Source organism: Dysidea avara, chromosome 2 (genome assembly GCF_963678975.1).
Source record: "Dysidea avara chromosome 2, odDysAvar1.4, whole genome shotgun sequence".
Taxonomy (NCBI): domain Eukaryota; kingdom Metazoa; phylum Porifera; class Demospongiae; order Dictyoceratida; family Dysideidae; genus Dysidea; species Dysidea avara.
In genome coordinates this window covers 51,379,565-51,451,653 of record NC_089273.1, presented here as the reverse complement: position 1 = coordinate 51,451,653, position 72,089 = coordinate 51,379,565, and the positions used below count along the sequence as shown (strand labels likewise).

General features: G+C 38.2%; 3 protein-coding genes and 1 pseudogene across 4 annotated transcripts; 1 reads left to right on the top strand and 3 right to left on the bottom strand.

Annotated features, from left to right (window-relative positions):
• Window positions 1-7,924: 7,924 nt before the first annotated feature.
• On the top strand, window positions 7,925-8,685 carry LOC136248220 (ryncolin-2-like). The gene is made up of 2 exons (XM_066040030.1): window positions 7,925-8,197; window positions 8,311-8,685. The coding sequence occupies exons 1-2, from the start codon at window positions 7,925-7,927 to the stop codon at window positions 8,683-8,685; spliced, it is 648 nt and encodes a 215-aa protein (XP_065896102.1).
• Window positions 8,686-22,835: 14,150 nt separating this feature from the next.
• LOC136248219 (zinc finger BED domain-containing protein 5-like) lies at window positions 22,836-24,131 on the bottom strand. The gene is made up of 3 exons (XM_066040029.1): window positions 23,751-24,131; window positions 23,123-23,698; window positions 22,836-23,066 (listed from the first exon to the last, which is right to left on the bottom strand). Exons 1-3 carry the CDS (start codon window positions 24,129-24,131, stop codon window positions 22,836-22,838), a joined length of 1,188 nt encoding a protein of 395 aa, XP_065896101.1.
• A 2,306-nt stretch (window positions 24,132-26,437) lies between these two features.
• Window positions 26,438-42,021, bottom strand: LOC136247599 (L-amino-acid oxidase-like). 2 transcript variants are annotated; one of them, XM_066039362.1, is made up of 5 exons: window positions 41,871-42,021; window positions 41,355-41,811; window positions 41,122-41,286; window positions 28,260-28,364; window positions 26,438-27,833 (listed from the first exon to the last, which is right to left on the bottom strand). In XM_066039362.1, exons 2-5 carry the CDS (start codon window positions 41,800-41,802, stop codon window positions 26,608-26,610), a joined length of 1,944 nt encoding a protein of 647 aa, XP_065895434.1. In that variant the 5' UTR covers window positions 41,803-41,811; window positions 41,871-42,021; the 3' UTR covers window positions 26,438-26,607. The 2 variants fall into 2 exon arrangements, with proteins under 2 accessions (XP_065895434.1, XP_065895433.1); XM_066039361.1 differs by having other exon boundaries at window positions 41,355-41,981.
• An 8,323-nt stretch (window positions 42,022-50,344) lies between these two features.
• LOC136247598 (uncharacterized) lies at window positions 50,345-71,835 on the bottom strand (annotated as a pseudogene).
• Between the last annotated feature and the right edge of the window lie 254 nt (window positions 71,836-72,089).

Below are 72,089 nucleotides of genomic sequence, written 5' to 3'. Positions count from 1 at the left end.
GCTAGAAAAAGTCATTTTGTAGAGAATTCAGTTGCAAAAACCATCATGTAGAGAGTCCAGCTGCAAACAAATCATCTTGTACAGACTACAGCTACATTTCAAGTCACCCAGTAGAGAGATCAGCTGCAAAAAACACAGCATAACTCATGTATGGATACTAAAAAATACTGACTGATACTAACTCTGTATTTTATTGAATTTTACTCAGTATCACTCTGTCTTGGAACAATTTTTTTAAAGTAAAGCTTAGCCAGAGGCAAACCTAGATTACTAGTCATAGTAGTAGACTATTATTAGTGTACAAATTTTGACAGAATTTGAATAATGGTCCCAAGATGGAGCATTACTGAACAAAATACAGAGTTAGTATCAGTCAGTATTATCTAATCCAAAACAGCCAAGCTGTAAAAAAAGTGTGCGGCCCTCAGAAAGGCTATGGTGAAAAAAGATGTGAAATCCAAGGTGATGGCCAAGAAATGGCTGTGATGGTAGGTTAATGGTAAAAATTTTAATAACGACAACTCAGGTGAATTTTTGTGCCGCTTCACAAAATTTACCTAAATTGTCATTATTAAAATTTTTACCATTAACCTACCATCACAGCCATTTCTTGGCTGCCACCTTGGATTTCACATCTTTTTTCACCATAGCCTTTCTGAGGGCCGCACACTTTTTTTACAGCTTGGCTGTTTTGGATTAGATTTCATTTCTTTTTGTATTTGTATACCAGCTTTGGGACTTTTTTAACCTACGTTTTTTTCTTTACTACAGGAAGAAGAAAGGATGAAGTAGATGTACTTTAAATATTTTATCAGTAAATGTACAAATTATATATACTGTATAATACATATTTGACCGCATTTGCGAAAAGGGGTCTTCCACACACATCCAATTTGCCAACTTTGACAATTGATAACTTCAGATTGGAAAGAGCTATTGCCTTGATATTTGGGCAGTGGTGAGCACCACTATAGCTGAATACATGGTGCAATTTTCAGGTTAATATGTTACTTGAACACTGAGTTATGGTCTCCAACGTTTACGGAATTGGATGCGTGTGGAAGACCCCTTTTTGCAAATCTGGTCACATATATTGATTACAGAAATCTCCATGGTGGTTTCTTTGTAACTGAACACTCTACAAGGTGACTTCTTCTAATTGCTCTCTCTACAGGGTGAATTGTTTGTAGCTGAACGATCTACAAGGTAACTTCTTCTAGCTGATCTCTCTACAGGGTGATGTGTTTGTAGCTGAATTTTGTATAGGTGATTTGTTTGCAGCTGAGCTCTTTACAGAATGGTTTCTTTGTAGCTGAACTCTCTAAAAGGTAACTTCTTCTAACTGATCTTTCTACAGGGCAATTTGTTTCTGGCAGAATTTTCTACAGGGTGATTTCTTTGCAGCTGAACTCTCTACATGGTGGTTTCTTTGTAGATCGTTCAGCTACAAACAATTCACCCTGTAAAGAGATCAGCTAGAAGAAGTTACCTTGTAGAGAGTTCAGCTACAAAGAAACCATCATGTAGAGAATTCAGCTGCAAACAAATCATGTATAGAGAGTTCAGCTACAAACAAATCTCCCTGTAGAGAGATCAGCTACAAGAAGTTTCCTTGTAGAGAGTTCTGCTACAAACAAATCACCCTGTAGAAAGATCAGCTAGAAGAAATCACCTTGTAGAGAGTTCAGCTTCAAAGAAACAATCATGTGAGAGTTCAGGTACAAACAAATTGTCTGTAGAGAGATCAGCTAGAAGAAGTTACCTTGTAGAGAGTTCAGCTACAAAGAAACCATCATGTAGATAGTTCAGGTACAAACAAATCACCCTGTAGAAAGATCAGCTATAGAAGAAATCACCTAGTAGAGAGTTCAGCTACAAAGAATCTATCATGTAGAGAGTTCAACTACAAACAAATCACCCTGTAGAAAGAGAGTTCAGCTACAAAGAAACCATCATGTAGAGAGTTCAGCTACAAACAAATCGGCCTGTAGAGAGATCAGCTAGAAGAAATTACCTTGTAGAGAGTTCAGCTACAAAGAAACCATCATGTAGAGAGTTCAGCTGCAAACAAATCACCTGTAGAGAGTTAAGCTACAAACAAATCTCCCTGTAGAGAGATCAGCTAGAAGAAGTCACCTTGCAGGGAGTTCAGTTACAAAGAAATAAACCATGTAGAGAGTTCAGCTGCAAACAAATCACCTGTAGAGAGTTCAGCTAGAAACAAGTCACCCTGTAGAGAGATCAGCTAGAAACAAGTCACCTTGTAGAGAGTTCAGCTAGAAGAAGTCACATTGTAGAGCTACAAAGAAACTACCATGTAGAGTTCAGCTGCAAACAAATCACCCCGTAGAGAACTCAGCTACAAACAAATCGCCCTGTAGAAAGATTAGCTAGAAGAAGTTACCTTATAGGGAGTTCAGCTATGAACAGATCACCCTGTAGAGAGTTCAGCTACAAACAAATCACCCTGTAGAGAGTTAAGCTACAAAGAAACCATTCTGTAAAAAGCTCAGCTGCAAACAAATCACTTGTACAGAATTCAGCTACAAACAAATCACCCTGTAGAGAGATCAGCAAGAAGAAATTACCTTGTAGATAGTTCAGTTACAAACAAATCACCCTGTAGAAAGATCAGTTAGAAGAAGTTACCTTGGAGAAAGTTCAGCTACAAAGAAACCATTTTGTAAAGAGCTCAGCTGCAAACAAATCACCTGTACAGAATTCAACTACGAACAAATCTCCCTGTAGAGAAATCAGCTAGAAGAAATTACCTTGTAGAGAGTTCTTACTTATCTCTCTACAGGGTGATTTGTTTGTAGCTGAACTTTCTACAAGGAAACCTCTTTTAACTGAGCTCTGTACAGGGTGAATTGTTTGTAGCTGAACTATCTACAAGGTAACTTCTTCTAGCTGATCTCTCTACAGGATGATTTGTTTGTAGCTGAACTATCTACAAGGTAACTTCTTCTAGCTGATCTCTCTACAGGGTGATTTGTTTGTAGCTGAATTCTGTATAGGTGATTTGTTTGCAGCTGAGCTCTTTACAGAATGGTTTCTTTGTAACTGAACTCTCTACAAGGTAACTTCTTCTAGCTGATGTATCTACAGGGTCACTAGTTTGTAGCTGAATTCTCTACAGCGTGGTTTCTTTGTAACTGAACTATCTACAAGGTGACATCTTCTAGCTGATCTTTCAACAGGGTGATTTGTTTGTAACTGAACTCTCTACAAGAAAATTCTTCTAACTGATGTCTGAACAGGGTGAATTGTTTGTAGCTGAACTCTCTACAGGGTGATTTGTTTGTAGCTGATCTCTATACTGGTTACTTATTTCTAACTGATCTCTTGATTTCTGTTCAGGGTGACTGCTCTATTAGGATGACTGCTCTATTAGAGTATCTCGATCTCGCACTTGCTACACCAAGTTGGATTTCGTGTTATAACTCCGTGGCTTTAAGTCTGATTCTTCTACACCATTGAAGAGCCTTTCTAAGATGATAACTCCATCTGTACAGTGATTTTCAAAGCATTACCCCAAGTGGTTTATCTGGTATGCGTGGCAAGCATAATAATAATAATAATAATAAAATAAAATAATTAAAAATTAGCTAATCTCGATTGCGTAATTGTTACACACTGTTGATTTTTTCGCTGTATCTTCCTGGTTTTTAGCTCGATTTCTTTCAAACTACAAAAGGTTTGAGGTTCAATAGTTAACCTATTCACCCACCGATTTTCAGCTTCTTCCCATACGCGGTTTACCCTGTAGGCGTGACAACATATTGGTGTTATTTTTCGTGCATAATCGCTCATAACTCTTTACCTGTTTATGGTATTCCAGCCAAAGTTGGTACCGAGATGCGCCTTTATACCCCCCTTCTGTGTGCCAAATTTCAAGGCAATCGGATAACGCGTTCGCGTTTTATAGCAGTTTTTGTAAGTGTGCGAAAAGAGGAAGAAAAATAAGAAGAAAAAAAAAAAAACGAAGAAACTAAGCCAATTTTTGAAGTCGCATATCTCAGGAATGCCTGAAGCGATTTCGCTCAAATTTGGAATGTGGAGTGCTGAAGGTGGAGGGAATCTACACAGCAAAATTTGTCTTGTTTCATCAAGGCAGCACAGAGCTACGGAGGTGCGAAAATTGCGTTTTCTTTCTTCCTGTCAATATACTCACGAGGTTGCGCGCCGGCTTCTTGGGCCGCACGACACACTACCGTGTGTCTTGATTTAGTATCCATACATGAGTTTTGCTGTGCAAGTTGTCCATAGGGAATAATTGATATGTAATAAACATACAGTATGTATTATATATATATATATATATAATTTGAACATTTACTGATAAAATCAGATATAGTTAAAGTATTTATAATCTACTTCATCTTTTTCTTCTTCCTGCGGTAAAGAAAAAAAGATACTGTAAGTTTAAAAACCCCAAAGCCGGCCATATCCCACAGCTTTGAGGGTATACAAATACAAAAAGAAGTGAAATCTAAACCAAAAACTGCCAGGCTGTAAAAAATAGTGCGGCCTTCAAAAAGGCTATGGTGAAAATGTCAAGACCAAATTCACCTGAATTGTCGTTATTAAATTTTTACCATTAACCTACCATCACAGCCATTACTTGGCCGTCACCTTGGTTTCACATCTTTTTTCACCATAGCCTTTTTGAGGGTCATACTCTTTTTTTACAGCTTGGCTGTTTTGGATTAGATATTGCTATGTTAACTTTTACTAAAGTTGTATAATACCTGGACGTGAAGGTAGTACTATGGTATATACATTGTTACAGTACAGTAGATATTAGATAGAGACTAAAACTACACAAAAGAAATGTCATCTTTAAAAAGCGATTGGCTATAGCAGACAGATGTAATGTGTTTACATGGAAAATCCATTTTGGTTAAGAATATTATGTTGCTGAATGCTACGTATGTGATATGTCTATTCTAACACAGATGTCAACTAATAACAACCTTAAGATCAATAACAATTTTAATGACAATTTTACAATTCTTTGTAAACTCATCAATAGACACAATTGACAGAGTGCTGGCACTTAATGTTATTCTACATCTGTCCTAATAGATATTCTTAGTAAATGCATTGCAGCGTCAGACTACCTGCACTGCTAGCTAAGCCTAACCCCACTTTGAAATTTTGAACTTATGGGCTTGCAGCAAGAACGTACACCAGACTCTCTATTTTATATCTTAAAATACTGAAATACTTTTCTGCAGTGGGTTGGGTACCCAGCAGAAAATATTTGGGTGACGTGTTCAATGAGAAATTTACTTGGTTTTTCCAAGTTTCACCAAGTTTCAGGTCACACTGAAAATACTTCTTGGCTTGATTATATGTGTCATGAAGGTATTGTGGTACTGGTTTCTGGTTGTAAGAAAGTACAAACCTTCATAATCCCAATACATAGTATAACTGTATTGTATAATAAACTGCAGCTAGTACAATACTAAAGTGCAGGTGGCATACACTATTTTAAGTATGACTTAGTAGCTTTTTTGAATTCAGCAATATAAGTATTAATGGTGTTAAACAAAATCATCCTGATTGTGATGCAGCCAGATACTTTATAAAGTCTTCACACATACCTGTTACTTCAATTGCCATATGGCTAAATGTTCTATACAAACCAGAGTGAAACCTAGTGTCTTGCATAACTAACAAAGTACTATAACACCCTTCTGAAAATTATCAATCTGATTGATTGATTGATTGATTGATTGATTGATTGATTGATTGATTGATTGATTGATTGATCTGTTTATACTCCAAATACTCGGCCATTGGCTGTTCCTCTGTACCAGAGTGTACACAAAACAATACAACAGAAAACCATAGCTAGCTATACGGCATATACAAAAACAAACAGTACAACAACCGTACAAAAGAAAACAAGTAACCTAACAACACAAATGAGAACTGCAGAAATTAAATCAAATCAAGTAACTGACTCTTGAAATAAATGAATGAAGAGGCTGCTACGAAACTCTAAATCTTTCTAAGGTGCATGTCAATATTGATACTCCTTTGACATGACATGCTGTTTACACATATGGCATTATAGTTTTCAGTGATCCATGCAAGATCCCTTATCTTTTATAACTGTGTTTGGGGAGGTGCAATTTGACTAGCCCTAGCTTCGAACTACATACTGTACCATGACTACTAAATGTTGATTATCAACTCAAGGCATTCAATTTGAAAAAAAAATAATGCTGTAATCACCACTATCAATATTGTCATGATTCCTCCAAATTGTGAGTAATAATTCATACCTGCCAATACTTTTTCTTGACAATAGAATACAAAATTAATGACATCACAAATACAATTGCAAAGAATACAATTGATGTGCTTATGCATTTTTATCTACAAAATTTATTTTGATGTGTAATTTCCAATGATTTTGAGTCTTATATTTCTGAAGGTGTCGTCAGCATCTGGGGGCTCCGCCTTCCACCTCAGCACCCATGCCAGCATATATGTTCCTACACTTCTGCTTTACAGTTTAATCATGTGGTCTTCATGCTTTTCTTCAATAAAGTTATATGTAGCTATTATATTATTTAAAGAAAAAAGTGACTGGGTCTAGGAAAACCGGTATTATCACCCATGACAGCAGATTAGGCTTTTCACCAAGTACACAAAGCTACCTGAATAAACTATCAAAATTAATTTCATGATTAAAATCAGCTAGAGTTGAGTGATCTGCATCTGTTGGCTACTTTTCCCAAGCACACTGTACTAGTGGTCGGGGCCCTAATGGAGTTCTAGCTAGTCTGGGGATGCCATATGTGGCTGTACAGCTCTGTGATGTTGAATAAATACCTGTGCTGTAAATGTCCTTTCATTTTAATTAGACCTGAATGGCCCATAACTTGGCCTATTTCATCCCTATAATTATGTACACCTTCCTCTTTGTTTTTGTGAACAGCTTTTTGCCCTTCATGGGCATCCAGCACCACCACCACCTTTTGAGCTCACCTGTTACAGTCAACAGTTACAATTATCTAAAAATGGTAGTTGTTGGCTGCTCGTACAATGGATGCTCTGGAAGATAAGGAATTGGTGTAAAACCTGTGAAAATTTGGTCAATGTACACAAACATCCCAAATTACACAGTTGATTGCTCTTGCTTACACACTAGCTTTTCTCAGAAGTGTTTTATTAACATTACACAATCTGTGAATTCCAGTAGTTACCATATTTAGCAAACTAACCAATAATGCTTCCTTCCTTGAATTACTGCTAGCCATGCCATATAAGAATTTTACGTGATGCTGTACTGTCAGTATAATATTGTTACAGTAATGCTGACACAGTATGACATTAGTGCAATTCTTTAGTTAAAGGTCAATCTATTCTGTATAACAAGTGTATTGGAAACTCAACTGGGCTATGCTCTACATGAGAGAAGCTTATCTGTCACTGTTGATTCACATATTATAACACCAATGATATCCATTGATCTGACAGTGTTAACTTGCAGTTTTAGAGGTCTTTTTGAACTACCTACAGTATAAGGGGAATTCCATATCTCTGTGAATATATGTCCACAGATATCGCAAATAAATAATATTATCATATTCCCTTAATATCACACTGGAGAAATTGAAACCTTAATAATATATGTGCAAAGAAACATTATGCAGTGAGGATTTATTATACATCAAGGAACAGGTAATAAATTTTCTTGACTACTAACCTTCTACATGTTTAAAAGGTCACAATAAAGCCAAACAAGTGTTGCAATACATCTACTATAAATAACCGTCCTTTGTTTCTGTGATATGAGCTAGCAGGTTAGCAAAAATTTACAGTTCAGTGAGTATTACTATTACTTGTAACTTCATCCCCAATCATCTTAGCAGTTATGAAGATCGCAACATATTTTGTCATCAGGATGGTGTCACTATTACTAGTTGGTGCAACTGAGCATTGCAAAATTGAGGAGTTTAAAAAACTAGTGACTACTTGTAGCCCAGACATGATTATTGTCAGCAGCTGCTGTGATCTCACAAGCTATCCACGGTCGATATCACCTTCTGGGATTTACCAGATTGAGGCTAACTGTAGTCATGCTTGTGGTGAAGATCCTTTTTCTACTTCACACATTTACTGTGAAATGGACACCAATGGTGGAGGATGGACAGTCATACAGCAAAATAAGGTGAAAGTGAGATTAGTTTTGACAGAGACTGGGTTGAATATGGAGAAGGGTTTGGAGACCTCCAAACACAATTCTGGCTTGGTCTGAAGAAGTTACATTGTTTGACATCCATTGGTCAGTGGGAGATGAGAGTAGATTACGAAACAAGGTCAAACATGTGTGGCCACATCCACTATGACAGCTTCAGTGTGGGCAATGCTAGTGAAAAATATCCTCTAATGATCGGAGGCTATTCTGGGACTGGAACTGACTACTTCTCCTCTAAAAATAATCAAAAGTTCAAAACTAGGGATAACGATAACCTGAATAAATGTGCTGTCTATTATGGTGCTGGTTGGTGGTATAGTGAGAGCAGCTGTCCAGGTAATGTTCACTTTAACACGAGAACACTATATTTTACTGCACAAGACTATTTGGAATCTGTCGAGATGAAGATGCGCCCTTATGATTGCACCTTTCAGTATAGGACTGAAGCACAAGTCATTGAACAATAATGTGTGTGGCTTAATGTTACCAAGTAGAAGGTACTTTTAACATTATAGGAAATTTCACTTTAGAAAGTGTGTCTGATGAATGTGTACATTAACCTAATTATTATTAATATTATCATTATACAGCACCATTTGACACATCTACACACAATATTCCTATGGATACATATTCTTGAGAATACAAGGAGAAGACATCCTGACTGCCTGGCAGACTCTTTAGTCACTTCTATAAGCATTCGGACATTAATCGGATGGCTGCAGGTTCAAGCTTGAGGCTGCCCAGGTCTAGTCATGGATTTTTTCTCCTTTTTCCACCTTTTCAAACATACTTTCTGTAACAACTTTAAACAAGCTGACAGACCTTTAGCACTTGTGCTGTAAAGTCTTAATAAACAAAAATAAATAAATAAAGATGCATTCTGTATAAAATTATTAATAGAATAAAATTCTAGATCTAGCAAAGCAGTTTAGACTCATGAATTGCTAGTACCTTTAACTCTCTACAGTGGCAATTCTAGACCTGACCTACAGGGGGACCAAATAGGGAACAGCAAGATTATTATTAATGTTTGGCTGCAATATAAAGTAAAATTTTAAGGGAGTCAACAGGTGCAACCCCAGAAGCTGCAGGATTTTGCAATTTGAAGGCTTGAAAAAGCCTAAAATTTATGCTAAATACATGAAAATTTCTGAAAAAAAAAAACAATGCAAATCTATACCGCAAATTTTCCCCATAATTGTTTTTCAGTAGGGGGGCCTGGGCCATGGACCCCCTGCTCCCCTTAGAATCACCTATGACTCTCTAGCTACAGGGTTAATCAGAATATAGCTGCAGTGTGACTTGTCACATGTATACATGTAGCTACAGGGGTGTATGCAGATATACTGATCTCAATTTGCTTGGTCTTTCCAAATTTCTTATGTCTCCTTTTGAATCAAAGTATGTTCAGTGCCTCTAAAATAATTATTATTTTAGCTATCACAACTGTTGCAGTTGCTTGCAGAGGCATCAAATCTTTCTGTATATATAAGTTTCAACTATTAAAACACTCCCGTCCAGAGTAGCTAACTGCTTTTCTACTGTAGAAAACATTTTATAAAACCACTCAAGTACCTGTTACAGTAATTGCACTTAAAAATAACTCTGAAAAAGATATTAAAATAACTGGTAACTAAGAGTTGATATCTGGAGCAGCCAAGTATCAATGTTAGTGCAACTGACTTTGGCTCAGTTGGCTGTAAAACAAGTGCACACATAAAGTAAAAGTAACTGGGCCAACTGGCAAACTGAAACAGCTGATACCTGAAACAGTCTATATCACACTGATCTTACTGCTGCGCATCAGTGTAACGAAGGAACTTGAGCCTGAGTGCCAACAAATCATTACTGAGCTTGATCATTTGGACTTCATGAGTCAGTACTAGCCACACTGTAGAAATTGGCTGCCTTTGCTATTACCTTAATGAAACCATTATGGCAATGAAAAACATTTCAAATCAAAGTTTATCCCACTCCAAAACAATACTCAATTGAGCAGCAGCAATTGCTATGATATCGCTGTGCTCCAGAGAATATTCTTTGGTTGCAGTAACTAAACTTGGACTAATCAATTTAAATGTTTTTTTTGTTTTTTGTTTTTTTATCCATCCTTGCAATGCCTACTTTGACTTTGGTCTTTGTGGTCAAGAACACTTCATCTCATTGGATGGTTTCAAGAAAAAGAGAAAATGAATGCTATCCTACATAGTCTCGCATGGCCAGTACCTGGGGTTACACCTGTATTCTGGTCAGGTATAATAGCTATATGACAGCCGGTGCTTATAATCTGTAAATCGATAAGCGCCCGGTGCGTAATTGGTCTGGCCACGCAGGACTACCCTTAATGATTAGCACCTTAGAGCAATCAATGCAACTTTCTGATTACACTATAGTCATGTGTATTATTGCTTCTGTCTGCTTTGTTCCTTGGAGTGATTGTTTTGTGATTCACTATAGATCTATGTAGCTACAGGTCACTGAGATATAAGACTGAGTTAACAACCCCAGCTGGACTATAGCTAAGTGTATAGATTATAGCTAAATGGGATCACAGTTATTGAAAACTTCCTGAACCTGAAACCCCCTCTGGAAATTCCTAGATCCGCCACTGCATCTACTGTATGACTAGGATATAATGTGAAAATAACACTGTACAGATTAACAATAATAATCTACTTTAGATGGCCACTCAGCCAGTACTTTCAACACTCTACAAATGATAGTAACAATGCAAAGTCTTTCAGTAGACTGCCTGACATTTCGGTCTAGAGATCTATTGATAATCCTAACCAAAGCATCAGCAGTACCCACCACAGTGTTGACTACTGCTAATGCTTAACCAAGCCTTAATACAGATTGCCATGTACACTTCTCCTGTGTACAGATGTAGCTCATTATTGTATGTTCTACAGGCAATCTGGAGATCATGATAATGACAGCCGCATGAAATGAGCCAACACAGGTTGATAACTCAACTCGATAACAAGCTATGTAGTTAAGCTGGGATGAGTGTGATTGAGTTTCAACTGTTTCTGTTTTGACTAAAGTGTCTATTACACAGAGTTTTAGTATGAATAAGTGTTATGACTATGTAGAAACACACGTTGAAATACAGTTATATACAACTGACAATACTATCGAGTGCAGCAGCAGCACAACTCACCAAGGAGGCATGGATTCACGAGGTATAAAGAAGCCACTGGTAAAACCAGCTACTGAACTAATCACAGGTGACAAGTGCAACGCTACACTGGGAAATGCACAGAGTACAAACATCAGTAGAGCAATCCATGTCTGGTTGAGAGCCATGTTTACAACTAACACTTTTAGGTAAACCTCCAAACTGTATGATGACACCATGATCACCTGTAGGCGGACAATATCAGTGAAAATGTTCATTAACTGTACACCACACACACACACAAATACTGAATGTTAATATCAACACTGAAACAAAGCTTAATATGTCCAGACTGATTTATTTTCTTCTATGTAGGGTGGATATACACAACCCAGTATAATGCCAATACTTGTCTACTGTGGATGTTCTGTTCATTTGAACATTGTATATTGAGTGCTCAAAACATACATTGCATAAATTGCAAGCATTATAATACAATACTTAGTATGCGATATGCAGCACACAAACGGACAGAAATTCCACAGTAAGTGATGCCAACAAGAGTAACAAGGAACAGGATTTTCCAGTGAATTATAATAAATATATTTGTCCCTCCATTATCCAGTCATCGATTATCCAAACTTTGTTATCTGAACTGTGGAACTGACTGTTCTATTAGAGTATTTCGCCTAAAGTGTATGTTTCATTAGAGTATTTTAACTGAGCTCTGTATTATAAATGTGTGGGTTTCGTTTATCTGAACACATGTATGGCCCAATGAGTTCGGATAATGGAGGGACCACTGTACTAATGGGTAACACATAAGGTAGTATGATAAGAGTACAAACATATTCACTCACCAGAAGGTACAATATTCCACCACAGAGAATTACTGGAATTAATCCAAGAAACACAAATCTAGCAAATCCCTGAATGACCAGATCAACAGAGTGTCCTATACCGTCACTGTGTTCTAACTGGTACAACTGTGCAGAGACATTGTTACAGCATATGTGGACAATGAGAATGTCACATCACTATAGGCATCCGGTACCAACAGTTTACAAATGAAGTGATTGTGGGCTTAGTTAATACTGGAACAATCAGTTCTATTATGAAAATCTTACACCACCATTTTAGATATATGCTATAGCAAGAGTTAATAACAGCAGGAGGGAGAGTGTCTAACACTCAATGAATAGGCCTGTATTCAAATAAGCATGTTACATTTTTTTGAGTTAGATATAGCTACTCAAAGTGTAGCTCTGCACATACACGAAATCATAATGACTGATTAGTACATTCGAAGATCCATAGCTAGTTTGTGAACCTTCCTGAGCAGTTCACCATCCTTTGTAGCTCATGAAGCTTTGTGGGCTTTTACAAACTTCAACTGCTAGCCAATTGCTTCTAAAAGTGTTTATGTTACTATGTAGTTTGTGAATCTTTATGAATAGTTTATAACACTTCACAAACAGCTCACGACACAAGCTTAGTAAATTATGTGGAAATTTAATGTGCAGAACATGCTGTAACTCTAGTATCATATCCCAGTATCCTAGTATACATACAGCAGTATATCCCAGTATCCTAGTATACATACAGCAGTATATCCCAGTATCCTAGTATACATACAGCAGTATATCCCAGTATCCTAGTATACATACAGCAGTATATCCCAGTATCCTAGTATACATACAGCAGTATATCCCAGTATCCTAGTATACATACAGCAGTATATCCCAGTATCCTAGTATACATACAGCAGTATATCCCAGTATCCTAGTATACATACAGCAGTATATCCCAGTATGTAGAGTAGGATACTTACAGTGAGAGCCTGGGAGTAGTATTTGTGCATAATGGGGAACATGAAGAGAGCACTAGCCACTGAGTACACACAGAATCCTGATACTATCAGAACAGCTGATGTTGTCTGAATATATATACTGTACCTGTTGGGGAGATGTGTAGAATGTTAGTTAAAACAAATCACACTCTTTCTTACACATTTGCTTGGACTTTATCATAATTATGTTGGTACTGGCATAAAGAGTGGTTTAATGGACTAGACTTTTCACTATAGTCTGTTCACATTCACCAGAGCCCTCATGTCTTGTTAATAACTCTTGTTACATGGGCCAGTTGCCCAAACGTTTAGTAGAGCTGTGAAGCCCTATGAACTGTTAAAAAAGCGCTTTGATATGGGCAAGAACAAGTGAGATGTGAGGCTTTAAAAATATCCCATATATTCAGGCATGCAAACATGTTTACAACATGAAAACATGCTTGATCCAGTACAAAACAATTGGGAGTGAACACATGTTCACCTCTTTGATATTACTATATTTGGCAGGGGCTCAGGTGAACACATATGCTACAAGCAGCTGGCACAGTAGGATAACCACAGAGAGGCACAGGTCTAAGCTACAGTACCGTCCAGAGCCCAGAGGTAATGTTACACTCGCAAGCAGTTGACACTTGTGTAGCCAATTTTCGACCCTAGATTTCTTTGGCATGTTCTAACTCACCACATGTAGCCACGACACGTGAGCTCCCTAGGGTAGCTGCTCCAGTAACCGTGTGCCTTCGCACATGGTGTATTCCAGTCATGTGTCGTGTTGAGTCGTGGCCTGGAATTGAGCATTCACGAGGGATTGTAACGTTACTTCTGGTGGTACTGTATTTGGTAATGCTACACTGACTTTGTTTAGGTACATACATAAGGCCTGCACCAATTATGCCATTGTATATGGCACAATTCTTTGTGCATTTAGGTTATCAGAGAAGCATATTTTGCAAGCTACTTGTGAAGGAAAGACTAGTTAAAGATCAACACACCCTAATAGAACAGTCATCACATGTTGAAATATTCTAATACTAGATACTCTAATAGAGCATTCAAGACACAATTTTATATAAGCATATTGGAGCAAGATAGGGGAAATTTTGAAGCAATGCTCTAAAGCATAATAGGCAATTTCAAAAGTATAATTCAGGCCTAACATACTTATACAGTAAATACACATAGAAAACTAACCCAGTAGAAATCCATAATCTAAGAAGATCACAGGAAGATAGGCTAGCTGTGGTATAGTGGTTCTCAGTACAGCTCTAGCCTCCAGTGTTGCCATATGAGTAAATCCTGATCCCTGATTTTCCAATACCCTGAAATGTGATGGCACAAACTAATATGCAGTTATTCAATCGCGAAAAATTTAAGCAAATAATTATGTGTTTAGCAATTGTATCCTTTTAACTAACATTTAGCAAATAAACAAAGGTCAGTCTTTAGCATGCACAATATTCTAATATATTAACACACTATGTACGTAAGTGATGTCACAGCTGTGCACTTAATCTTATCAGAAAGGCACAAAATGATGTGTTGTATATGTTACAGAAGAACTGGAGCATATGGATATCTTTTTCTGAACATTTTGGTACAAAACTATGTGTGACCAAATTTGTGAAAGGGGGTCTTCCACAGACATCCAATTTATAAATTTTGGCATTTCATAACTTCAGAATGGAAAAAGTTATTGCCTTGATATTTGGTAGGTAGTGAGCACCAACATGGGTGAATAGATGTGGAAATTGTCAGGTTTGTATCTTTCTAGAATGCAAAGTTATGGTCTTTCAAGTTCATAGAATTGGATGTGTGTGGAAGACCCCTTTTCGCAAATCCGGTCACATATAACGAGTATTCTGTTAGAAAAATGTTCTACTACACACATACAGTACACAATGTCACACTCGCTTGCACTGTTTTCTCAAGTCAGCAATAATCTTGTTTGATTGGCAAGTCAAACTATACTGGTAATTCATTTACTGTGAATAGATTATACTCATGAAAGCTCCACTCACAACATATGGAAACAATTTTGCGACATCAGTGAATGTTCTATTAGAGTATGTAAATACAGTCTTCATGGATTTCGTTGATATACATAACACATTCAGAATGTTTGTGTGTATAGACACTTAGTAAAGTGCTATATACATCATATGGATCAATGAATTTGCTTTAATAATGAATAACATTTAAGAAACCAAATATGTCATACCTGTCTCATTGAGTAGTATGAATATACTTAACAGTTGTAAGGATTTCATTACCTGAATAAGTAAGTAGCTGACCACTAAAGAAGGCAATACAGAGCAACTGACTTTAAGTACAATTGTTTCTGATATACAATAACAATTATTTTGAAGTTCTCTAATAAAGCAGTCGGCCAGGTTTGGATTTAATTTGTTTACAGTAAACAGTGATCACTTGAAGAAAAATTGAAGGGTTTGCCTTGAAGACAATTATTATATGCATTGTATGAGCTAATGAATTCCCTTCAATAATGAATCATGTTAAAGAAAATTAATGCGACATAGAAAAGGCTTACTGTTGCATATTGCCATATGAATATAATTTGCACTTGTAGGGATTTCATTGGTTAGATAGGCAACTGATCAACAACTAAAGATTTTTGTATACATCAATCATCTCTCAGTATGGCTATCTCTGTTATATGACAGAAAGATTTTCAAACACTCTAATAAAGCAGTCTGTCATTTTTTTGTATTGAATTCTTCCATATGAGTCATCTCTGAGGGATGATCAAGTCCATGATTAACTGTTCTCACAAGGTCTACAACTACTATATACACACAGCATGGTATGTAATGTGTTCCACGTTACACCCTGTATATTCATAAGTACACAATGGCTAGCCCGCTGTAACTCAATATTCATTTATATACGGACGCGCATCTTTTAAATATACATACGAGTTTGTATGCATGGTAGCAGCATCAGTAGCTTCAATAGATCTACACTGTATAAATCACTAGACACTCGCAGTTTTCTCTCACGTATCAAGCATGAGAATTGAGTGGCGAGCGAGTGTCACATTTTTTTAATTTTATTTTTATTTTTTTAAACAAAATAACAATTGTTCTAATCAGTAAGGATACGGCTCTCCATTAAGCGCAGCTCAGTGGAGACAGTGGGAGCTCTGATGACTGCAGCTTTCTGCTCCCACAAATGGCCAGTACAGCGGAACATAATAGGGAAAATGATAAAGCACAGCGCATCCAGGAGAGTGTCTGGTTGTAAGACGTATTGTGCTTCTGTGATAAAAGATCGGGGGTGTCTATTTCACGGACCGGACCTGACCGTCGGACCGGAAGTTTCTGCTTAGCAAGCTAGGTGTTTAGCAGGTATATTTTACGGACCAGACCTGAAGAGTTATAATTAAGGCATGCATGCGTGCACGCGTGGATCGATATTTCCATGATCGTGCGTGTTTTTTAAATTCCGTGTGCAAAGCTCTATAAAGGCTGAAAGCTTGTGAGAGCTGATGTTTTCGCGGGTTTTCGGGCCTCATCAGAGCTAGTGGAGTTCAGTAGCTATCTCAGCATAATGTAGTGTGTCATTGTTTCAAAGTGGACGAGTGAAGATTTAGCCGCACACGAAGTCGTAAGACGGTTTAATTTAAAGCTTTAGTGCAGGCGAGTGCAGGTGATTCGGGGACAGAGATTGCAGATTATAGCCATGTAGATTTTTAAGATTAGATAGCTACTGGAAAGTCAGCTCAGCTGGTTTTCCCAGGGGGTGAAAATCCCCAAAAGGTACAATCACATGCATACTGCATGTACATTCTATTAAACTAATAATTAAGATTAATTAAGTGTGCAAGGCCATATGTGACTTCTCTGGGGAGGCATATTTTTTAAGCCTATAAGAGTGTAATCCACGAAAGTAAACTCCCACTGTAGTTATTTGTTGCTAGTTGTTGCCTAGCTATAGCTAGGTGTCACTGAGCTGCTGAGCAGCCTGAGCAAGAAATTTTTCAGAAGGACAGTTGTCAGTTAGTTATTGCTGCATGTCGGAGCCAAAACATTGTTTCAGTGTGTAACCAACGGCAGACTGATCCAGCATTGATTAACACTTTTTCTTCTGATACAGATCAAGGAAAATTGGTCAGTCAAAAATAATAGCTATGGCCTTTTTTATAATACTTGCAATTGTGTTTTACATACATAGCTATAGCATGCTATAGCCTATAAAACACTGCTGTAATATTACACAGTAACCTATACTGTAACATTTTCATGTGACATTGATTTGTATAATTCTACACAGAGGACTGGAAATCTGACCAGGCGGCATTGCATACTGGTATATCAAAATGAAACAAAAGAACTTTCTGGCAGAGCTCAAGATGGTTCACAATGTGTGTGTAACACCAGATGGAAAGGACATGTGCATGTGCAAGCCTTTTAAATGTTTGACTTGTTAAATATTACCTAAGTCTGATTCATGCACAATACCACAGTGTACATACATATAACACCATTAATAAGCATCAACACGGTTTCAGGCCTTCTCATTCCTGTCAAAGTCAGCTACTGCTACTAACTGATGACATTCTTTAAGCTATGGATGAAAAGAAACAAGTAGATCTGACCTTTTTAGATTTTTGCAAAGCCTTTGATAAAGTGCCACATAGACGGCTATTAAACAAACTAAAGCACTATGGAATTACTGGTAACCTTGTTAAATGGATAGAGCAATGGCTGACTAAAAGAAACCAACAAGTAACTCTAGAAAATCATGTGTCAAATAAACTACCCGTAAAGTCTGGAGTTCCACAAGGAACCGTATTGGGACCTCTCATGTTTTTGTTGTACATTAATGACATTGATGAAAATATTTCCTCAACTGTTTGGCTATTTGCTGATGATTGCGTTATGTATAGGATAATTGATTCCTTAGAAGATTCACTGTGCCTTCAAAGAGACCTCAGTACCATTCTTAGCTGGACTAAAAAGTGGCAGATGCAATTGAACATTGACAAATGTGTATAGTATTAAGGTGTACAAGATCAACATCTCCCATTAATTATGACTATAATTTAAATGATGAAACTCTTCAAGTAACAGAACAGCATCAATACCTGGGACTTATTTTTCATGAAAGCATGCAATGGTTGCATCATATTCAAGCTATGTGCATTAAAGCAAACAGATCCTTAAATTTTCTTCGGCGCAACTTAAGTAAATATAGTAGTAATGTCAAGCAAAATGCCTATACAATACCATTATAAGGCCATTGTTATAGAGTATGCAGCTTGTGTCTGGGACCCTTATCATGAATACTTAATATATGACATAGAAAAAATCTAACGACGTGCTGCAAGATGGGTCCTTTCTGATTTCAGTTGGTACAGTAGTGTGACAGATATGTTGAACTTCCTTGAATGGCCAACCCTACAAGAGAGAAGACACATTAATAGGTTAAGCCAATTTCACAAAATTGTTCATCAGCTTACTCCTTCCATAGCTACAGCTACCATCTTATTTCTTACCAACTCAGTATCCAACTAGACAGCTTCATCAACATCCGATTCGATTTATCATCCCAGTCAGTTCCACTGTATCGTATCAGAAAAGTTTCTTTCCGAATACTTTAAGAGAATGGAACACTTTACCTAACAACTTTATTGAAGAGCAATCCACAGAAATTTTTACCAACCACCTTGTCATCACACAATAAATAATTTTATGCATGCATGTATGTGTTAAATGTTTTCTTTTGTTTGTAATTACCTGGGTCAATTATCAGCTATGCTGTCTCGACCCAGTATATAATCATAATCATAATCAGCGAAACGTTTGCTGCTGCCAGGTAGCTAAGGGCATTAGCTAGCAAGATTGCTAAGATAACCGTCGTCTCTGATATGAACGAGCAAGCTTCACCCGTGAACAGTTGCTATCGAAGTTGCTATTTACTGTAAGCTACAGTTACTGTAGTTAAAATGGCTTTTGCAGGACTATAGCTAGCTAGATACGTACACCCAGCACGAGAGTGACCAGACCAATGCGAAGCTACAATCATCCGGGCACGACAGGGCTGGCAAAATGCTCGTGGGCTAGCACATGTAGTCTACACAGACTATTTCTAGTCTAGATCTGGTCCGTAAAAATAGACTTGAACGTATTAAGCACCTAGCTTGCTAAACAGGAACTTCCGGTCCGACGGTCCGGTCCGGTCCGTAAAATAGACACTCCCTAAAAGATCTGCCAAACGGTTGTAGAAAATAGTAGCCTCCTTGCCCAAACCACCAAACGTTGAAAAAACAAGCGGGGTGAAAGATTCACAGTTAACATTACGTATACGATCCCCATATTCTCGCTTCTTCTCGAGCTCGTGTCGACGAAAAAGGGAAGCAACCCGGGTCTGACAATAACTTGGTGCATTGGGATGGAAACCCTGACGTCAAACAATGCACCTTGTCGTCTGCCCCAGAAGCCCCTTGCATGGATGTCAGCTCTTGCGGCATTACTGCAGTTAGCTGAAGATGGTGTAATTAGTTCCCCATTAAGTGGCAGTAATGGAGGTTCAGCGGTAACATCATGACACACTTCTTGTAACCATTCTGCTGTTAAGTCTTGCAGTTCATTATGGCGGATGAAAGTCAAGCCACCATGTCGAAAAATCATGGCATGATCAACGCTAAATGAAGTTCCACATTGTATAGTTTGAGTAGTATTGTATGTAGCTACTATTGTAATATAATAATTGTGATAGTCTGTAGCTCCACGTTAACAAACTTTCATGAATTGAGTAATTTGCTTCAACGCAACATGATCAACTATTAATAAACACTACACCATGATTGATACATTCTCTAATAGTATTCAATATTATATCTCGCACCACATATACACACCTCTTCTTTCCAAACAACATGTATATAGATCGACTTGGATATTTGCAAGACCGGGTCCGGGTCACATTATTATGACATCTTGGTACACAACATTTTGCCAGCCTGTTGTCACACTGAGATTGTATTGTATTGTATTGTATTAATGCTTTACAGTGACCAGCACTGAAGGTCTGCAGCAACATGTGCTGCAGCCCTAACCTAATTTCAAGGACTTAGACTCATGTCATAGTGTTTAACTGATGCTAATGGCTATTTTGATGGCTTTAACTGATGGCTATTTTGATAGTAGAGGTGCTTTTCAAGTAGTTCTTTATTCATACTGCTGTGTAACGGGTTGAACATAGTCGACAACGAAGCGTAATGCGGATACTTCACTTTTCAAACGATAGTTGATATAACTGGGGCGCGCGGCACCATTTCTTTCGGTATGCGGGGATTGCAGAGGTGCTTTTCGAACAGTTCTTGATGCGTAACAGGTTGAACATAGCTGACAATGAAGCATAATGGCATAGATACTACACCCACCAGGGATTGGAAACTGGTGTTTATGACACCTCTATCCGCACCCCAGTTGACACCTTTCTACATAAAATAAATATATGCTCTGCCAAGTTATCTTCCCACTGCCGATACTGTAGTCACAATAACGAAGCAGTAACAGTAAAAGAAACTTCCAAAGAAGCACCAAAGTCAGAGCTCTCAAGTTGGAAGCATTGCTAGGAGTGAGATCCATCTTCGGAGAAAGGAACTGACTCAAACTCAAGCAAACAGCAACTAACAAGCATGCCCTTAGGCTGTAGATACACTATAAAACGATTTTGGCATGGTGTGTGCATTTCTATCTATCGATACTATCCCTCAGGAGAGCTCATTACAATTATAATGTGCTGGAATGTCAGTATACACCTATATAGCTGTACATAATGCAGAGATCAGATGATGGCTCGCATAGAGACTTGAGAGAACAGCAGATCATCGAGTCCAATAGCCACTTCCACGAGAAATTACATCTGACCTATCCAGTGTCCCATATTATACTTCTTGTCACATCCGTTTTCTTACTGGCTTAAAGAACTTCCAGTCACATTTTACATTATGATATTTGTGCTGCAGAATTCAAATTTAAATATATGATTGTGGGACTCGGTTCTGTCACCACTGAAAACTATGCCATCAATTTAGTACCTGGGGGATACTATATCTCTATGATGTCATTCACAGAGTAAGTTTAGCTATTATACAAATTTATTTATGCACTTTTTTCTTTAGTGTTAAGTAGTTGCTCATTGGGGTTTATTACATCAGACACTGACAGAAAACGAGACAGCTGTGGGAACCACTAAGTGACCTCCCCCACCTACAAGAGTCTGCTGTAATGCAGTTAGTGTACTTTAACTTCACACTAAACTCAGATACATAAGTGTTATTAATGATCCAGACTAAAATTTCATCCCCTTAGCTAGTAATGCATACAGCTGCCGCTATAGCTGCAAAGCTCGGCATTGTATATCACAATGCTGAGTCAGAAAGACAGATCAATTACTTATTGTCAAACATAAATAGATGAAAAATTGTAACTGTTACAGTACAGTATTAAAGTGGGCTACGTTTTAGAATGAATCTTGTTGTACTCTGTAGTAGCTGATTTGGCTCCCTTCAGCACTTCCTTAGGGGGTTCAAATCTATGAGCTGGTTCTGTATTAGCTAGCTTGATTGTCAGCAAACTAGACAATGTATCCTTAGGATCTAAGCTAGGACGAAAAGCGGTTTTGTTCTTGCGAACCATTAAGAAAACCCTCTCTTCTTCTGCATTGGAGTGTGGAATAACCAGTACAAGCTTAGCCACCTTTGTAAGCTTCCCAAAGCAATGAGAACCATCTGGCATTTTCAAAGTTGACAAAAAATGCCACAAGATATCCATTCTGTAGTAACATTTTCCATCATCCTCCTTCACTGTAGCAGTATCCCATATACCTTGTGGAATCTCATTATCCTCAATTAACTGATACATGCTAAATTCTTCTGAAAGCTGCTCCAGTTCTTGAGGAGAATGATAAGGTAGAAGGTGGTTAAACCTGCAGTATAATTAAGGATGCATATATGTAGGTCTTTCCATCAGATTGCTATACTTTACACTGTACCTTGAAACAAAGTATTCCACTTGAGTAAACCTGGCATCTTCTCTAGAGGGAATGTGCACAAATGCGGCATTTCTCAGGAGATCATCATTTAATGGAAGATTAGCTATTGAATATTCCATAGCTCGAATGTAAAATGCCCTCACACTCTTGAGAAACTTAGATTTCTCTGTGGGTAATAAATCTCCCTCTCTAAATAGTTTGTTCAGACGTTGCCTGGTAATCAATCCAATAAAAATATCATCATCTACGAAACAGATACAGAAGTTTAGTAATCGAATATTACATATTATATAAATATCACCTGAAAGTTGTTTAGCTGAGTCTTTGTTTGGCATACTGCAAAAATCTCCTTTTGCAGCTTTAATTGTTGATACCAGAAGAAATTTGGTGGCCAATTTTGTTAAAAAGGATGCTATCTGCTTATGGATGATTGGAATCAAAGGATCTTCCCTTTGAAGAAACATATTGAAGTGCAGGAACACTTGCAAAGCAGCTTGATAAAAGAGCAAGTACAATTCTGTAAGAGGTGCTGAAAACATAACTTGCAGCCGAGCAAATCTGCTTACTGATTCACCTACGACAATAAAATACAATTTATTTGCCTGTGGTAAATAATAATATTATTAATTCATACTTTGAGATCCAAAGTAACTTTTCAGTGCCTCATACTGCTGCAGTGCACGATCTACAGCCCTACCCAAACTGAGCCACCTAGTACTGACATGCTTGACAATCTCCCGATAGTTGGTATCACAGAAACTGCAGTATCTGTCAAGGTTGGCTTTCCGCTTTGTACTTTTGTCAAACAAATAAAATAGGTCGACAACCATCTCTTCAACATTAAAGTGTGACACCTATTATAATAAATCAAACAATTATTTGACAATTATATGCATTGTAAATAATTTACCTGTTCAAATGCCTCATTGGCTTTGCTTGCAATGTTGTGCACTATGTGGCAAGGACAGCCTAAAATATATGCAGCTGGATTTGCTCCCACAACTCTAGTTCTAATAGAGTTGTGGCACCCCATATTAACTGAGGTATTATCTAAACTAATGCCAACACAGTTGTTCCATGATATTTCATGCTTGTCAAGAGCCTCTTGCATTTTAGAAAATATGCCTTCAGCAGTTGCATCTGATGACATACACATGTCTAAAAATTGTGTATGTACAATCCCACGGCTATCGTCATACGTTCTGATGGTAAGGGGGTTCATTTTCTCCTTGCCTGTGTCACTGGAGCCATCAATAGCTACTGAAAATGGAGTTGTTTTCATTGTAGTAACTAGCTTTTGACAGAAGAAGGGTGCAATTGCTCTGTTAATCAAACAAGCAGTTTTTGTTTGTCGAGAAGCATACCGTTTAGCTATTTCACTGTCTGGGAAAATGTCACGAAAAAGGGGGGTTAGTTCATCAGAAAGAGCAATTGGTATGTTATGTTGAGCCAACATTGTTGCTACCTTCACTTCTGCACGAGTAACCTAACATAAGGTGTAATACTTTACAAATACAAGTACTTAATTTTATTTATACCTTATCAGTTATCGGATCAGACACTGGAACAAACTGTAGCTTTCTTTGAGAATGTGCAGATTTTACATTTGCATTGTGCATCTCCTTGCCAATGTGTCTTTCTACATCAGCTTTTCCCATGTGGCTACAACTGATGTCCCTTGAACAAATGGTACAGCGAAATTTGTATATATTCCCTGGGACTCCACAAATAAACGGCCATGTCTTGGTCCACTCATTTTTAAACCTTGTCTTGTAAACAGCTGCTCCAGCAGTTGCTTTCCGTCGCTTTGATGGGCCAGGGCTTAACCCATCACATTCACCATCACTATGGAGGCTTAAAGTTTCATCATCCGAAGCTTCAGAAGATGAAGTGTCCAGGCTAATACAAGTCCCAGACATCCTTGCATCTAACAGCTATCTACTGCATCCACGTGGCTTCAACAAAACCGCAGCCTGGTTCGTAAACGTGCACGAACATACGTCTTGTGCGTCCTTTATGTAAATACCGGAGAGGCGGCCGCGCCTCATTAATTATGTGCGTGGGAGGCTTTCGACATCTGCAGTGTGAGGCGTGACAATTTATGTTTTGAGCGTGAGAGCGTGAGATTGGAGGTGAAAACGTGAGAGTCACGCCGGAGGCGTGACAGTTGAGAGGTATGCAAAGTGGTTGCGAACAACGTAATTCCTGCGCGTTCAACTGAAACAGTACTATTTTTACGCAGTTGACACATATAGTGACTTTTTTAAAATAGAAAATTTTGTTTTCAAGGCTATAGTTGAGTTTCAAACTGTGTTGGTTCGATTAACTGATGTCTTGTCTATCAGGAAATGAAACGATAACTTACACAGGACATCGATTCGTTACGCTAGAGCTAGCAAAAGAAGAAGACCTGGGCGGAGCGCAAATACTGAAAAACGCCTTTGTGATGAAAGAAGCTTTTCACAATTACGCTGGTTCGATTCGTCATACCAAGTTACCTGCACAGTACAAAATTGGCTTTTGTAGAAACCGCCATTTGAGACTTAGAGCTAGCAAAAGTTTGAGAGCGGCCACAGGAGTAAGTCGTCCTTAGCGTCCTGTCTGGCGTTCAAGAAAGGCCGACAGCGATGGTTCACCAAAAGAAAGGAATTTCAACTTCACACAACTCAATATGCGTTGTATTACAGAAGTTAAAGAAAATTCTTCTGAGTTAACACCAATCAACTGGAGGTGCGGATACGGCAGATTTTTGTATGGGAAGTATGCGTAGTTTCCAATCCCGGTGGGGTGTAGTATCTATGATAATGGATACTTCACTTTTCAGACGATAATTGGGGCGCGCGGCACCATTTCAGATACGGTATACGTGCATGGGTTCACCAGTCATAATAATTATTTACAAAACGTTAAAAAACAAGTACACAGAAAAATTTGGAATTTTCAACTAGAGTAGGGACCATAACACATCAATAAAAAGTACTGAAACAAGCTGGATTAGTGCACGATATAAATCGCACAGTAAACAATAAGAAGTGTTATATCCTTACTGTGCTCAAGATACCATAAAGGAAACGCACAGTAGGGATATAACACTTCTTATTGTTATACTGTGATTTAATATCGTGCATTAATCCAGTTTGTTTCAGTACTTTTTATCGATGTGTTATGGTCCCTACTCTAGTTGAAAATTCCAAGTTTTTCTGTGTACTTGTATATGTGACCAGATTTAGCAAAATCAACCATTTGGGCGCAAAAGGCAAAAGTGAGATAACACCAGCATGAGGTTGCTGCACTATCAGGCTAACAATTTCCATATCAAATTTACCTTCAACTTGTCGGGTCTGCTTTTGGTAGACCATTCTCTGGCGGCCTAGCCTGTATAACCACCCCAGACGTCTGTACAGGTCTGTGAACAACAAGGAAGTGCTTTGGGGGGTTCATGCATGCTGGACAGACAAGCAGGGAGCTGAATGTGTGATGTATGTCTGTTATCCTATACTTATAATGTCATACATATATTCTAGAAATAGTAGCTGCTACTAGTGCTAGCCTGCTCCCACCTTCCAGCAAACTGATTTCAGGTGGGCATGTTTTAAGGTTTAGTCAAAACAAATGCAACCTCCCTGTGTCTGTCACTGTGAACTATTGTGTGTCAAGGTGTAGTTTGTGCTCACATGTCCAGTTTTTGCATGTCTGATCACATTACAGTAGATATTCTGTTTCTTATTTGTTACAACTACTGAATCACCACAAAATTTACACAGCATAATTCATACACAAATACTGACTGTATTTATTCCGTCTATGTTTAGGTGTTGGAACTAATAGTCCAAAAATTCTATCTTGATTCAAACAAAAAATAGACCACAGCCCCCAATAGTGAATAACATTAGAGTCATTTGTAGATTTGAGGTTCGTTTAGTCTCGTTATAAGGAGTTTTTAAAAATAGTTGTTCCAATACTGAATAAAGACGGGGTTAGAATATGTAGTAGTGGAACACTATTTTTGCTGAGTTAAGAACCTGTAATAGCTGTCTGGAATCTTTTTACAGTACATAACAGAAAACAACTGGTTCATTCTTCTACTTTTAAAAAGCAATTTTCAGCATCACTGCTGAGCATGCACTTCTGGTCTAACCAATACTGCTTCATCATTGTCTGGGAAAAGTGAGGCTGGTGGATTATCCATGGGCTACACCCAAACTATTGTATCCCTGCTATACAGTACCATCGTATGGTATGATAGCATACACACACTACATTTGTACAAGTTCCTACAAAATACTACAAAGCGGTTAAAGTATAAAAATTAAGAAAAGTAAGCAAAAACTACAATGCATTGTTATAGGCATTAAATATACATACTGTACTAAAACTGTTTCTTTGCTACGTAGTTCATATGGCATAGTCCTCATTCGTTATAGGCTTATTGGTTTCATTGGTGTAATAAAACTGATAAGCAGCTCGTAACCCAGATTCAAGTGCACCTTGTATCCATCCAGCAGCAAAAGAAATTCCATCTCCTGCAAAGTACATGTTCAAGCATGGTTGTACCATAAGAGTTCGGACATTTTTGTACTGGTAAGGTTTAAGCAGCACAAATGCTCCTTGCGCAGAAGGCTCATTACTCCATGCTTGTACTGCCCCAACCTCAAACTGTTCTTTCATTTCTGGATGAATTTCTTCCAATTGACGGACTGCTTCTTGGATTGCAATGTATGGTGGAAGTGCAGCAAATGCAAGGGCTTCTCCTTTCCATGTATAACACATAAGGATTCCTCGATCACTTTTGGGATGAGCAACTTGTGTTGGGTAATGAATTTGGCCAATAGGCATGTTGGTTTTAGTAAATCCACCTTTGATTCCTTCCTTCTCCCAAAATCTGGTTTTACATTGAAGCATTATCTTTGTAGATGGCTCTACTGATATGTTTTCAATTGCCTTATAAATTTTGGTCAACTGCACAGGGGGAGCGGTGTTCTCTTTGGCTACAAATTTAATGTTCCGAATGATGTACAAGGGAACAGTTATGATAATAGCATCTCCATCCACTTCAAATGGCCTTCTAGAGGTTGTGTAATAGCCTTTCACTGTAACCTTCCAAGTAGAAGGGTCACCTTTATCCCTTGCTTCGTATATGACTTCATTAACCGTCACATTAAAGGTAATCTTATTCTGTATGTGAACTGATTTCATTTCCTTCCAGTCATCCAGTTTTTTCTTTTTGGCAAAAGCTTCTGGTAGCATAGAAGTGCCACCATCAATTCGATGCATGTTATTTGACCACCATTCTCCCAGTTCATCACGAAGAAGCTGCACAAGACTTAGGCCAAGCTCTGGAGTGTAAGTAAACACCCTGTAAGCCTCTGTTGCCTCATCTGGCCATGGAATAAGCTCATCTAATTTTTCCGATTCTTCAGCAGATAGTTGGTGATCTTTATCAAGTAGCTGTAAGACACCATCCCGTGTATTTTGTAAAAAGCTTTCCAAAGAAAATTTACTCCAGTTCTTAATCCACAGCTCCCATACAGTTGCTTCTTTCCCATTATTACCTCCAGCTGCTATCAGTCTTTTCTTGAGTTGGTTCTCCACAATGTTGGTTGTCAAAGAGTAGTAACATTCTAGAGAACATTATGAATATACAAACATTAATGAAGAAATTATATAGAATACGTACACTACAATTTGAAATGGTCCTGTAACTATATAGGTGCTTCTGTATGCTTGTTCACATTCAGTAATGCACGTACTGTATGAGTCCTATATATACTGGATGCCTTGTTAAGTACCATTTGCACATGCACCTGGACACAACACAGATTTTGACTCTAAATTGATTTTTTCTGTTCATGGACCAAGTTCCTTTATGCCCTAGTTACACTATAGTCAAATTGTTGGCTGTATCAACTCTGATATTTCAAACAACTGTCCATTTTTGATCATTTTTGGATTGCTAATCTATAAATATATGAATTGGCACCAGCAAAAGGGATAGCTAGCAAGGTTTGTTCACACAAATGCACTATGCAACAAATTAACTAATATACCTATGTCCGTAATGTTGTATTTTGACTTTGCTCCTGTGTCACGGATCCTTTTATCCCATCCTGGCCAGTACTGATTAAAGTTTGCCTCTTTATCTTTTTTCCAATCTGTAACCAAGTAAGTGCAAAGTACAAGTAAGATTTAAATTTAAGTTACAGAGCAGTAATATGACTTCAATATAGTGTAAATACAAGTACGTATAGCAAAAATTGTAGAATTATATAAACAGGAAGGCTGCAGTTGTAGTAGTACAAAGTTTATCTAATCCAAAACAGCCAAGCTGTAAAAGAAGAGTGCGGCTCTCAGAAAGGCTATGGTGAAAAATGATGTAAAATCCAAGGCGGCAGCCAAGAAATGGCTGTGATGGTGAGTTAATGGTAAAAATTTTAATAACGATAATTCAGGTGAATTTGGTGTCACTTGGTCTTGGTACAAAATTCACCTGAATTGTCGTTATTAAAATTTTTACTATTAACCTACCATCACAGCTATTTCTTGGCCGCCACCTTGGATTTCACATCTTTTTTCACCATAGCCTTTCTGAGGGCTGCACTCTTTTTTTACAGCTTGGCTGTTTTGGATTAGATTTCACTGCTTTTTGTATTTGTATACCCCAAAGCCAGACTATGGCTGGCTTTACGGCTTTTTAACCTATCATTTTTTTCTTTACCACAGGAAGAAGAAAAGATGAAGCAGGGTGATTTCTTTGTAGCTGAACTCTCTACAAGGTGATCCTTCTAGCTGATCTCTCTACCGGATGACTTGTTTGTAGCTGAACTCTTTACAGGGTGATTTGTTTGTAGCTGAACTCTTTACAAGGTAACTTCTTATAGCTGATCTTTCTACAGGGCAATTTGTTTGTAACTGAATTCTCTACAGGGCGATTTGTTTGCAGCTGAACTCTCTACAGGTGATTTGTTTGCAGCTGAACTCTCTTACATGGTGGTTTCTTTGTAACTGAACTCTCTACAATGTAACTTCTTCTAGCTGAACTCTCTACAGGGTGACTTGTTTCTAGCTGATCTATCTACAGGGTGACTTGTTTCTAGCTGAACTCTCTATAGGTGATTTGTTTGCAGCTGAACTCTCTTACATGGTGGTTTCTTTGTAGCTGAACTCTCTACAAGGTAACTTCTTCTAGCTGATCTCTCTACAGGGCAATTTGTTTGTAGCTGAATTCTCTACAGGGTGATTTGTTTGAGCTGAACTCTCTACATGATGGTTTCTTTGTAGCTGAACTCTCTATTAGGTACCTTCTTCTAGCTGATTACAGGGTGGCTTGTTTGTAGCTGAATTCTCTACAGAATAACTTGCAATGTAATATAATAATATAGAGTAAATTATAAACGTAGCTGAATCCTTTATTAGGGTGACTGTTCTATTAGAGTATCTCGATCTCGCATTTGCTACACCTAGTTGCCTTTCGAATTATAACTCAGTGGTTTGTAATCCGATTCTTCTGTACTACTGCAAGGGCTTTCTATGATGATTACTCCAGCTACATATTGATTTTCAGCTCGTTGCTCTAAGCGGTTTGCCTGGTAGACACGAAAACTAATACTATTTTTATTCATAAAAATCGATCGCGTAATTTTGACACAGGTTGGGTTTTGTGTCATATCTCCATGGTCTTTATCTCGATTCCTTTCAACCATACAGAAGCACTCCTACAATGGTTACTCCATCTACAGATCAATTTTCAACTCATTCCTCCAAGGGGTTTACCCTGTAGGCGTGACAGACCTTCGACCTTATTGCACGCAAATAATCGGTCATACCTCCGTGAATGTTGATCGGATTCCTACCAAAGTTGGTATGGAGATCCGCATTAATGAGCCCTTTAAGTGTGCTACATTTCAGCCGGATCCGAGCACGCGTTCGTGTTTTATGGCGGCTTTTGCGAAGTGTGCGAAATGAAGATGAAGAAGAAAAAAAACGAAGAAATTAAAACGAAACTTTGTTCGCTCGTATCTCAGAAATGGCTGGACCGATTTTCTTCAAATTAGGCATGTAGACTCCCCTAGCTGGCCTGAACTTCTGTAGTAAATGTGGCTCCAATCGGATTAGAGATCACAGAGCTACACAGTGGCGGATCTAGGATTTTTAAAAGGGGGTTTCTGAAAATTGGCGTAGCTAAATAAGGCATCTGATGACAATTCTCAGGAAAATTTTTGAGATTTTAGAAGTTCTGAGATCGGATTTTAGGCTATTTTTGGTTATCAATTACAAATTCAATGCTTTAAACTGTGAATAGTTACTAAATACTATATAGCTAACTATAGGGAAAATATGGTGACTACGAGCTGTATAGCTTTGATTGCTCTATTAGAGTAGTTATTTGACTGCTCTACTAGAGCATCTCGATCGTTTTTAATGCAGTGGGAGATGAAAAGTGAAGTGTTGCTGAGAGTTTAATAGCTATAAATGGTGTCATTTAAGTGCAACTGTGTGCATGCTACTGGTATATAGCTAGTTGTTTGCTATGACAAATTGTTAATGCAACAATGTTTATGTATTGAAAATGCCACTATAAGCAAAAATTTAAAAGGGGGTATCTGTCGAAACCCCAGAAACCCCTCTAGATCCGCCACTGCTACATAGGTGTGAAAATTGCATTTGCTTTCTTCCTGTTAATATACTCACGGGTGGCGCGCTGGCTTCTTGGGGGGTATTACTCTTTTCACCCTATTTCATATCCCTATAGAACTTAGACAAAAAACGGTGAACCAAAAAAGGCCAAAAAAAAAGTACAAACCTGAAGGGGTATCAAACCTGGGATCCCAGTGTGATAGTCTAGTCTGTTACCAATTATGCTACCACTGCTAGTTCCCTTGATTCCTTTCTTTGTAGCTTATAAATGTGACTAACGAAATAAGCTGTATATAGTAAGAAGAACCTAACCTTAAAGGTGAAGAAGAAACCAAAGCTGAACTCTAACCCTAACGCTAATACTACTAGACGCTTCCCCTAAAGTCGACTACTCGTGGCAACTACTAGACGCTTCCCCTAAAGTCGACTACTCGTGGCAACTACTGGACGCTTCCCCTAAAGTCGGCTACTCGCGGCAACTACTGGACGCATCCCCTAAGGTCGACTATTTGCAGCAACTACTAGAGGTGGCGTTTCACTGATTTTTTCTGTTGCACAAATTCAAGGATGTGTCTGACTGCTAGCCTTGAATCAGGCCAAATGCCAAAACTCCAAGATCAACCAAATCTCAATTATAAGCCTAGCTATGCATGTGAAACCATGCCCATAGCCACCAGGTAAATGTGATTTGGACCAAGATGTGTGTGTAATTTCAATGTATCTAGTCAGACCGGAAATGGAACACTCACATTAATTACATACCACCTAAGAATCCTAGGATTTCTTAAGTGTAACATTCCACATGCTTCACTTCAAACAAAACAGGTTAAATTTGTTCATCTATTTTCAAGTGATTCCCAGTCCAGCTGCATGGTCCATGAAATTACAGTGGGATCACATGTATTTGTTACAGTGTGGGCTGCTCTGTGTTGGATCTACTCTAGAGTTGAGATTTCAAGGTAGACTGCCAATGTACCGACACTGTTGTAGCATATTTAAGTGGAGGACAAATGAATACAGTAATGCTAGATTGTTTAAGTATACAAATTTTTCATAATGGAATTGATATCCCATTTTGATTTGTACCTCCACTTTGCAACATATTCAAGAACAAGAAGTTACCACCCTTTTAATCTCCAACCGCTGTCATTAAATAACCAAGATCTCACCAGTCCTTGTTTTTTCCATCTACAATTTTGCTTTGGAACAATAATTATCTAAAGGCTCTAATTCATATTTAGTATTTAAATCTGTAATTCACCTTGTTGTGGTTTTACTAATTATATTCTTCATTTCCTTTGAAGTTGTACAGTATAGGTAAACAAAGACTCTTCCATCTTATTCTAGGACTGAGAAAAATTTAATTATTTGTATACAGGCTCGAAATTGAGAAAATATAAAGCAAGTGAATTAATATTATACAGTCAGTTTGCTTTTGGATATTTAATGTCTATAACTAACAAAAATTCAATGAATCCATGCATGCATCTCATCGCTGGTTGTCTGAACATTCTGAAAGTGATACCTCACTCAATCAACCATATATTCTGTTTATTAGACTGAATAAAGTCATGATCACCTAGACTTTTCCTGTCACCAGTAACATTCTAGTTAATTTCTCTGGATATTACACTCTGAAACTGAAGAAATTGAGTGGTCTTCTAAACTATTTATCTTGTCAAGATCACCAGAAGCAACTGACATCCAATCAGCTACTGTATTGTAGTAACAAAACTTGCCTTGGTCATGCAATAAATGAATTGAAGAGACCTGCTTGATATATCAGGTAATAGAACAATGCACTGCATGAAACAGCTATTAATATTTTATTATTATCCTATTCCATTTCCTGGAAGTTCCACTGATGAATGCAACTTCAGCAATGATAGCGGCTAGACAAGCTGTAAGTTTTGATTCAGAAAACATTCCATTCTGTAAAATAGACCCCATCCTGGATTCAACTCACTACTCAGGCTAAGATATCTGACATTATGTAGTCCACTATTCTGTTAATGAATCATTGATGTTCACACAATATAGCCTCCTTGAGGTATCTGAATGTTTGCTCCTCACACACTGTACAAAATTCCTTTAGATTCTGTTTAGCCTGACAGAGTTGATTCAGCTTGTCACCATACTTGTTTCCTTTGTAGTGTAGCTACATACTGCCGGATTTATACCTATTAGAAAGGCTGAGCCCCAGATTGTACATTCTAAAGTCAAAGTAAGCAAAACCAACTCACATATTAGCAAAAACAAGTCATGTATTAAGTTCCCTACTTGATACATCCGAAGATAAACAGCAAGAACTCACAATCGATCCTTAAGTTCGTTTTATCTTTCTTGGGGTACGTTTGTTTACCAGCTGGAAGTGCCACCGATACCTTGTACAGCAATAGTAAGCTGCAAGCTTCAATTTGAGAAAGCATTCCATTTCGTAGTTTAGTCCATCATTCCATTCCGTTCCGTTCCGTTCCGTAGAATAGACCCCACCACTACTAGACGCGTGCCCTAAAATCAAAGTGAGAGAGCAACAACTACTAACAGTAGGAAGTCTGGATGCTTTTGAGCTTAATATTACGTAAGGGTTATGAAAGGTAGTGAAAAGAATAAAATCCCTTCTTGGGCCACACGACACCCTACCATGTGTGTTGATCTATACCAAAACAGCCAGGCTGTGAAGAAAATCGTGCAGCCTTCAAAGAGCCAGGGTGAAAGAAAATGTGAAATCCAAGGTGCTGGCCAAGAAATGGCTGTAATGGTAGGTTAATGGCAGATAATTTAACAACAACAGTTCAGATGAATTTGTGTTGCCTCCTCCAAATTTTGTTAAGACTCGGCAACAAATTCAGAATTGTTGTTACTATATTTTTGTCATTAGGCCAAACCTATTTGAAAAGTTGTTACTTGGACCTGACCTACCCAATTTTGCACAGATTTTAATTAAGAAAAGAAGACAAAAAATAAGATTACGTGACAACTAGAATTTTATTTGTAATTGGTGCAAAATGATCGAGATACTCCTATAGTACAGTCAGTGTGTAATCTTGAAAGACCTATACATGGGAAGTTTTCTTTATGGACATAGTTCTCTAAAACCAGTGCACTTCTATTTCTTGGCTAAGGCCACACAAACTTACTTATTAGTTTCTTATCCCCGGCAACCTTGCCATTTTTCTCACCTCATCAAGGATTTTTTGTACAACTGGTGGCTAAGGAAAGCCAATTAGCACCTTTTATAGTTGGTACCTAGTTAGAGCAGCCTAAGAAAACACATTTTAGCTAGCTAATGCAGCTTTTTAGTTGGTGATAAACAAAATAAAAATCTGCCCTCTAGCACTGGGTACAGGAGGATGAGAAACTAATAATTTAAGTTTATGTGGCCTAATATATAGCTTTATACTTCAGTGTTGTCCATGACTCATTGGGCTACGTAGCTTGTAACGTGTCTGCAGACAACGCAGTAGCTACAAATATATTTATCTGACTAACATTGAGCATTTCTGAAATTATCTAGCTGTTTTTTTGCCTACTGACTGACCCATATTGTTGTGAAATAAATCTCACAGCCCATTTACATTAGCCATCTAGTTCGAACTGACTTGAATCAGAGCGATTTCCAAGTCAGTGTAAACGCATACTGTATCGAACCGAACCATGTCAAACCACTCTGAAATGGACCTGCTAGGGATGTGGGTCTGGTTCGAACTAGTTCACTCTACTCACCCCGGTATAAACAGTTGCAAACCTGCAGTTCGATTTGGCTCTAATAAGCGAGATAAAGATACGGAGAACTACAGCTAAAATGGCAACTGAAAAGACAAAAAGAAGCAACAGCAAAGTATTTAGGGGACGATATGGAAGGACAGCCTCAAGAACAACAAAAGGACTTGATTACAAACAGGTACGCGTGCAAATGAACAGTTAACCAACTCCATAGAATTGAGAGGTTGTCGCCAATACTGAAAACTTTATCGTGCCTACTAACCTTATGATAACAGAGCACACAAATCCTTTAACTCCATCAACAATCTCTACTTCGATGAAAATTATGATTGTGGGTTTAAGTTTTTTTTGGTGATTGGAGCGGGTTTGGCCTTCATAGAATAAACGGTGCTAAAAAATTGATCTGAATCGAACTGAAGCGATCTCATCCAGAGCGACCTGTAATGTAAACAGGCTGTGAGCAACAACTTTTCAAATAGGTATGGCCAGAGTTGGGGTAGTTACTTGAAAAGTAACTAGTTACTAGTTACACATTACTTTATTGCATGTAACTTAGTTACAGTTACAGTTACTTTTCAAAAGGTAACTAAGTACTCTAGTTACTAGTTACTGACGTAATATAAATTATGACTTGTTTTTTTGCTTTTGAAACATGAATTTTGCTCAGATATGCATCATTAACGGATGCAATTAATATGTGCACTTAAAATAACAATTCTGTGGCTATTTCAGGTCAGTTTTAATTATTGCTACGTCTGTTACTCAAGCTGAATCATAGAGAACAGTACACAGAATCTGTCTACTTAATGTGGCTGTAGCATATATGACACATAAATTGAAATGCTCTTGCTTTTAAAGCATAATTAGTTATAGTTACAATGTAACTATTGTAATTAGTTACCATTGTAACTTAGTTACTTTTCAGACAAATACTCCTAGTTACAAGTTACTAGTTACAAAGCAAGTAACTAGTTATATTACTAGTTACTTTAAAAGTAATCCGTTACGTAACTTAGTTACAAAAGTAACTAGTTACCCAAACTCTGGGTATGGCCTTATCCTACCATCACAACCATTATTTCTTGGCTGCCACCTTGGATGTATTTAATTACATAACCAACTGCTCTATTAGGGTGACTGCATTATTAGAGTATCTTGATTGCACACTTGTTGCACGTAGTTGGTTTTTGCGTTATAACTCAATGGTGACAAACACTGTGTCAATAGAAGAACAACAAGCCACTTCAGCTCGTGTTTCTGCTGTCTCAGTGAAACTGCAGCCTGCTGACCCACACCTTTGGTTTGCCCAAGTGGAAGCACAGTTCGCCATTAAGGGAGTATCTGCTCAGAAAACAAAGTTTGATTATGTTGTATCTTCACTTTCTCCGGAGTTTGCAACAGAAGTGTGCAACTTGCTTATCCACCTTCCAAATGACGATCCCTACGATGCCCTAAAATTGAACCCAGTTGATCAAGCGCACTGCCACCACCGACCTGCAAAAGCTACAACAACTTCTCAGTATCAAAGAGTTGGGAGACCAAAGACCCATGCAATTACTTTGTCGGATCCAACAACCGGTAGGGGATACTCCTGGCCTGGCGGATGGAGTTCTCCTTCATGAACTGTTTTTACAGAGACTTCCCACCACCGTTCGTATGGTCCTAGCTCCTGCTAGCAGCTCTACTTCCCTTCAAGATTTAGCCCAATGGCAGACAGGGTTGTGGAAGTATCAGTACCTTCTTTTTCTGCATTCCACTCACCTTGCCATCCTAACACTTCAGAACTTGACAACCTCCGTTCAGAGATAGCTAGTCTCAAAACAACAGTAAAGAATCTCACTCGTCCTTCCCTTCCCCTAAACCACATCAACAGGAATCACATGAGCGACTTTGCTGGTATCATGAACGCTTTGGAGATGTTGCTCGTAAGTGCACAGAGCCCTGTTCCAAGTCAGCAAATAGCAAGGCCAACCACTAGTGATGACGAGTGGGTCTGGCCAGAATCTTTGTCACCTATTTTATAGAACAGATCGTTTCACTGGTTTTCGTTTCCTGGTTGATACAGGTGCACACATTAGTGCAATCCCACCAACTCCAGCTCAACACAAGCACCCCCAAGAGGGATTACACTTGCAAGCTGTCAACAACTCAATCATTACAACTTATGGAAATCAGTTATTGACATTGGATTTGGGTTTGCATAGATCGTTTCGTTGGATCTTTGTGATAGCAGATGTTCAGACTTCTATTTTAGGAGTGGATTTCTTACAACATTTCGAGTTACTTATAGATGTGTGACACACATGTCTCTGATGAAGTAATACAGCTGAAAGTCCAAGGAATTCTCTCTGCAGTGTCATCACCCAGTTCATCCTTGCTGCCAAGGCAACCTCATGATGAATTTCATGCTCTTCTATCAGAATTTCCATAACTCTTACAACCCCAATGTGGTGAGCAACCAGTAATGCATGACATCACACATCATATTGTCACTACAGGTCCACCCATTAAAGCATGAACTCTCTGCCTCTCTCTAGAGCGATTCAAGGTTGCCCATCAAGAATTTGAACATATGTTGTAGCAGGTATCATTCGTCCATCCTGAAGCAGCTGGTCCTCCCCTCTGCACATCGTACCTAAGAAGATGCCTGAAGATTGGCGTCCATGTGGAGACTAAGACTACCGTAGTTTGAATAGAGTTACAGCCCCAGACAACTATCCTGTGCCACACATCCACGATTTTACAACTACACTGCACAGAGCTACCATTTTTTCCAAAATTGACTTTGTCCGGGCTTACAATCAAATTCCTATGGAGCCAACTGAATTCTCTACAGGGCGATTTGTTTGCAGCTAAACTGCTGAACTCTCTACAATGTAACTTCTTCTAGCTGAACTCTCTATGGGTGGCTTGTTTCTAGCTGATCTCTCTACAGGGTGACTCGTTTCTAGCTGAACTCTCTACAGGGTGATTTTGTTTGTAGCTGAACTCTCTACAAGGTAACTTCTTCTAGCTGATCTTTCTACAGGGTGATTTGTTTGTAACTGAATTCTCTACAGGGCAATTTGTTTGCAGCTGAACTCTCTACATGGTAGTTTCTTTGTAGCTGAACTCTCTACAGTGTAACTTCTTCTAGCTGAACTCTCTACAGGGTGATTTGTTTGTAGCTGAACTCTCTACAGGGTGATTTGTTTGTAGCTGAACTCTCTACAAGGTAACTTCTTCTAGCTGATCTTTCTACAGGGTAATTTGTTTGTAGCTGAATTCTCTACAGGGCAATTTGTTTGCAGCTGAACTCTCTACATGGTAGTTTCTTTGTAGCTGAACTCTCTACAATGTAACTTCTTCTAGCTGAACTCTCTACGGGTGACTTGTTTCTAGCTGATCTCTGTACAGGGTGACTTGTTTCTAGCTGAACTCTCTACAGGGTGATTTATTTGTAGCTGAACTCTCTACAAGGTAACTTCTTCTAGCTGATCTTTCTACAGGGTAATTTGTTTGTAGCTGAATTCTCTACAGGGCGATTTGTTGGCAGCTGAATTCTCTACAGGGTGATTTATTTGAGCTGAACTCTCTACATGATGGCTTCTTTGTAGCTGAACTCTCTATTAGGTACCTTCTTCTAGCTGATCTGACTACAGGGTGACTTGTTTGCAACTGAATTCCCTACAGAATAACTTGCAATGTAATATAACTGAGTAAATTATAAATGCAGCTGAATGCTTTATTAGGGTGACTGTTCTATTAGAGTATCTCGATCTCAAATTTGCTGCACGTAGTTGCCTTTCGAATCATAACTCAGTGATTTGTAATCCGATTCTTCTGTACTACTGCAAGGACTTTCTATGAAGATTATTCCAGCTACATACTGATTTTCAGCTCGTTGCTCTAAGCGGTTTGCCTGGTAGACACGAAAACCAATAGTTTTTTCTTCATAAAAATCGATCGCGTAATTTTGACACAGGTTGGGTTTTGTGTCATATCTCCATGGTCATTATCCTGATTCCTTTCAAACCACAAAAAGGTACTCCTACGATGGTTGCTCCATCTACAGATCAATTTTCAACTGATTCCTCCAAGGGGTTTACCCTGTAGGCGTGACAGACCTTCGACCTTATTTTACGCAAAAAATCGGTCATAACTCCGTACATATTCATCGGATTCCTACTAATGTTGGTACGGAGATCCGCCTTAATGAGCCCTTTAAGTGTACCAAATTTCAGCCCAATCCGAGCACGAATTCGTGTTTTATGGCGAATTTTTCGAAGTGTGCAAAATGAAGAAGATGAAGAAGAAAAAAACGAAGAACTTAAAACGAAATTTTGTTCGCTCGTATCTCGGAAATGGCTTGAGCGATTTTCTTCAAATTTGGTATGTAGACTTCCCTAACTGGGCGGCACGTCTCTAGCAAATTTGGTTCCAATCGGATAAGGGATCACAGAGCTACATAGGTGTGAAAATTGCGTTTTCTTTCTTCCTGTTAATATACTCACGGTGTGGCGCGCCGACTTCTTGGGCCGCACGACACACTACCGTGTGTCTTGATATAGTTTGTCTAAACAGTGAAATGCTAGCACACATGATCAATTGTAGTAGTAATGAATTGATGTAGAGACAACAGGATGTAAGGTGATGCAAGTGGATGATTTATAAGTCAGCCAAAGCTTACCTGCCTGGAAGCACACTCATTTCTCATGCATACGCTACTTTTAGCTTGCAAAGTATAACTCATGTAGGTGCAAAATTTTGTACACAAAGTTTTGCTCATATACACACACACATGCACGCACACACACACACTTTTCGGAAGATAATCAAACCAGACACACTTCCCATATGTAGGCATGTGCCTGGTTTAACAATTGCTCAGAAAAATCATCTTTTTTTTGACTGGTGAACCTGTGCAAGTGCCATGTGAGCCCAAGAAAAATATAATTTTGTTTGCAAGCTTCATCTTGAGAGCAAGCATCATTGAACACTTGCAATATTCTCTTGAGTGTCAAGTACAAGTATTTGAGATGTGAGTATCAAGTGGCAAGCAAACTGCAATATGAATCTAAGAAATAACCTTTAAGAATTAGATGAATCCAGTAGGTAGGATAACAATCTTAAAAGCCATTATTCTATCTCTGTAAAAGGAATGAACAAGCAGCTGAGGAATAATTATTTTAATACAACAACCTGTGTTTATGTATCACAACCAATCACTACTTAATTTACAATCATTTGATTATATTATGTATGTCAGTAATACTCTTGTTGAGTTTGTACGTTTCTAGCTAAGTAACAAATAACCAGTTAGGTTGAAATAGCAATGCTATAGGTTTTGTTTCAAACTGCTTTGAGTATTATCACACCTTATAAATCACTTTTGTCACTGTTATACAGTTTGGACCATTCTAACATGAATTACAACCATCATACAAGGAGATATAAACAAAGCCGAATCTAAAAATGACAGTGTTTTTACTGTTCTATTATAAATTTGCTTTACAAAATAAACACTCTGTTATTGTTTAATTTCTGTTTGGTGACTAAAAATTATATGAGAAAAAACCCTAAATCCCACGCACTTAAAATACTTGGTACTCAGAAACTTTCCCAGACATATATTCATAGAGGAAACAGTTTAAGATGAATCCTTTCAAGCAAGCAGCCAAACAATTTTGAGGTAGAAACCCTACTGACATCTGTCACGGCGTTGCATATTATTTATAACTGTATAACACCTTCAAAGTACGCTCTGTGTACCATGCAGAAGATTGTGTTGATGCTCTAGAAGTTGTCACTCTTACTTGACAATGCCATTATGACTTAATTGCAATTGTCATAAAGTGTAATAAAGCAAAAATATTGGTTGACTTATGCACTAATCCCATAATATAACTGCTAATTTATTGTTCCTTTGAGGTGTACAGCTCCTTAAATGGATTCCCAAGTCTTTTGGTGGGTTATAGTTGCAACTTCATAAGGAAGTCACCGACTAGGAAAGCAAAATTATCCTTGACCTGAACTTGTTATAGCTCTTCTGAGGTAGTATGTGACTGCGTACACATAGAACATTACTGTATGAATAGCATGCAGTGTTCACATAAGCTAGTCAGTAAATTAACAGCTATACAGTACCACTGTATAGTATACTATACACTATACAGTATACTATACAGTATACTATACAGTATACTATACAGTATACTATACAGTATCTGGTAATAGATAGTCACATTCTAAAAATGAATGCTAAGGTCACATAGACTTAATTATTAGTTTCTCATCCTCCTGCACTAAAATGGCAGTGTGGGAGGGCAGGTTTTTATTTTATTTTTCACTAACTAGATAGCTGGATTAGCTAGCTAAAATGACTCAGAATGCAGTTTTCTTACACTACTCTAGCAAGGTACCAACTTTAAAAGGTGCTGGATGGCTGCACTAAGCCACCAGTGATACAAAAAATCCTTGATGAGGTAAGAAAAACGGTGCATGGTGCGGGCAGGGATGAGAAACTATTAATTAAGTTCATGTGGCCTAACAGTTAGCTGATTTACATACCTGATATCTGAATTTTCTTGTCATTATAGAACTTCAACCAGGCATGGTCATCTGCATTGTTGAAGGGTAGTGTCTTCAAGCCGAATTCAGTTGTGATATAGTAGTCAGTAAGAAAGTGCATCTTTTCTTTACTATGTACTTTATCAGGTAGCCGCATCGCTCCACCTATTTATACAAGTTATTGTGATATTAGAGCATTAAAAAAAACATACGATGTATGTACATATACATACCATCAGCATAGCAATGCTTTGCAAAGCCCTCTTTTTCTCCAAATGTTTTCACTCGTCCACCCAATCTAGTCTGTGTTTCTAAGATCTCAACATCATGGCCAACTTTAGATAACTCATAACCGGCTGACAGGCCTGCCATCCCAGCCCCAACAATGATGACTTTTTTTGGATTTTTAGTTGATGTGAATTTGTCCCTATTGTGATCATCATCTGGCTTGAGCATTTTCTTGTAAGCATAGTTGAGACCAAATTGAGCAATATCCATTAACAGTGGCTTCAGCAAATCACTTTGTTGAACTCTAACTTTGTCAAGGTCTATATCAGCTGGATTAAAAAACTTAACACTTGATGCGATGGTCATTTCAGGCAATGGGTAGCTACCCAAGCTTCCAGTAACCCAGTCAATTACTTTAATAGTTTCATCCTCTTTCCGATCAGTTGTTGCCATTTTCTATCGCTGTACGTATGTTGCATATGTACATAAACTATACACATATAGCATTGAATAGGATTTACCTATCAAATATAATCTGTAGCTGTAAAGGAAATAGCTAGAAATATAGCGCTATATAGCTATGAGGAGAGGTACAATTAAAATCTTGAAAAATGAATCAATGGTCTGCAACACATTAAGCAACGCATAAAAATAGTTAGCTTGACAATGGATATATGACGTCATAATAGAAGTCTAGCAAAGTACTAGAATATCCAGATCTGACAAGGATTCGATCACGTGTAAAATGAGATATTAAGCTTGACGATGTGTATAGTATAAGTAGACCCTTCTCCTCATATAGGCGCACACCCGAGAATATGTGATAAATTCTCTGTTTCCCATCCACCGCCCGCATCTAGCTCTAAATATTCCATTATTCCGTATTCTTCCATTATTTTCCGGTTATTCTTGCATATTATCAAGCTTAAAGACAGTGTCAGCTCACGTGTCAGCAGCGGCTGCAACTTTAAAAGGAAGGAAGAAGCTTGAGCATGATTTTATGTAGCTTTGCATGGTTGTGGCAGGAAAATAATGGCTTGAAAAGCTGCCAATCTTATAATGAAGTAATGGAAATAGTCCGCCCGCCCGCCCGCATGCAAATATGCCTGTGACAAATAAAGCAAGTAGGCAGACACTGGTAACAGGAAAGAGCCAGCTGAGTTAAAACTTGAAGAATTTTGTGTAGTGTGTGAGGAGCAAATATTTTGGCAGACCACATTGACAAGGAGGTTATATTCTGCAAACATCACTGAAGTGTATGCATGGAGTTATTATCAGCTGGTGCATTGGACTAGTAATGCTGTATTCAATAGTGAGCTGATTTTTTCTGTTACACAAATTCAAGGGTGTTTCTAATTGCTAGCCTTGAATCAGGCTAAATGCCAAGACTCCAAGATCAACCAAATCTCAATTATAAGCCTTCTATGCATGTGAAACCATGCCCATATAGCCACCAGGCAAACCTGATTTGGACCAAGATGTGTGTGTGTGTGTGTGTGTGATTTCAATGTATCTAGTCAGACCTGAAATGGAACACTCACATTAATTACATACCACCTAAGAATCCTAAGTGTAACATTTCACATGCTTCACTTAAATTTGTTCGTCTATTTTCAAGTGATTCCCAGTCCAGCTGGTCCATGAAATTACAGTGAGATCACATGTATTTGTTACAGTGCGGGCTGTTCTGTGTTGGATCTACTCTAGAGTAATTGAGATTTCAAGGTAGACTACCAATGTACTGACACTGTTGTAGCATATTTAAGTGGAGGGAAAATGAATACAGTAATGCTAGATTATGTATATAAAGCTTTCATAATGAAATTGATATCTCATTTTGATTTGTACCTCCATATTCAAGAAGCTACCACCCTTTTGATCTCCAACCACTGTCATTAATTAACCAAGATCTCACCAGTCTTTGTTTTTTTCCATCTACATTTTGCTTCAGAACAATAATTATCTAAAGGCTCTAATTCATATTAAGTATTTAAATCTGTAATTCACCTTATTGTAATTGTACTAATTTTATTGATTTGTCTGTATGTTTTCTTTATATTCCTACAGTATAGGTAAACAAGATAAATTTTCTCTCTTGTCTTATTCTAGGATTTCTACTAAGAAAAATTTAATTATTTGTATACAGGCTCAAAATTGAAAGAAAGTGAATTAATATTATACAGTCAATTTGCTTTTGAATATTTAATATCTCCAACCGCAACAAACGGGAAACAAGGAATTTACAATTGTTGGCCTCAAAATATCTAGATATTTTTCTTGCAAACAGTGTCCCATAAAAGTGGGGTGCCATAGCCCCCATCTCCACCGCTTATGCACTGTCTTTAAAATGTATAAAGTTTCTCTTCAAAATGTCCAGGACATTAGCCAGATCGAAATACTCTAATAGAGCAGTCAATTACTCTAATATAACGATCAGCCAATGTATTATTACATGTAATCAGTATTTAAGCATTTTAATCAATGAAATTCACATATTAATAGTCTTATTGAAGTGAATATGCCTGAACGTGGCCCTCAGAGTTTCTAACTGCTCCAATTGTATAATAGGTGGCTGTTCTATTATAGTGTTTTGATGTGGCTAATGTCCTGGACACTTTGGAGAGAAACTTTTAACATTTTTAAGACAGGAGTTAGTCAAAAATCCCATTTAAGTGGATTTGTATTCTGTATATGTGTGCTGGGCACAGTAGCTAGCCTGCTAGAAGCGTAAATGCAATGTAGCTATTCGGGAAAAATCAAGGTGCGGTCATTATGCATGTATCTATTTACTATTGAACAGTAGCTGATGCTCTCAATGTTAGCTTTGAATTCGATATAGGTAACTATATGATTTGCACAAGCTTCACATTAATAAAACAGAAACTGAACGAATTTTTATGGAATCATTTCTTAGCTAACTTTAACAATTCTCCTTGTTGTTTCCATTACCTTTGTCCCTGTTCCCATTGTTCCAAGAATCCTGCATCGGCCAATTTTAACCACTTGGTCTACTTGTAACTAAGTATGTAGATGTTAGTGTATAGTTATTATCTAATGTATGTTAGGCTATCAGTGTAGGTCACTGGTAGACCCTCAGAATTATTATTCTGTAAAGTATTATTATTATTATGTGGCCAAATTTAAGATTGCACGACAGAGGTGACTTTGAAGCTTTGTAATTCACAGTCAATAAGGGCTAAGCCAAATATCTGCATATATTTGGAGAGATGCTATTTCGTATCAAGCACAGAAAGACTTGATCAGCTTCAAGCATTACGAGTAGTGCCACTCAACTGATAATACATATTTTTGTCCGAGAATTGAGAACAGACACCTTCGAATGTGGGTTGCAGCATTAAACTACCTCCAAGTTTTTCTTCGTCTTCTGGTGTTGTAAGACCTCAACTGTACTGCTGAAATTGAAGAATTACATCGAGAAGCAGGGGCGGATCCAGAGTTTCGAAAGAGGGGGGGCACCTTTCTGAAAAACAGTTGAAGACCAAATTAACTTGCTGAAAACCAGTTGAAGACCAAAAAAAAAAAAAAAGGTCACAGCAATAATAGCTAGTTATCCTTACCAACTATATTACGTCTGTTATGCAAAATAAAATCCTATTTGTAGCTTCATAGGTAAGCTACACTGCTTCATGAACATTGTGACTGCTTTATTAGAGTAATTGACTGCTCTATTAGAGTATCTCGATCTTGTATGCAATTTCTTGAAGAGGGGGGGGGGGGGCATTTGCCCCAAATGCCCCATCCTGGATCCGCCACTGAGAAGAAACTGCAGACGCCAGACAAGGAAGAATCTTATAGTCCCGAACATTATTATTATTAGCACTTTACAGTGACCAGCACTGAAGGTCTGACAGCAACATGTGCTGCAGCCTTAGGATTACCTAACCTACAAGGACTTAGACCTAGTGACTTAACTTACTGACTGAATAAGGTGTAACAGAAAAGGGGCCAAAGTAAGGAAAAAAATCCCTCCAGCCCCAGGATTCGTTGGACTATTCCCGCCAAAACGTTTACGCTGTTGTACCATGGCTAAACATCATTAACGGTAACTGTACAGGCTAGACCATTCTAAACAATTGAACTGTGTGTTTTTTGTCATTGTTTTGCAGTCACCACACGAAATACATGAAATGAGTACTCCTAGTCGACGTTCTAGAAAGATCAAATGGAAAAACCCCATTCATAATACTCCTAACAACAGTGTTGTTAAGACTAAGGAAACTCAGGATGACAACCAGATCGAATGTTTAATTTGTGACAACATCATATTAGAGCCTGGAGAAAACACAGTTGGTCACGACACTGTATTCTGCGAAGGGGACTGTCAAGGGTGGATTCATAGGCATTGTGCCGGCATTACTTGTCCTGTGTTTGAGAAGTTACTAAGTGAGTCCGCTCCATACCTGTGTCCACACTGCACCCTTGGCAAACAATATAAGAAATCAGTGCTTTAAAAGAGACCATAGAGACCCTAACTGACAAAATAAGCAAGATAGAAGCTTAAGGGGAACCAGACTAGCCATCCTAAAACAATACACCAGTAGCCAATGTTGCCAGGATTTCTCAAAGGGGGATTCAGATTGTAGGCAGTAGGTGAACTCTGCAGCAGGGGTCTGGGGGTACAGCCCCCAGATGCTGTCAACTACTTAATATTTCACTTCTTGTAAATGGTCTGAAATCGCATCTTTTAAGCTAAATACTTATAGTACCATATACATGTTTTACAAGCAATACATACAGCATAATATACCTTGTATCAGTATTTGATTTCTTATAACTGGTTTGAAACTACATCTTTTAAACCAAACATTCTTATGCATACTTCATGAGCTATACTAGCATATACACCCTGTACATATACATATCATTCTGTATGTAAGTTTCTATGTGAAATGTAGTACAGTACAACCAACTTAATTAAAAAGTATACTGGCTTGTTCAAAGAAGATGCCGATCGTTCACAACTACATGAGCTTAGAGGCATCATCGCAAAAAGCTTCAATAGGAAGGCTTTGTGGACAACACTGTTTCATGGATTCAGCTAATGACTGTGGCCTTTTCTCAATTCTCACTGACATCCATTTGTCTTTCTAGCGCCCATACTCTTCATCAACAATGCTGCTAGTTGGCAAATCATCATGATACAAGTTAACTGCCTCCTGGATGTCTTTCACAGAAGAGCTAGGCCTCATTTTAAACAGAAGCAAATGTGTGCCAGTGAAGCCTTTTTTGTGTGTTCATCAAATCTACTTGCAAGCTCACTGATCACGTAATCAAGAAATGGAATGGTAACTGAAAGCTTATAATATTCCTCAGGTGAACTGAAGGGTTGATTAGAACGATCTCTTTGCCTCGCAGTAATTGTTGATCTGTTAAATTGTATTCCTTGTAATAGCAAACCTAGAAAGAAGATGTACTGTTTAAAAGAGCAAACTGGGTCTCTCTCCATGACAAAGTAAGCAGCATTTCTGCAGATTATTTTCGAATAAATGGCACTAACTCGAGATCTGTTGAAGATAACTGGAATTGTATATGTGGAAACCTCTTACAAGCTGTTGACACCTACATACCAATGAAATATATTACTAGTCAGAAAAAACTTCCATGGATGACACCTTGCCTTAAAAGACTAATAAGGAAAACAGAGATTTTACAATAAAGCAAAGCAAACCAAGACAGCTACTGTTTGGGCACAATTTAAGAACATTCAAAAACAAGTACATTGATCCATCCAACTACAACATATTGTAACAACTACCTTACCAGCATTCTTAATTCCACAAGTAAACTGACAGGAAACAAACTTTTTTGAAACTTCATTAAATCTCATAACCATGACCACACCGGAATAAGTGTACTACAAACCCCTGATAGAATAGTTACTACACCAAGCAGTAAAGCTGAAATTCTCAGTAGTAAATGTTACGGACTCTTTCCTCCTACACACTTGATTTTCTTTCTCGTTTTTTCTGTAGCAAGAGGAAAGTGGCTGGTTAATGTGACTCTATGTCAGGAGATTAAAATCTCTCACATCCAAAAATGCAAGTTTGTGGGATGTATTCCAAGAACCCTTTGCAGAATTATCTGATCTTGCTTGATCATCAGCATTTGAAGTACGATGAGACAAAGTTTCACCTGAAAGTGGTTAAAGATGTGGTTCAACCTGCACATTAGAACAGACCTGAGATAGTAGGTTGGCAGTCATATCACGTAATTCATTATGTCTAATTGTGGGAAAACCACCAAAGGAACAGTTAAGTGAATGATCAACAGAAAAAGGACACATGCGGTCATGTGCCAACTATATAGCACCAAGGCATGATAAAGCAGTTTAGCTGAGCTTCAATGGTATTATATAACACGTCTCATCATCTGATTTTGAATAAAATGTGACATAATGGTTATGATTATTGGAGAAAATTATACAAAATGTGTGGAAGCTCTGCTGATAATAAGGTTAGTGTTGAGTCAGATAGCTAGTGAATGTCTAGACATTTATTTATATATATAGTGCATGAGGTTTGGAGTGAGACTGAGGTTAATAATTATCAAACCAGGAAAGTATTTCAAAGATCAAGATTCTCTAATAGAACAGTCGAACACTCTAATGGAACAGTCATCGCATGCAACAGAGAACCATTAAGTACCCCAGGAAGCTAACTGTTCTTGGTACAGTGATGCAAATGCAAGTTAGCTACATAATATACTGAGCAGCTGCTGTCCTTTGAATACCAATTGCTACAACTCAGAAGATCAATCATAAACCACACATAATTATATCACTTTATTTGCATACAAAACTACAATAATTATATTAGACCACAATGTCTATAGCTTCTGAGGGACTATAGATATGCCCCCAGACCCCCTGCTCTAATATGCCTACCAACTCTGGGGCACATTCAATTTCAAGTTATTGCTATTACAGGTATTTGTATGTTGCAGTTGAAATGACACTTCCCTATATACATTGTAACATGAAGAACGTCTCTGCACAAAGAAAAAGCACACAAAATAAAAGCATAAATGCATTTCTGAAAAGCATAAAAACAAGCACAATAGGCAGAAAATTGGGGAAATACCAAAAAGCATAATAGGGAAATTTTGGAGCATAATAGACTCAAGCCTAATAGATGCATTATGATATGCTAGTCTGACTACTGAATAGTATAAGTATTAGTGATAGCTAGAGACCTACCACAAGAATCTTCGTGATTTTTAAAGCCACGAAGATCTGAGTGGGTGGTTTCTAACTGACTTACAAAATGGTGTGGGTGTATTTATGGATAGATTAATTGTGGGTTGAGTAAAACATCATCATGTCATTACATCTTGTACAAAATTTGACTGGGCCTGCAAATATAGGGCACATGGGTACAAACTACACCCCGTCACACAACCAGTCCTATATCAATCAGTACTGGAATAGAATATTTCCATTCCAGCTGTAACTTGTATCATAATAGCCAATTAAATGTTAAGAAAGGTTGAAAATGTCACATGGTGTGATGAAAAGTTATGAGTCATGAAAGTTTTAAAATGTAGGTAAATTTTGTGCTCACATACCATATTATTGCAGGCCCAGTCACAAATGTAAACACACAATCACTTTCTACATTGATATAAAAGGAATAGAAGCTCACTGATAGGGACTCGCCGATGATGCTGGCATAATAATGAGCATAATAGGTGCCTGAAAGCATTGAGCATGATGCTAGCATAATAGGCAGAATAATACTTGTGCATTACCATAAATTCTTGCTTATATAATATAATATCAAAACACAAATCACAGAAAAAGATCGATATACTCTAATAGAACAGTCAGAGAATAGTCAGACAGCTGACTGTTCTATTAGAGTATATCGATCTTTTCTGGGACATGCATTTTGCCAAGCAAGAATTTAGAGTCTGTGCTTCAGCAACTTACTGTTTACCATAAAGTGCATATTTACTAGAAAAACATGGGAATTGAGGTATAAATATCGAGCATAATTTGAGCATAATAGGTAAATATTGAGCATTAATTTAAGCATAATAGGCAAAACTTTGAGCAGTGCAGCATAGCATAATAGGTAAAATGATGAGCATAATCGGCGGGTCCCTACTCACTGATCTGCTCTGCCTCCTGCACTCGATACATCAGTGATCAATAGTGAGGTGAGCTGTGTTTGTTGACTCCTTAAACAGGAGGTCTCATTTTAGAGAATCAAACCTCTCCAGAGGTCTCTTGGTGCTCATTATCTCCCGAAAATCAACGGTTTTATATATGCATACCATTTTCTAAGTCATAGAAAAAAGTACTGTAGGGAGACAAGGGAGGTAGCCTATACACATGTGCAGATAATAGTAGTGGACACTGCTTGAAGGTTCTTAGTTTACTGATTTGTTAAGCTGCTTTACTGTAGTTGTGCCCAGTTATACTGATAGTAAAATGTCAGTAACTTTAAGTATATATGGAACATAATTGTTTTACTAAGTTTTAAACTCTCAGTAAAACATCAGTGAATGCAGGTTTACTGAACAACTACTAAAATAACAAACAATTAACTGTTCCATATACTGGGGATATACCACTCTAGTAAACTAAGATACTTCAAGCAGTGGGACATTATGCATTAATTTTAATTCCTACTTCTATCATTAGTATATATGTCCACAGCCAGTATACCTGCAGGTGTAGGCAACCTCCCTTGTCCACAAACAATATTATGTATATAGACACTGCTTGAAGGTTCTTAGTTTACTAATTTTTTAAGATGCCATACTGATAGTAAAGTGTCAGTAGACTTAAGTATATGGAACACAATTATTTTACTAAGTTTTAAACTCTCAGTAAAACATCAGTGAATGCAGGTTTACTGAAAAACTACTAAAATAACAAACAATTAACTGTTCCATGTACTGGGGATATACCACTGTAGTAAACTAAGATACTTCAAGCAGTGAGAAGAGTTATGAAGTTTCAAAATCTGGATCAAATTTTGTCATCATCTTCATTGTGTGTATTATGAAAGCACATAAGTTGCTATACAATAAAAATTATTATAAAATTTCACACAATATAGTACATAACAAATATAAGTGATCACACCATTAAATAAATAAAAATTTCAATATTCGTCAGTCAAGATAATATTAATATACCACATTTGTCATTCATAACAATACGGTTACCATACAATTCAGGAAATTCAGTCTAAATTCAATTAAATACACAATTACTGAAATACACTACTAGGGGGATTCTTTTCATTATGCCTGTGTTCTTGTTGACCAGCAAACAAAGACGTTACCTCACCAGACATGTGAGGAATCAAATTTGTACGACTGTTATCATCTGAAGGTGGCGGTGACACTACCTGAGGTAATACTGACGAGGCACTTACAATCAGTGGACTGGGAGAAGTCAGGTGGGCACTGTTTCTTGGGCTGGTATGACCAGTAGACTTTTTAGAGTGATGGGTGGATTTCTTAGGTCTCATTTGAGGAGAGTTGTGGCCAGAAGGGATGGACTCTAAACTAGAACAACTGGACACAGCACTCTTTGGTCTGATGTGGTGTAGTGCATTAGGACTAACGTCACCAGCATTTGAGTTGGAACGAAATTGATAATCAACAGGAACGACAACAGCCCTCTCAAATGACTCTGTAACTGGTCGTGATAGGTTACCTGAAGAACGTGACTGTCTTAAGTTAACTTGAGAAAGCCCATCTTGAATTGCTGAACGAAGTTCATCAGTTGAATTTGATCTTGTGAATTTAATCCCAGGCAGAGTTTCTGTTGGTTCCATTTCTGGATAACTTGTAGTGGAAGAAGCAGACATGGAACTGTTGGAGCCTGGCAAGTATAACTGGTTAAACTTGCTAACCGGGTTGTCATAACCATGAAGTGAGCCTGACCAACCATGACCAGATAGAGCAAATTCATCTTCATCAGTGACCTCTGTAGTAGCCTCATCATTACCATTATTGTAATTATCATTGTTTAAAGTATTACCAGATGATGGAACTAATAAAGGCTTGTCTACTGCAGCAAAGCTTGCTGTGGCAGCTTCTAATGCATCAGTGCTGTCTTCATTCTTGACTGATTTTGTTGACAGCCTAGCTGTCCCTTCCTCAATATCGGCCTGTTGTTTACTCTTGTTCTTAACTGAAATTTGTTTCTCTAGTTCATTCTCAACTTCAGCAACATCTTCCAACTGAGCTCTTGTGTTCATCATGGTGTAGGTGGTTCGACTCTTAAGAGTACTTCTCTTATTGGGTGGAGAACATTTTGACAGTGCAGATAAGTTATAATCAGATTGTGACTGAGACACTGAACCTAGGAGTGGTTTCTTGTTCATCTTGTTCATTCTTTGACCAATTGTACGAATACTAATAGGTTGTATTTCAGAGTGACTACTGGCTATGGAGGTCATTGATGGCCTCTTCATGTCTTGTTGTCTTTTGTTGGCTGTCAACAAAACAGCTTTTTGCCATTTTTGTTTTGGACTCAGTGGCTCATCTGAATCTTCTAACAATGATTGTTTGCTAGAGTCAGCAGCACTTCCCATAGCATGTAACACTACATCATCTAAACGTCTAGGCTTCTTACTAATGCGATAGGAGACATATCTTGAAGCTAGTTGAAGGGTGCGTCGTTTTTCATCCTGAGAAATTTCTGATTGAACTAATTTGAGGTTCTGGTCCTTAGAAACTTCACGTGCAATGTTGACACGTTCCTGTAATTGCTTTTGTCTCAGCCACAAATCTCCCGGTGCCCCAGTTGGAGATGTTAGCCCACTTCCTGGAGAAGTAACATTGCCATCTTGTTGGTCCCAAGAAGTAGACTTAGGTATGCCAGGATCAGTTGCCGGCAGCATGGTAGAAGTGCTAGGCTTTTTCTGTATTGGTTCACTAGCTGTTGTGACGTTAGGTGTGTCTGGCTTCCAAATGACATGAAATTCATTGTCATTGAGAAACTTACTGTGGAATCGTGATGTACGACGTTGAAGATGTAATTCTCTGGGTCTTTGAGAACCTGAACTGAAATCATGTTTGGTGCTCCTTCTTTTCATTTTATGTTCAGGCTTACTTGCTGTAGCAGCTGAACGAAACATTTCTATTGATGATCTTCCCTTCACAAATGGTTTAACTTTAGAAGCATCACCAGTTTCTGGTAAACTACTTGAACTTGTCTGCTTCTGAACACCCTCTTGATTGCCGTTACGTTTTTCATAAGATGGAGGAGGAGAAGATGGATCTAACATTCTTTCCAATTGTGCATGTGATTCATTCAAATCCATATTGCTGGTGACATAGCTGTAAGTTGGAAGTGGTTCCTCTGACATTTCTTCCACAGTTGCTAAAGATGATCTATTTTGCTTTTTATTAGAATTGATACTACCAGAGTTACTTTTGTTAGGATTATTACTAGCTCCTTGCACTACTGTATCTAATGGAGTTTGGTTTATCTGTGACTCAATGTCATGAGGGTTCTCAAAGAAAATATCTTCATCTCCTTCAATGTCACTTAAAAACTCGTCAGAGTCACTCAATGCTTCTTCACCAATTGCTGTCATCTGAATATCATATCCATGTCGTTCATTATCACTGTCAAATGGATCCATCCCAGCTGGAGAGTGTGATCGTGAGTACTGCTCATAATCTGATATTTTACCCTTGGGGCTACAAAATACACACATTTCAAAATTACTCCACATTCTAAGTGTGACACAGGCAAAAGCAACATGTACAGAAAGTTTACTACAGCAAGTGATTGAATACCTGGTGTGGGCAACTATGTGCCTGCTACTGGAGTATTACGTGCATAACTGTACCATAGAGCTTTGCTTGACATATGCCTACACTCCTCAGGCTTTGGGCATGCATACATATGAGGAAAAGCCCTCAAGCCCATTTTATAGCTAATAAGGATAACAGATATATGGATACACTTAAAGAATGAATTATGATGAAGAAAGAATCACTCGACCAATAATATACACTCCGTTATGTGATTTTAGTCAAACTCGTAGTTAATTCTTAGCATCATAGACTGACTTTATGCATGTACGATTTTTGCATTAATCAATCTTTGTAATCTGTAGATTACAATCTAATATTGAGTGCACCCACTGGATTGAACATATGCAGTGGTAAGCTTTGGTATAAACTGGTTATTCTACGTTATCTGTAATGTGGGTATGGTCCACTATTGAACAACCTGCTGAAATGCTTGTGAATAAGCTATAGTACTAGTTCTCACCATAACCTAAGGTAAAGTTTCCCAACTCTTGGGATAGCAAGGATAACTGAACACTTCTGTATGAGTAATTTTATGGTAAATATCATTACATCAGAATAACTCAATACCTATAATCAAGCTCAGTTATAACTTAAAGTATTGTTAGGTTGGAGATGATCAGTATCAATTAAAATACAGCTAGGTTTGGAATATACAGTTTATCAGTTAAAAGAAAAACACCTTACCTAAAGAACATGGATTTAACTCGTCGAAATGCTGGACCAAAGTCAGCATGTCTAATCCACATTGCTATCACTGCTAGTAAGAGGTACCCAACTGTCATTATCAGCAGTATCTGTAGTGATACAATAACAAAATTAAAATTGTTGTGAACATTCAGTAGTGAATCTATCCACTGTATTACAATTAAACAATTTTTAATGGTTTGGGCATTATGGACAAGTGTCCTGATAATCAAGGTGTCCATATTTCAGAGGTCCTCTGTTATATCACAGTTCCACTATATACAAACGTTTGCACTCACCATCACATGTAGAGCAGGGTTAGTCTCATTGAAATTGAATTGAGTCAATGTGTATTCACCAGTAGAGACATAACACTCTAGTTCATTACCCGCACAATTTGAGTCAAACTCTTTCAACAGTAGATAAGCAGTTGAGGAGAAACCATAGTAGTTAGGATTAATGAAGAATAACCATCGATACCTGTGCACAGATAGAAAGTGATAACCGATAGTTAGTACTAGTTATGTACACAAAACAGTGTCTACACAGTTATATAGATCAGTAGCTTTCTTTGATAATCTTATTCAGCAAGAAGGAATGAAATTAAAATAACAATGATCATAAAAGGAAATCCATGCAGTGTACATACTATCTTCTAAACTGGGTACAAGAGTCAAGTATCTATTACACAGAGCTTTAGTATGAATAAGTGTTATGACTATGTAGAAAGACACGTGGAAATACAGTTATATACAACTGTACAATACTATCGAGTGCAGCAGCAGCACAACTCACCAAGGAGGCATGGATTCACGAGGTATAAAGAAGCCACTGGTAAAACCAGCCACTGAACTAATTACAGGTGACAAGCGGAATGCTACACTGGGGAATGCACAGAGTATAAACATCAGTAGAGCAATCCATGTCTGGTTGAGAGCCATGTTGACAACTAACACTTTAAGGTAAACCTCCAAACTGTATGATGACACCATTATCACCTGTATGGGAGAAATATCAGTGAAAATGTTCATTAACTGTGCACAAATACTGACTGTAAATATCAACACTGAAACCAAGCTTAATATGTCCAGACTAATTTAGTTTCTTCTGTGTAGGGTAGATATACACAACCCAGTATAAAGCTTGTCTACTGTGGATGTTCTGTTTGTTTGATCATTGCATACTGAGTGCTCTATACATATATTGCATAAATTGCATAGAATACAATACAATACTTAGTATGCGATATATGCAGTACATAAACGGACCAAAATTCCACAGTAAGTGATGCCAACAAGAGTAACAAGGAAATGAATTTTCCAGTGACTTATAAGAGATATAGTTGTCCCTCCATTATCCAGTCATCGATTGTCCAAACTTTGTTATCTGAACTGTGGAACTGACTGTTCTATTAGAGTATTTCGCCTAAAGTGTATGTTTCATTAGAGTATTTTAACTGAGCTCTGTATTATAAATGTGTGGGTTTCGTTTATCTGAACACATGTATGGCCCAATGAGTTCGGATAATGGAGGGACCACTGTACTAATGGATAACACATAAGGTAGTATGATAAGAGTACAAACATATTCACTCACCAGAAGGTACAATATTCCACCACAGAGAATTACTGGAATTAATCCAAGAAACACAAATCTAGCAAATCCCTGAATGACCAGATCAACAGAGTGTCCTATACCGTCACTGTGTTCTAACTGGTACAACTGTGCAGAGACATTGTTACAGCATATGTGGACAATGAGAGTGTCACATCACTATATATAGGCAATCGCAAATACAAGTGTGAAATGTGAATCCGGTACCAACAGTTTACAAATGAAGTAATTGTGGGCTTAGTTAATACTGGAACAATCAGTTCTATTATGAAAATCTTACACCACCATTTTAGATATAGCAAGAGTAAATAACAACAAGAGGGAGAGTGTCTAACACTCAATGAATAGGCCTGTATTCAAATAAGCATGTTACATTTTTTGAGTTAGTAAGGTATAGCTACTCAAAGTGTAGCTCTGCACATACACGAAATCATAATGACTGATTAGTACATTCGAAGATCCATAGCTAGTTTGTGAACCTTCCTGAGCAGTTCACCATCCTTTGTAGCTCATGAAGCTATGTGGGCTTTTACAAACTTCAACTGCTAGCCAATTGCTTCTAAAAGTGTTTATGTTACTATGTAGTTTGTGAATCTTTATGAATAGTTTATAACACTTCATAAACAGCTCACGACACAAGCTTAGTAAATTATGTGGAAATTTAATGTGCAGAACATGCTGTAACTCTAGTATCACATCCCAGTATCCTAGTATACATACAGCAGTATATCCCAGTATCCTAGTATACATACAGCAGTATATCCCAGTATCCTAGTATACATACAGCAGTATATCCCAGTATCCTAGTATACATACAGCAGTATATCCCAGTATCCTAGTATACATACAGCAGTATATCCCAGTATCCTAGTATACATACAGCAGTATATCCCAGTATCCTAGTATACATACAGCAGTATATCCCAGTATGCAGAGTAGGATACTTACAGTGAGAGCCTGGGAGTAGTATTTGTGCATAATGGGGAACATGAAGAGAGCACTAGCCACTGAGTACACACAGAATCCTGATACTATCAGAACAGCTGATGTTGTCTGAATATATACTGTACCTGTTGGGGAGATGTATAGAATGTTAGTTAAAACAAATCACACTCTTACTTACACATTTGCTTGGACTTTATCATAATTATGTTGGTACTGGCATAATGAGTGGTTTAATGGACTAGACTTTTCACTATAATCTGTTCACATTCACCAGAGCCCTCGTTTCTTGTTAATAACTCTTGCTACATGGGCCAGTTGCCCAAACGTTTAGTAGCGCTGTGAAGCCCTATGAACTGTTAAAAAAGTGCTTTGATATGGGCAAGAACAAGTGAGATGTGAGGCTTCAAAAATATCCCATATATTCAGGCATGCAAACATGTTTACAACATGAAAACATGCTTGATCCAGTACAAAACAATTGGGAGTGAACACATGTTCACCTCTTTGATATTACTGTATTTGGCAGGGGCTCAGGTGAACACATATGCTACAAGCCGCTGGCACAGTAGGATAACCACAGAGAGGCACAGGTCTAAGCTACAGTACCGTCCAGAGCCCAGAGGTAATGTTACACTCGCAAGCAGTTGACACTTGTGTAGCCAATTTTCGACCCTAGATTTCTTTGGCATGTCCTAACTCACCACATGTAGCCACGACACGTGAGCTCCCTAGGGTAGCTGCTCCAGTAACCGTGTGCCTTCGCACATGGTGTATTCCAGTCGTGGCCTGGAATTGAGCATTCACGAGGGATTGTAACGTTACTTCTGGTGGTACTGTATTTGGTAATGCTACACTGACTTTGTTTAGGTACATAGATAAGGCCTGCACCAATTATGCCATTGTATATGGCACAATTCTTTGTGCATTTAGGTTATCAGAGAAGCATATTTTGCATGATTCATCAGATTTACAGCTAGCTACTTGTGAAGGAAAGACTAGTTAAAGATCAACACACCCTAATAGAACAGTCATCACATGTTAAAATATTCTAATACTAGATACTCTAATAGAGCATTCAAGACACAATTTTATATAAGCATATTGGAGCAAGATAGGGGAAATTTTGAAGCAATGCTCTAAAGCATAATAGGCAATTTCAAAAGTATAATTCAGGCCTAACATACTTATGCAGTAAATACACATAGAAAACTAACCCAGTAGAAATCCATAACCTAAGAAGATCACAGGAAGATAGGCTAGTTGTGGTATAGTGGTTCTCAGTGCAGCTCTAGCCTCCAGTGTTGCCATACGAGTAAATCCTGATCCCTGATTTTCCAATACCCTGAAATGTGATGGCACAGTTTACTACGCAGTTATTCAATCACGAAAAATTTAAGCAAACAATTATGTGTTTAGAAATTGTATCCTTTTAACTTATTCAGTAAACATTTAGCAAATAAACAAAGGTTGGTCTTTTTGCATGCACAATATTCCAATATATTAACACACTATGTATTAAGTGATGTCACAGCTGTGCACTAAATCTTATCAGAAAAGCACGAAATGATGTGTACTATATGTTATAGAAGAACTAAAGCATATTAATGTCTTTATCTGAACACTTTGTTACAAAACTGTATAACAAGTATTCTGTTAGAAAAATGTCTACTACATACAGTACCACTCAAACACAATGTCACACTTGCTTGCACTGTTTTCTTAAGTCAAGAGTAAACTTGCTTGATTGGCAAGTCAAACCATACTAGTAATTCATTTACTGTGAATAGAATATACTAGTTAGAGCTCCACTTGCAAGTCATATCTGAGGGATGATCAAGTCCGTGATAAACTGTTCTCACAACGTCTACAATTACTACACACTATTCACACCTCACAGCATGCTATCTAATATGTTCCTCCTGTATCTCACATGACATCCTGTATTCATCAGTACATAATGGCTAGCCCGCTGCAACTCAATATTCATTTATATACATACGTACATCTTTAAAATATATGTGCGATTTTGTATGCATGGTAGTAGCATCAGTAGCTTCATTAGATCAACATTGTATAAATCACTAGACACTTGCTGTTTTCTCTCAAGTATCAAGCATGTGTATTGAGTGGCGAGCAAGTGTCACATTGTATAGTTTGAGCAGTATTGGATATAGTAGTGTAATAATAATTGTGATAGACTGCAGCTCCATGTTAGAAAACTTTCATAAGTTGAGTAATTTGTTTCAACGCAGTTAGTGTAATATATATATAATCAACTATTAATAAACACTACACCATACTGATACATTTTCTAATGGTATTCAATATTATATCTCACAACACATATACAGACCTTTTCTTTCCAAACAACATGTAGATGAACCCGTCATTTCCTCCATCGGTTGTCTCTTCTTCCTTCTCTTGTGATAACTTTATGGCCTCAACCACATATTTGGGATCACCAGATTCTTCGTAGTATTGTAAAATAGCCTCTCTCATCTTACTGTTACCCAACATGTCCATAATAACATCTACAATACAAACAATGTATTGTCAACAGACAATGTGCTATTCAAAAAGGCTACATGAGATGATGAATAGGTACCTGCAGGGTTCTGATCCTCCAGCTGTGGTAGTACAAGTCCCTTTTCAAATAACTGAGCCTTCAGTGCTGTGATAAATACTTCGTAAGCTTTGAAGGGACTACCATGGTAGGCTACCTAAATGTAGTATACACATCATAATAATGGACACATACAGAGTATATAAATGAAGGTTCCACCATCTTTTATTTTGGACTCTTCAGTCACTAGTACATCAAAGGATGCGCACACACATACACACTCCACACCTTTCCTTCACACAACATTATTAATCTGGTGAACATGTGGAAGATCTCCATATGAGGTTGATGGATGGTCATGATAATAGCTTGATAGACTGGAGCAATGTGAGTAAAGTTTCTTGCTCAAGGAAACAGCAACAACACCAATTAAGTCCAATTTGGAGTAACTGAGCATCGAACCAGGAACCTTTCGATTGCCAGGCAGATACTCTAGCCACTTGGCTATGCTGCCTCACATACACACACACGTGCGCGCACACACACACGTATGCGCACACACACACGTACGCGCACACACACACACACACACACACACACACACACACGCAAAGCCTACAGAGCTGTACAATACGCAGCTATAGTATTGCCGCCCAGCAAACCAGAACTGGGATGCCTGTGCACCACTCAGGCGCTTGAGCTTTGTGCAGGCAAATCCTCCTGGGGCAGGGCTAGTAACCTGCAGGAGGACTGTCCAGGTCTCATGGAGAGGTTGCAGAACCTAAAGTTCCACAACAACCCCAATACCGCTAAGCGAGACAAGGACAGTTGGGTATTTGCTTCCCCAGTTAGGTACCCATTGATGTTATAGCTGGGTGGGCTGCTTCCCCAGTTGACACCAGGCCACCAGGTCCCCATTTAAACAGCTGGGTAAACTGGAGCAATGTGAGTAAAATTTCTCACTCAAGGAAACAACAACAACACCAAAGTGGTGTAACCGGGAATTGAACCTGGGATGTCTCGATCACCAGGCAGATGCCCTAACCACTTGGCTATGCTATGCTACACACACACACACACACACACACACACACACACACACACACACACACACACACACACACACACACACACACACACACACACACACACACACACACACACACACACACACACCTTTCCTTCACACAACATTATTAATCTTGTGAACATGTGGAAGATCTCCATACGGTTGATGGATGGTCATGATGACAGTTCGTTGTGATCCAGCCAATTTGTTCAAGTAGGATAGTAGTTCATATGATGAGGCTGAGTCCAGACCTATAAAAAAATGTAACATTGTCAATGAGGTTAAGGTTAGGTGATGTGTACCTGAGGTAGGTTCATCGAGGAAGATGACACTTGGTAGTCTTAACAATTGTAGAGCTATAGTCAACCTCTTCTTCTGTCCACCACTTAGTCCTGGACCAACTGTACCACCAACTACAATATCAGCTAGTTCTTGTAGACCAGTCTGGAGGGGGAGAGATAATCAATGGAAAGTCTCAAGCTAAAGATACTCCAACAAAACAGTCACCGCATGTTAAAATATCCTAATAGAACATTCACAACAAATCGGTTAAAATTTGGAGCAATGCTCAAAAGTATTCTACTAGGAATGTAGTATCGAATGCCTGTGTCATCAAAATGGCATTGAATTAAAGCAAAGATGATGTTACTATAGCTAATGCTCTGCCTACAATGTACACTATTACATTCCTTCATCATGCTCAAATTAATGTGGAATCCAATGAAACAATTTTTGAATTAAGACTGTCTTTGTTAAACGTGTAAAGTGAAGGAAAAGAAGGAAAAACAAAGTAAAAGTTGTCAACTTAGGAATAGCTGGAGTGACTGTGCTTATAATTGGTAAAAGGATTGTCCTGTTTAGCAGATAAGTCCATAGTAAATATTGTCCCATTAAGAAGGGTTAAGTACATATAACACTGCATTCTTGTTTTCCCATTAAGTAACGTCCGGATGATGCACTAGTGTGCCACCCTCATGACACACTACTGTGTGTCTTGACAGTGACCACCTACCCCGTTCATGACTTGTTCAATTCGTTCAAACTTTTCTCTCATAGACAAGGGTAGTCTCATCTGGGCAGCTAGTGTCAGGTTCTCCCTCACAGTCAGTTCCTCATAATAAGGGCTTGCTAGTTGTAGTACATAACCAGTATTGGCTATATACCAGTCTCTAATATCATCCAGTCTGTGACCATTAATATATATGCTGCCCTATAGGGAAGGTATCCATATAAGTGAATACGTACATATATGTATACATACATACATACATACATACATACATGCATACATACATACATACATACATACATGCATACATACATACATACATATACATACATACATGCATACATACATGCATACATACATACATGCATACATACATACATACATGCATACATACATACATACATACATACATACATACATACATACATACATACATACATACATACATACATACATATACATACATACATACATACTAGAGGTGTACCGATATACCATATCGTATCGGTGGCCGATATAGAAATTTTGACTACATCGGTGGGAGCCGATATTACTGCTAAAAACTGATATGATACACCGGTATACAACTGAACTATCGAACTATCTTAAGGACACTGTCCAATGATCAAGCCACGTTATAACCCTATTTTGTGGCTAACAAGGGTGGGAAACAGTAGTTATTTTCCTTGTGCAAAAGTGGTACACTATATGAAGCCACCTCAGTGCGTCTATAACTACTATACTGTTTTGTTGTCACAATACTTACCAATCATACAACAAACACTCATTGTGGTGAGCCTGGGGAAACAACAATAAAATGAACCAAGAGCACAGCATAAAACAACCAGCCATCTCTACGAGCCATTAAAATGCGAGTAATCTTTACTAATCTTGGCAGAGGCATGTATTAAAATATTTGTGGTGCCTTATAGTCTGAGCTGTCAATAGAGGCACACCACCATGGGTAACCAAGCATAGCCAATAATCTTAAGACTGTCTTCAGTAGTTAGAATGAAGTTGGACATGGTTCCTCAAATATAAATAGCTACACTTAGCTGTATCGGTATGTCGGATCGGTATCGGATCGGTTTCAAAATGATTAATCTCATATTGGATTGGTTTAGTTTTCTTATATCGGTACACCTCTAATACATATTGTACATACATACATACATACATGCATGCATGCATACACACTGTGTCAAGTAGGTCCCAAACATAGCTAAGGTGTACTTGATGACCTCATTACAGGTTTTTGCAATTGAATTTGGCAACTTTGCAATTGAATTCGTCCCGTTTGCAATTGAGTTCGTCGCTGTTGCAATTGAATTCGTCCTGTTTGCAATTGAATTCGTCGCTTTTGCAGTTAAATTCGTCGCTTTTGCAGTTAAATTCATCTGTAACAAGAATGGCAGCTGGAGCAAACAAGAAAACATGATGTAGCAGCCGCTACAAGAACTTGTTCAAGTACAATGGTAGTAAACAACTCTTTATAAGGCAATAATTCTTCCTCTACAGCCTATCCAGCAACATTCCAAACTCTACTATGCCATTGAGATGGGTGTGGTCACTCGTGAGCAAGTTAATTAACTTGTCAGACAGCTATCAACTTTGCGTACTACCAGCTTCAATTACCTTCTAATGTCTCAAGTGTAACTCTCCAAGACATAAATAGTTCATCTCTTAATGAACGGGTTGGTTTCTTGGAGCCGTTTTGTTTATGACGAATTGTAATGCAAATGCGACGAATTCTATTGCAAAACCGACTGATTCAACTGCAAAACTGACGAATTCAATTGCAAAACCGACGAATTCAATTACAAAAACTTGTAATAAGAAGTGACCATTTCAAGCAGGTCTCCAACAGCAGTTGAGATAAATACAGCAATGTATAAGAATTTTCATCAACAGCCTTACCGTTATGTTCCCAGATTTCCTCCGACCTGTCAGTAGATCCAGAAAAGTAGTTTTGCCAGAACCTGTATAGAGAAAGTGCTCTGCAAGTAGTCTGGATGATAAACTGTGACTGACATGAGACACAGAGAGTGCACACAAATATGTTAGATGGCTGAAGTTTATGTAAATATATATAAATTATACCATTAAAACATACAATATACACAACAGGAGGTTGGTCACATGTCATCAATGAACCCATGATCTCAAAGAAATGTTGAACTAATTCAGCATTGATGCTAGTGTGGTAGCGGCTGCCCCTTCGGTTTAGAGTAAGAGTCTAGAAGCGTAGCATATGTTACTTGTGCTACTACCGGTACAGTGATAGAGCTAATCAAATTGCAGTATCCAAGCATATAAACCATGTAGTTTGCACCATGAATAACACAACAACCATGGCGACCGAATTTAGAATAGTTAGAAAGCAGCTAATACTCTCTGAGCGAGACTCTGAAATACACCTACTAGGTATATTGAGAAGTATGAAATTTCAAGCCTTCTTTATCAAACTATAATAGCCTGAACAGGTATTATAGTACGTCACTCGCAATTTTTGAATTCCGGTCACACAAGTACCCTATACTATAGTCACCAGAACTCTATGCAAAGAGGTGGGTGCTGCTAGACTAGATTGATTTCTTCTAATCCTCTAACGAACAGATTGTACGTATATACTTACCAGTGTTTACATTGGGCCTTACAAGTCTTCTCAGCAAAACACATTGCTTTCCCAACTGTTAAACTAACAATAGCACCTTAAACAATGCTGGGTTGTGTAATCTCTCTCAGATTACGCGGTTATGACATGTGACCAACCACTTGAATACACACCAATAATAAACACAAATACACGCATAAATGCAACATCCCCAATGGTCTCATTTGCTAATTTTGCATGGTTTATTTATTAAGGCTTTACAGCACAAATGCTGAAGGCCTATAGGATACCTGGTCCTACAGCCTGTTTAAACCTACTGTACATGGCGGAAAAAAGAAAGAAAAAATAAAGACTTGGGTGAGACGACACATGAGGCTGCATACCACAGCCAACAATGAAGAACTGGACACTCACAATCACACTTAATCCTTCACCAGCCATGTGAGACATGTACCCCACACAGACAAATACACAGTACGCACAGACAGACATACTGTACCTGATGGTCCCATTATAGCAACAAGTTGTCCAGGGTTAAAATAGAGGGAAATTCCTTTCAGTATATTCTTCACCTTCTGCATAGGCTTCAAAGTTTTCTTCTTAATATCTTGTCTCTTTAGTCCAGCATCACTAACTTCAGGAAAAACAAATGGATCTTTAGTGGACAACAGAGGGGAGGCACTGTTGAGCATTCCACTGTTCTCAGACTCCTTGCTATCTAATTGATTGTAACTTGCTAAAAGGGAAAGCATGGCAAATCACAAAGAAAAGAGGCACTGCAAAGTACATGATTACGACATAACAAAACAATTTTGTTAACACTGAAACACTGTACAAGCACAACATACATGAACATAAAGTATAGACCTTTGCCATGCTGGTAATATGATAGCGTGACATACAGTATTTGATGTGGGACCACAACTGAATAGCTTTTGCGCATATCCAATAAAATACAACTCCATGTTGGGGACTATATAAACACACACACATAAGCATATTGCTCACCTGATGCTGACTGCAACAAGTGCCCATCTACACAAAAAAGGCGAAACATGCTAATCATAGTTTGTACGTGTAATATATAGAGTGTAGCCCACAGTTCAGTGCTACACACAAACACACGTACACGCACTCACAAAGCAACGCCTCTGGCAGCCAAGCAAAATGGAGCTATTACCGCCCAGCATGGGATACCTGTGCACCAATTAGATACTTTAGTTTTGTTCAGGCAAATCCTTCTGGGACAGGATTACAATAACTTGCAGAAGGACTGTTCAGATCTCATAGAGAGGCCGTGGAATTTAAAGTTTCACAACGACTCCTAAGCAAGACAAGGACATTTGTGCATTTGCTTTCCAAGATAACACCAAGTACCTATAGATGTATAGCTGGGGGGGGGGGGGGCAGTTGACACAAACCACCAGATCCCCATTTTACAGATGGGTAGACTGGAATAATGTGAGTAAAGTTTCTAGCTTTAGGAAACAACAACAGTAAGATAGTAAATTGAATCTGAAACCTTTCAATCACCAGGCCAATGTCACACACACTCATTCAGATGCACGCTCGTACATGCACGCACACACACGCGCGCGCGAAACACGCGCACACACACACACACACGAAACACGCACACACACTTACTTGCTACTCCATCAACATTATCAGGTCCACTAGCTGCTCCTTCATTCTCCTCGTTAAACTCAGTAGAGTTTTCCTCATCACCATCACACTCATCAGTATTGATGGTGGGTAGTACTAGAGGCTTAACATCATAGGCACTAGCCTCCTTGTGTTTCTTGTGGTTGAAGGGGACTGAGTAACGAAGATCCATACAAGCTATAGAAATCTTGTCCTGACATTCTGGAAACTACACGGGTAACACACATATATATAACATAGTAAAGTGCATTAACACATAGACAAACACACTGACAGACAGAAACACATGTGTATGTGTGCAACCAGACACTCAGCCAGCCCAGCCAGCCGGCCAGTCAGTCTAACATATCATCCTTCATCTTCCATATCTACCCTCCCGCAAGGTACTAGTTAATAAATTTTACTGATTGCAGTATTTCTTATGGAAGATGGTGTGAGCACTCAATTCCCAACGATACTTGACACAATATTATACTCATGTGAAAACAGTTCAAGTTTAATATAAAACACATTACTGAGTTTTACTATTAACCAAATTGTTACACCAACCTCACTACAGCTGGCCAGAACACACACTCTGTCATAACCATACATCAGGCTACTAAGAGGAGTGAGTCAAAGGCTATGAATACCATACCATAATAGGTCATGTTTATACTACCAATAATAGCTATCACTAGGTTGCTAGGTGATAACACATTCCAAATGACTGGAGGAGCACACAATGAATCTCACAGCAACTACTCATCAACAACAGTAACAATAAACACAGTAGAACTGTTCCATGGTAGCATAAGATCTAGTCCTGAGATATCGGTCCGTACAACATGGTGCATTTTCACGATGTTTCCAAAACTTTAGTAGCTAGGCAACATAATAGACTAGTATGCTCATTGTGCAGCAGGAGAGTGGCCTATAAATGCTGTCAGCTTCAGATTCAGACACTTTTTCAGAGGCGCTTATAATTTCTGATTGGTATAAACATTGTGTGTGATGGGAAAAGAGTTGATTGGCCATGCAAGACTACTTGCAGAGGTATCTAGTACAAGTATAGAATATTGTGAAGTGTATAAAATTCCAAAAAAAAGCTGGATCCTTGTGGGTCCCCATGTCCTGGGTCTGGGTCCACTGTTTATACCTACCCGTTATTCATCACTTGCTTGTCACTCACCCTAGGCTTTCGGCACTACTTCAGCTTTTCCCTTAAACGCTTAATCATTGAGCTAAAATATGTTTTCACAAATACACAACAGGTTACAAGGCTACAATAACACTCTCATACTACACATATTTGTTTAAACCACAAGTGGTTTGACACCTTCCTTATTGTGACAAACAGGTAGTCCAAAGAACACCACAACACTTTCAGTGTCAGTGTGGCCAGTAGGGTATTGTCCCATCAGTAACTACACTACACACACACACTGGTTGTCGCTAAAAGGAGGAATAGGGAATCAGGAAACCGGAAGAAGGAAATGTATTTTCTCTATAGCGTTGATTACTGGTACTCAGGTCTTTGAAGAAAACAAGTCATTTCCAATAAGAATGTTGATCCAGTTTTAGTTAAGAATGATTCCTGATATGATCAATCCACTATGTGCTCAACATTAAAATGACATAATGTGTGGAATGTCATGTGACCAGATAGTGACCAGCTGCTTCTGTAAGGATAGTTTCAAAAGTTTGTTTGAATATTATGTTTGTTGATAAGTAAGCAATTATCATAGATGATGTATAACAAGTAGAGATTCACAACAGTGACATCATTTCCATAGGAACTAATAGTTTTATGTATGTGCAATCCTCATTACGGGCTTGATGGGTCTTGGTTACGGGCTCAGGATCAGCCTCGCTTCACAAAATATAACATTCATACAAATCGTCATTCATTGGGGAGTAAGTTGATGCTTAAAAAATTCTTGTACCTTGTCACAATCCTTTGTAATAGTGCCACAAAAATTATTGGTGCCACCATAGCGAAGTAGTTCCGAGACAAACTGGTTGCAAACCGCCGTGATTTGATAACACTCACTTAATCTAATAGTGAATAGGAGACTGTCAAGGTAAATTTAAGAAGAAACAAAGTATAGTTAGTCACTCAAAAGTCCCTACCCGTAACAAGGATTGTCCGTAGTGACGTCACTGTTACGAATCCCTACTTGTACTATATTATCTATGCAATTATGGATGTGACAATGTTCTTGTCCCTTGTAAAACACATACAAGCAAATCATTTGTAATATATCACATCTACCCAGTAGAACACTAGCTGGTCCACCTGTACACTACTCAAGCATCTTGGGTCAGTACAGGTAAATTCTGCTGAAAGCGGTCCCACAGGAGACTGTACCATGTCCCACGTAGTGAAGGCGTGGGTACACAAGGCCTCACTTGTTTTATGAGACATGGACAGTTTAGGTCCCATTTACATATTGGTAACCTGGGGCAATGTGAGTAAAGTATTGAACTCAAAAGAAGTATCAACAGCAGCAATCGGTTATTAGTGAGAATTGAACCTGTTAATATATGTACAGCTATCTCACACTAGACACACACTATGATCATACATACAAAGACATGTATACATAAATACATTTATACAAACACACACACACACATGCACACTTACCTGGTAAGTGGCATTCAACTTTTCAGAATCTCTAGCTCGTTGCAAGAACTCTTTCTGTTTATGTAACAACCACCAGTGCCAAAAATAGAACACTCCTTTGATTATAAAACATATCAGTGTTACTGTGGCAACAAAGCAATAAATAAACACTTCAAATCCATATTTCCATAGAAATGAGTCATCTTGTTCAAGTGTAATTTCTTCAGGACACATCTCATTGCAATGTGTAAGGTAGCATCCATCTCGGAATTGAACTGGATTTGTCGAATTAGCTGTATTTAACCAAATACGAATAGCATCACGTATAGATACTTTATCTGGCCTCTCCAATGAGGGTGTTAATTTGAACTGACTCCAGCGACCTTTTTCAACAGTATGCCTAGGAATGTTATTATAAAAGTATTATAATGTGGAAATGCTCTAAGTACTACACGTATGTACGTTACGAAAAGTTGGAATCAGGAAATTATGAGAAAGGAAAAGTTTGGCTATTGTGAAGAGGTGTACTCATGACCTCATTAATGAGAACATCCTAATTATTGGGCCCACTGGTTTCATGTATGCTCGTTAATGGGCTAACCTCTGATGGATAAAACACCTGACTAGCTTAAGCTGCATTTGTCTTGAACTTTGTTATTATTGTCCAGAGGTAAAACTAATGGACTGTTAAAAGTTCAATAAATTACAGGTGCTCATTTAATTGATCATATGGTACTGCCCAAGCGCAATTCCGCACTCGCTCGCATGCACAATTTTGCTCGAGAGTTAAAAAAATTACTAATCAAGGGATGTGGCAACAATTTCACTCGTGAGTCGTGTGATTCTAGTGAGCAAAACAGCTGCATGCTGTCTTGTAAGCGAAACAGTTGCCACATTCCCATTTAAAAAAATCTCAAGCAAAGTTGCACGTGCGAGCAAGTGCAACATTGTACTTGGGAAATACCGTAAGTCAAAAGTGCAACAGGCTACGGAGTTAAGACTTGTGTAATTGTGTTCACTATGAACTGGGGCATTCATCACGGTACAATTAATTTTTGGTCTGTATCCACCCATGCTATTAAGCAAGAAGACCGAATAAGCTTACAAACTGTTTTACCAGTTAATACCTTGTTAATTTAATAGTTTGAAAAGGATGAGATATTTATGCACGACCCAGTCTATCCTTGCAGTACCAGTCACATCTCATAGGCTCAATCACATTTATCATATAGTCCAAAAAGGTATTCACAGATTAATTAACACACAGTGGTCTGGCTTCTTCATTACATATCAAAACAAGAACCATTAAATGGCTTCAAATTAATAGTGTACCAGTGGCCCTGTATCAACTGAAACCTAACAAGGGAAAAAACCATCTTATATGGTCCCATCAGCACTTGAATGGCTGACCTTAGTTGAACAAATGTGGACACTTGTCCACGGTCCCATTTGTATTAGTGTACACGAAGGACACCACTATCAGACATACAGTATCAATTGCCCCAGAATTAATAGAGGTCACAATTATTAAACACTCTCACCTTATTGAAGACACGTCGTTACTGAACTCAAACGAGTCACTCCCAAATAACGCTTCATCATCACCATCTTCACCCCATAGAGATGACGTTGCTAAGTAGATATGCTGTAAACAACTAGTAACATAAAAACTGAGATGAGGTGATTGGTGAGATGCTACGTCTAAAGTACTGTTCATAACTCCACCATATTCTCCAATTATCCGTAAGAAATTAAAGTTTAATCCAACTGGCTCAGTCTCATCCTGGTCAAAATGAAATTCAAAAGAATTCTCTTGAGCGTTATACGGTTCAACTCCTTTAAGAGATTGAGCTAGGATATACACATCATACAAGCTATGAGCCATAAATGTTGGTATGTCACTCGGGTAGTATTCAGAATTTGCAACCAGACAGTGGGCAGAAATACAACATGGAGTTCCCAATTCAATAGAATTACATGGTGGGTGATGAAGTATTAAGGAAAACAACGAGGTCATATTTTCTTGCTCCTGCTCTAAAACATATTCAGTGATGTTAAAATTAGCTCCTCTTGAATCTTTGGAGATATTCACATAATCTGTAAAGATGTTATAAATATTGTCATGGAAATTCACAAACCACGAGGACTCAGCAAACACCCTGATGTTTGCATTTGGTAAACGTTCCTTCACCCATTTAGCATGATTTAGCACTCCAATACCTCCAGCACTGGAACCTGCTAGTAACACTCTACCTTGTGTATTGTTAATTGCTTCATGGATAACACTACGAAATATCGTGAAACCTCTAAATATGAACTGGATAGTTTTGTTGTTACTGGGATCAAACTCAAAATCTGTCTTGTTACCAAAGCGATCATCATCACCAAGCCACAGGTCACTGCTACAATATGGTACAAGAATGTGGTTGTAATGGTAAAAGTCTTGATTAGTTTCTCTATCAGTGGACAAGATGTCTGTTCCTTCAATGTTGTCATAGTTACCAGTTAAGTTTTTAATGGAGGTCATTAACGGTGATACTGTGTCACGAGGATTATCTCTATTCTCATTCCAAGCTCTTGTCAGATTGAACTCCTGTGTGATCACACCACCTCCATATCTCTCTCGTGTCTCACGAGTGAAGTACCTGTCAGCAGTCAAACACAGCCACACATTGCATAATCAGTATAATTCCTCTGTACACAATACACATGTTTAACAGCTACAGGTGTCTACCTCACAATTTTACACCTCATCTTAAATTTTCCACAAAACAATTTACTCTGGGCTATGTAGACTGTCTCTTGCTACCATCCCCATCACTGATAACATCAGAAGTTACCAGGGACTGATTTATAATGTAGCAAGTGGCCACCATAGCAGGCCGAGTCAAGGGATGGAGTTGATAAGGATTGGGGACAAAACATATTGGTGACCTTTCAACCTTTAACTTAGCATTTTGCTTTGTATATTACTTTCTACACAATGGGATATTTAGTGTACACTATTTCATATACCAACAATATAACATTAATTGTTTAACTGGCTACCATTCCATGGTAGGAGACTTTGTAGGGCTGCTTTTCCATCCCCAGCACTGGCTGCACAGTGGGATAACTCTAGGGCATTTGCCAGATCTACTACAAATTTACAAAATGAGGACTGAAGACCCCCTAGAAAATACATTGGCAGATCTTAACAATGAAAAGCAATAATTCATATATCTTAGAACAAGCTATATATGCACATGCTAGTTTAGAAAAATGTGTGGGAGTTGTAGGGAGTGGCAGACATTTTGCAAATACCCACTATTGCCACCAACACTACACACACAATACCTTCTATTGCATGTGGTAGCTGAGTAACAAGCTCCTCCACTCTCAAGAAACACGACCCAATCTGATGAAGAATCATTTGTACGAATGTAATAGCCAGCCCTAGTGAAATCATTGCATAACGCATCCACATTGTTAATGTTCCTCCATGTCAGTGCTTGCACACGAGTTAACACGCCCGTACAGGCGAGCAGGAGTAGAACGGCTATCTTCATCCGTCGCGACTTGGATGACAACGCTCAAATCCCCTCTCTTTGCAAATGAAGCGATTTACCTTTTCATCAACGCGCTATATAGACACCCTAAGGATGAATAAAGTTAAACAATAAACACTCTTTGTAGTGATGACTTTAAAAAGCAATAATTACCCGCGGGATGGTTTACTTACATCAAAAGGAAAGAAGCCAGATATCCGTTTAAGGATTGTAGGCGTTTCTTTCTCTCCTTTGTTCTCTCTTTCGCCCAACAGGTTAGAGCGACGCACAGCTACCTCCGGTAGCACCACAAGTTAAAAACTTCAACGGCAACTGACAGAGAAAAGACTCTTTGTAACCACGCCCGTTTTATCAATTAAAACAGTTTACGGAACAAGAATTGCAAAACGCGTGGGTGGCAAAGGTTGCCCTTCATTCATAGGATGGATATCATTGATCCGTAGATATTACTGTGACGGTGTGTTTCCTTGTGTATTTGTGTATTCCATGTGGCCAAATTATGTGTTATCAGTGGTATATATTATGTATCACAGTATAGTTATGCACTTATCAATGTTTTGCTACACTACTATGAACATGGGCAGAGGTGGGGGATAGGTGCGGTTTTGAACAT

Excerpts from the sequence above, each read along its gene's own strand:
- LOC136248220 (XM_066040030.1), top strand. The coding sequence starts at position 7,925 with ATGGTGTCACTATTACTAGTTGGTGCAACTGAGCATTGCAAAATTGAG. Across the intron at positions 8,198-8,310 it reads TACAGCAAAATAAGGTGAAA|TGGGAGATGAGAGTAGATTA; the intron begins GTGAGATTAGTT and ends TCCATTGGTCAG.
- LOC136248219 (XM_066040029.1), bottom strand. The coding sequence starts at position 24,131 with ATGTCTGGGACTTGTATTAGCCTGGACACTTCATCTTCTGAAGCTTCG. Across the intron at positions 23,699-23,750 it reads CTGATCCGATAACTGATAAG|GTTACTCGTGCAGAAGTGAA; the intron begins GTATAAATAAAA and ends ACCTTATGTTAG. Across the intron at positions 23,067-23,122 it reads CCAATGAGGCATTTGAACAG|GTGTCACACTTTAATGTTGA; the intron begins GTAAATTATTTA and ends TTATTATAATAG.
- LOC136247599 (XM_066039362.1), bottom strand. The coding sequence starts at position 41,802 with ATGGCAACAACTGATCGGAAAGAGGATGAAACTATTAAAGTAATTGAC. Across the intron at positions 41,287-41,354 it reads AAAGCATTGCTATGCTGATG|GTGGAGCGATGCGGCTACCT; the intron begins GTATGTATATGT and ends TTGTATAAATAG. Across the intron at positions 27,834-28,259 it reads ATACAACATTACGGACATAG|AATGTTACTACTCTTTGACA; the intron begins GTATATTAGTTA and ends AATGTTCTCTAG.